Source organism: Nothobranchius furzeri, chromosome 11 (assembly GCF_043380555.1).
Source record: "Nothobranchius furzeri strain GRZ-AD chromosome 11, NfurGRZ-RIMD1, whole genome shotgun sequence".
Lineage (NCBI taxonomy): Eukaryota > Metazoa > Chordata > Actinopteri > Cyprinodontiformes > Nothobranchiidae > Nothobranchius > Nothobranchius furzeri.
This window is the reverse complement of record NC_091751.1, coordinates 23,228,512-23,281,164: the sequence shown is the minus strand read 5'-3', so window position 1 is coordinate 23,281,164 and position 52,653 is coordinate 23,228,512. Positions and strand designations below refer to the sequence as shown.

Below are 52,653 nucleotides of genomic sequence, written 5' to 3'. Positions count from 1 at the left end.
TACACCCATGGCCCACACCATAGATATGTGTGTTTATATATACACATAGCTATGGTCCACACCATCGACCCATCTATGGAGCTAGGATTGGGACAATATTCAATGTAACTTGTGCCAAGTTTTGTAACTTGGAACATGTTTCATGACATGTAACTTTGGTTTTGTAACTTGTAACTTTAGTTTTCTAACTTCTTGTAATTCTCAATTTGTACGTGTATTTCATCAAATTACCAGAGAAAATCCTTCTGAAACACCAAAATTGAACTACGGTCAATGCAGCAGCGGGGGCTGTTTGGAACTATTCAAAGCTACATGAACCACATGACTTCCGCATTCCATTCTTTCCATAGAAGTCTATAGAGCTCCGGGAGTTGACGTCACTTCTCCCGGCATGCAACAGTTCAAATCGAAACGGCGCCATATTGGCAGGCAGAAGCCGGCAGCTGGACTATTTGTTATTGTCAGATAACTCAATCAAACGGGAAATATGGTAGATTCCTGTTGTGCCCCAGGATGCAGAACAGACGCAGACGACATAAGGAATGAGCCATCTACAGGATTCCCCAAGATCCGGAGCGCCGCAAACGTTGGATCATTGTAATAAAAAGTGCTAGTGACCGGGCGAAAATGAAGCTGTGGGATCCCGAGAGTAAAGGTTTTCGCTTATGCAGCGACCGCTTCATATCAGGTACTTAAACCCACGTTTCCTCAACTGTATATGGTATTTATTTTAAATGCTTTTATTATGATTCTTAGTGGGCTTCCTAAACTTATTTTGGCGTTGCTTTTTCTGTCTTATTACTCATAGCAGCAAGTAAACATCACATAAAACGTTGCCTCGTGAGTTCTGCGTGCTGCCGTTTCCGTGTTTTATGATCACAGCAATTAACCGGCTAAGCTGTATTTAATTTTTAAGCAATGGTTGATCAATTGTCAGATCACACATAAAAAGCACTTTGGATTGCTATTATCTGTGTCACCGAGACTACTTACGTGTAAATCTGTTATTTGTCCGTCCATCCATCCATTTTCATCCGCGCATCCGGAGTCGGGTTGCGGGGGCAGTAGCATGACTTCCCTCTCCCCAGCCGCCGGAGCCAGCTCCTCCGGGTAAATCCCAAGGGGTTCCCCGGCCAGGTCCGGTGTTGTGCCGGTAAGAAGCCCGCTCTGACAGCTTCTGGCGTCGGAGCGGGCAGTAGAGTCGAGAGTCCCAGACCTTCTCCCCAGCTCCTCCGGCCGGGGGAATCCCAAGGGGTTCCCCCGGCCAGGTCCGGTGTTGTGCCGGTAAGAAGTCTGCTCCGACAGCTTCTGGCATTTTTAAAAAGTATCCCAGGGGCACGGTAAGGGTCGGAGATGTTCAGTCTATTTAATTTCTGACTATAGAAAACGATTTCTTCTGTTTTAAAGTGTGAAGTAAACTCCGACGAAGTAAAATCCAAGCGGATCCCGTTCATGTTCATGGTTACATCCGTGTTTGTTTACCTTTTTTGCATGCCAAAATGGCGTCTACTAACTGAGAGTCACGTGGGGTCCGGAGCTCTATAGGAGTGTTGTAACTCTCTTTCTACAGCTCTGACAGAACCCTGCCTTCCTCTCCCAATGATTGGACAGGAATTCGAGAAACGTGATTGGTAGCTAAGACTCATGCTCTCATTGGTTCCACCCAAGTTCCTCCCACCCAAACTAGAATTGAGACAAAATTATTTGTAACACTGTACATTTGAGGTTTGTACCTGTAGAATGAAATGTGTGTTTTGAGAGTTTTGATTTCAAACTTGTACACTGATTTTTTATTTTATTTTGGAAGTCTGCTAGGTAAAAAACAAAAGTTTCATGTTTCTGAATGAATGTTTGATGTTACAAAATGAGTAGTAAATGTACAAAGTAAAAGTTTGATTTTACAAAATAAAAAAAGTACATGTGCAAATTGAGAATTGCAAGTTAGAAAACTAAAGTTACAAGTTAGGAATCCAAATTTACATGTCATGAAGCATGTTCCAAGTTACAAAACTTGGTACAAGTTACATTGAACATTGTCCCAATCCTAGCTCCATACTCACCATAGATATCATTTTAGCTAGATCCCCTAACTGGGAGTTGACAGCATCCTTACACGGCGGCCATCTTACTTCGGACAGCTAACTGTTCTCTAGCTGAGGGTGAGTGTACGGCTCAAATAAAAATATGTATAACTCAATGAAATATTAACGGATTTACAAACGGTTTGCCTTATTACAAACCATATGATACATAGACTTGATGCCGGATACTTACACATGTTAAAATTACCGCTATTACTTTTGAAACATGACATAATTGTGAACAATATGTCCCGGCTAAGCTATTTTGTATATTAGGTTGAGAGAGAGACCACAATCAATATTTTTATAGGGTTTGTATGGTTCTACGAAACTAAGAAGTGTACATAAACCTAATGTTTGTCTAAATGGCTGTCTTGGGGGTGTCGCGTTGTGGGTGTGGATGACCTTGGACCATGTGTGGCAGAGCTGACCAGGAGGTAAAAAATGCAGGCTTCAGTAAAAGTAAAATGGTTTTAATGGAGGACTGTGAACGACAGGAACAAAACACAAGGACTACAAGCAACAATGATCTGACAAAGGACAGGAGCAAAACAGGGGGTATGAATACAGAAGGCTAATTAGGGAAACATGGGCAGGTTAACGAGGGACAGGTGAGAACAATACGGACTAATCAGGGCAGGAGAGAAACACAGTCAGGAGGGCAAGGGCAGAACGTGACAGTACCCCCCCCCCCCCCCCCAAGGGCGGATACCAGACGCCCACAAGGCTACACAACACAAGAGACAGGAAACACTTGACTTGACGCAGGAACACTTGACTTGACGCAGGAACACTTGACTTGACTTGACGCAGGAACACTTGACTGGACAGGACACATAAACTGCAGGAGCAGGCGTGGGACCCAGCAGAGAACTGCAGGAGCAGGCGTAGGACCCAGCAGAGAACTGCAGGAGCAGGCGTGGGACCCAGGCAGAGAACTGGAGGAGCAGGCGTAGGACCCAGCAGAGAACTGCAAAAGCAGGCGTGGGACCCAGCAGAGGCTGCAGCAGCATGAGACCTTTAGGCATAAGCCCCACCAGCGTGGACCAGGAAGTGGACGATCTGCAGGAGCGACGCGAGGAAACCAGGATCGGCGGCAGGCACTCGACAGCTGGTCAGAGCAGGTGCACAGCACGATTAGCTGGATCTCAGGTAGAGGCTTGGGTGCAGGGAAGCAGGAGAAGAGCGGGGAGACCAGCCCTACCACCCCGGAGAACAATGGCGTGCGTAGGGGGTGTAACTCCCTTGAAACTCCAGGATCCGTGGCTTCCATGAGAAGAACAGGACGGGGGCAGAAAGCAGGAGAGGAGAAGGAATTCGACCACCCCGGGAACGAGTAGGATGAGCCGAACCCCCTCAATGGCTCGACCACCCCGGAGAACAGGTAGGATGCGCCAAACACACTGAGTCCGGAATCTCCTTCCGCTAAAGGAGAAAAAGTTTAAAAAATTTAATCCTCCAGGGAGATGTAACAAAGCTCACCACAGGTCCAGGTTGTGGTCAGATCATTCTATCGCTTTGTGGGTGTGGATGACGGTGGACCATGTGTGGCAGAGCTGACCAGGAGGTAAAAAATGCAGGCTTCAGTAAAAGTAAAATGGTTTTAATGGAGGACTGGGAACAACAGGAACAAAACACAAGGACTACAAGCAACAATGATCTGACAAAGGACAGGAGCAAAACAGGTGGTATGAATACAGAAGGCTAATTAGGGATACATGGGCAGGTTAACGAGGGACAGGTGAGAACAATACGGACTAATCAGGGCAGGAGAGAAACACAGTCAGGAGGGCAAGGGCAGAACGTGACAGGGGGATGTTTTAGTGTTTATTAGCTGTCTAACTTGGCTTAGAGAAGACAAGGCTACCGTGGCTGCGCCACTTAGCTACAATGTTTTACCTCAGTGGAAGCTGGGGGTAAAATGACCTTTGTTTTCCAGGTGGCTTACTTTGTTAAAAAAATGTAAAAAACTTAGATTGAAGTATATTAAAATAGCGGAAATTGCTGGCTTTGTTTTTACAGAAATACACGTGAAACCCAACAATCATGCCTGACTTTTGTGCTGCCTATGGATGCACTAATAGACGATGTCTTCAATCACAACAACGTGGGTTCACCTTTCATTCGTAAAGTTTAACAATAACAAACATTCAACTGTTTTAGGCTGATAAGTCTCTGTCATCTGATTTGCTTTTAACTGCTTTTTAGAAATAACAGTGATGGCAAAGTTTAAGATCTATCAGCTAACTGATTTTAAAAAAGTTTAATTGCTTGAATTCAAGATTTCTTGGTTCATCAATCATTGCATGTTTCTGTCTTGACACCTTTTGTTTAACTATTGTTTGTCTTATGTTCGTGTTAAAGGAAAAGGCTATAAACTATTTACAATGATTTATAAAGCTGCCTAAATTTTGTCACTTGTTTAAGATTTCCCAAAGATGGAGAAAGAAGGAGACAGTGTGAAGTTGCCTTAAGAAGTGTTTGTTGGGTTAAAGTTGAGTAAATGGAGGTCTAACTGGTCCACCACCACTGAGAACTACATCTCCCAGAATGCACCAACAAAATGGCGACTGGTGATAAAAAACACCTATGCAGGGTGGTGGCTCTCAGTCCTCAGTCAAACAGGAACAGCACAGCAAGCTCTAACAATGAGTTGACTCTAAAGACGCCAATGGTTGGTAACTATTGTTTTGTTTATGATATGAAGTTGTTTTGGGTGACCTTTAAAGTCATGCTTTTAATTTAATTGTTTACACTGTTAGTGTGGGAAGATTTAGTTTAGAAAGTTCTTTGCTTATTATATTTTATATAAATTATGTGACATCTAACACTTGTCTCTGTTCTTTGAAGGTTATCAACCTAATGTTCACTGAACTGACATAATAAAAATTGTTGGAATGTGATGGAGTTGTCCCAAAGTGTTCCTTTAGAGTGAAACTAGTGTGAACTTGACAGTTGATAACCACAGAGCACCCTGGAAAAGGAGATAAAGGGCTTCAAACCAGAAAAGCTGTGGAAGCAAGAGGAAATAAAGATGGCAGAAGAGGTCTTGGGGAAGACGGTCAAACTGCTGAAGCAGGAGAGGACCAGTGCTAAAAGCAGCTTTACCAGACTAGCCAACTATATTTCAAGAGGAGCAGACATCATGCTGAAAACCGAATTAGAAGAGGAATTTGGAAAACTTTCAGACCGGTTCAGGTCAGTTCTTGACTCTAATGATGACTACAGGATTGGACTGGAGGCTGATGTCAAGGCAGTGGATGAAGAAGCAGAACTTGATAAGCAGCAACAGACCGACATTAAAATGACTTTAAAAGATGCAGAGAATAAAATGAAGGAGGTTACTGCCGCTGTACAAACTAACCTGTGGGGAAGATATGGAGAAAGGGAACTTAAAACATCAATCCATGAAGCAGAGGAAGTAGTTGATGAAGCTGAAAACATGCAAGTCAAAAGTGACAATTTGGAGGGCTATGAGGTTCACCTCACTTTATTAGGTGAGAAGGTTAGTGCAGTCATCTCAACTATGTCTGTGTGGGAGAGGTGGATTCCTGACTCATCAAGAGATGAAATGAATGGGAGACTGAAAGGACTGAGAGTGGCCCACTGCAGGCTAAAAATGAGAAAAGCTGAATTTGCCATATTAAGGAGGCTAGCTGATCAAGGCACGAATGGTAAACCTATCCAACCATTACCACCTGTTGTGAAGATAAAACCAACTACCCTTCCTGTCTTCCAGGGAAACATGAGAGAGTTCTACAGGTGGAAAAAAGACTGGGAGAGCATGCAAAGGCAGGGAGAGCCCACTGGCTCATCTGAGGTGCTCAAGATTCAGCTCCTGGAGAGTGTAAGTGAGACCATCTTGAAGGAGCTGAGACTGTCAACTTATACAACTGCAGATGATATGTTCAGAGTCCTGGAAAATAGATATGGCAACAAGTCTACCATTACAGTTGAAATCCTTGAAGAATTAGACAAAATGCCGCAGGTGAAGGGGAACCAGCCGAGGAGAGTCATTGACCTGATTCAATCTGTAGAGAAAGCCCTGGCAGATCTGACAGAGCTGGGGAACATTGGAGCCATAAAAAATCCGTTAGTCATTAAGTCCGTTGAAAGCAAGTTACCTGACTTCATAAAAAGAGACTGGCTAACATTTCTAGTTAACCCTAAAAACAATGTCACAGCAGATACTCACTTTGACACGCTCTTGAAGTTCCTGAAGAACCAAGAAGAGATATTGGAAAGACTTGAACAACTGAGAAGTGTGGATAAGGTGGACAAGTCTGAGAAAAGGCATGAAAGAAGGTCTACATCAGCCAGAGCTACAACAAAAGAAGTTGACAAGGGTTGTGGTGTCTGTGGTGATTATGGGCACAGCAACAAAATATTCTTCTGCAAGAAATTTAAAGCTTTGAAGCTATCTGAAAAGAAGTCTGTTTTGAAGAAGCTGGGAGCATGCAATAAATGCGTAGGATACCATGATGATGACAGATACTCCAGAGACAATTTCCTATGCAAGAACACGTACTGTAAAAGGAGAGAAACTGGGCCAGACCACCATTATTTCCTGTGTCCAAAAGCTGAAACCAAAGGACAAGGGGGCACAGTTGGAAAATATGGGGGAAAAGGAAAGTTCACAGAAGAACAGGAAGAGTTCTTATCACTACTTTCCCCTGAACTAGCAGATCAATGTGCAGAAAGGCATTCACAAACAAATCTTCAGTTACACTCAAAGCTGCAGGCCAGTCTGAATTACTGAAGAGGAATGAGCTGGTTGAACATCCGGTGATTATGATGCTGATGCAAGTGACGGCCAATGCAGGTCAGAAGATAGGCACCCTCATTGACCTAGCATCAGACACCAATTACATAACTCACAGAGCTGCGGAACGATTGGGCCTCAGGGGTGAAGAAATAACCCTGGTTGTACATGGAGTTGGTGGAATGACCATGGAAGTTATAACAAGAAGGTACCTCCTAAAAGTCAGAGTCAAAACTCAAAAGGGGACTGAAAGAGCATATCAACTAGTCTGCTATGGCTTGGATGAAATTGCAAAGGTTTATCAAGCAATTCAGCCTGAAAAGTTGAAAAGATTCTTCCCAGACGTCCATCTCGAAGACCTGAAAAGACCAGCTGAATTTGAGCTTCTCATAAGCCATCGAGAGGGAATACTTGCACTCCAAAGAGTTAGAGTCATTGGAGACCTTGTTTTGTGGGAAGGCCCATTGGGAAAAACAGTGGGCGGAGCTCATCCTGATTTGTTTGAAGAAGTAGAGGTGACAGCATATGAATCAAGAACCCACTTTGCTCGCTCTATGCGAACCGCTGCTGTCAAATATCAAGAAATTACAGTTCCAGCAACCAAGCCAGCTTGGCAATTGCAGGAAGATGCGTCTCTGTCCAGATTTACATCTACCAGTAACCGTGAGTTCCTTGAGTGGTGGCACTGGGACAGCATCGGAGCCGCATGCGAGCCAAGATGTGGAGGTTGTTGATGCGGAAATTGTTCGCCAGGAGGAAGAGACATGACCTTGGCTGAGGAGAGAGAGTATGAGATCATTAAAGGAGGGCTCACGTACATGGAGAAAGATGCTCACACACCATCTCCACATTGGGATGCAAAGTATCCTTGGACTGAAGATCCCGCCTCCCTCCCCAACAACAAAAGGGCAATTCAGGCTTGTTTCTTAAGGATGGAAAAGCAGCTGAGCAAAGAGCCAGAATGGAAAATCGCTTATGCAACCCAGATCCATGACATGGTCGAAAGAGCTATGAAAGCTATGAAACATGAAACAGCTATGAAACTCACCAGTGATGTCCTGGACAAGTGGACAGGTCCAGTGTGGTATGTTAGTCACCTGGTGGCGCCAAATCCTCATTCGGTGACAATGCCAGTCCGCATTGTATGGAATAGCAGCCAGAAATACAAAGGTGTGAGCATGAACGATCTTCTCCTGAAGGGACCAGATGTCCTTAACCCCATAAGAGCTGTCCTGCTAAGATTCAGAGAAGGGGTACATGCAGCTCTGGGAGATATAAAGAAAATGTATAACTCTGTCTGGTTGGAGGAGAGAGAAATGCATCTACACAGATTCCTGTGGAGAGACAATCCTACAGAGGAGATCTGTGAATATGCAATCACCAGAGTCAATGTCGGCGACAAACCTGCAGGTTGTATTGCGCAGTTGGCTATGAGGGAGACCGCAAGTCTACCTAACTTTGCTCATTTGAAGGATGAGTGAAGAGTTATTGAAGAGGACAGTTATGCGGCTGGCCTCTTGACCTCCCACAATGATTTGCACAGGCTTGACAAAATTACAGCAAAAGCCGAAGAGATTTTAAAAGGTGGGGGTTTCTTCCTTAAACCCTGGGTCCGGTCAGGGCAAAGTGGGAAGAAAGGAACCGAAGCAGATGTACTAAACCAGGATCAAAGGATAACCTTAATTCTTCCAAACCAGATGAAAGAGGGAATCAGTAAAGCTCTGGGCATTGGCTATCAAGTAGATGAGGACAAACTCTACATGCTGACAGCAGTAAACTTCTCTAAAAGGAAGAAGAAGATGCGAGTTGGAAAAAATCTTCTTGAAGAGGAGGTGAGAACACAAACTCCTAACCAGTTGACAAGAAGAGTCCTCCTAAGCCATGTTCCTGCACTATATGACCCAATTGGCCTAGTTGCACCAGTCAAGCAGAAAGGAGCGATCCTTGTTCGTAAAGCATTCCAAGAAGGAGGGGGTGGCAAGCTGACCCAAGAAACCTGGGACCGACCTCTCTCAGAAAGTCTCGGAGAAGAAGCCATACAGCTTTTTGAGAACTATGCGCAGCTTGGTCACGTAAAATTCCACAGAAGCCTCACATCATCTGACCGGAAAGGAAAACCTTGGGGTATCACATTCTCTGATGGAAGTGATAAATCCTATGGAGCTGTGATGTACTTAAGATGGGAGACAAATCAAGGCATTGAAGTCAGGTTTGTGGAAGCCAAAGCCAAGCTGACACCCTTAAATCAGAAGGGAGATGCCGTTAAGGCAGAAATCTGTGGCGCAGTCTTTGCAGCCAGGATCAGGAAGTATGTGGAGACGCATGCTCGAATGAAGATTGAGATGTGGTTCCACTTACTGGACAGTCAGACAGTCATTGGAGCTACCCAATGAGACAGCTATGGATACCAAACATTCTTTGCAAATAGAGTGGGTGAGATCCAGAAGGCCGGGCTAGTGCAAGACTGGTGGTGGATCCGTGGAGATCTAAACATAGCTGATATCTTAACCAGAGGAGGCGCTCCTGACGATTTGAAGGAAAATTCCACATGGCAAAATGGACCAGAGTTCATGAAGTGGCCAGTGGACGAGTGGCCTATTCAATCGGCTGGAGAAGTGGCAGCCCAGGCCAGAGAAAGGGTGAATAAACTGCAAAGAAAAACATTTTCAGCTACATTGACAAGAGGTCAAGCCAAGACGAATCAGGAAAAAGATTTTTGTAAAGAAAAAAAATCCACTCCACCAAAAAGGTTTCCCACTGGCTGGGTTAAACGTCTCGTGGACATAACACGATTCAGTAGTCTAACCAAACTGAAGAGTTATTGCCTGGATCCGTCGAGTTGCTGAGCAGTGGCTAAAGAGGACCTCAAACCCAGAACAGAAAAAAATGGATTGCAACAACACCTAAGCAGGCTGGATTGAAAAACACAGAACTTCAGGATGCATGTGATGACATCTTTCTCTCGGCTCAAGTGGGTGTAACATTTCCAGACACAACTCTCAGCAGATTGGCAGTATACAAAGATGAGAACTCTGGACTGCTACTTTGTGGAGGTAGAATCCAGGCGTTCAATGAAGAGAAGACTGCTGTACCTGTTTTGCCATATGAATCCTGGGTGTCTACTCTGCTGGCACGAGAATCTCATGAAGCCAACCATGAAGGGGTAGCAGGAACCCTTCTCTGGATGAGGAAGACGGCTTGGATAATTAAAGGCCGAAGAATCGCTAAGAAGGTGGTTGACAGTTGTGTACGCTGCAGGAAGAACAGAGCAAGGCTGTGTCAACAAATAATTGCAAACTTGCCTCCGGAGAGAACAGACCCAGCTGCTCCTTTTGAATTCACTACCGTGGACCTGTTCGGCCCATATGAGGTCAAAGATAAAGTCAGGGGCGGCACCAGGCGGTAGCTAGGGGTTGCTAAACAACCCCAAGATTGGGCCAAGCAACTGCTCAGCAACCCCAAATCTTGAACGCACCCCCACCACCACCACCCCACACCTCGCGTGCGCACCGTGCCAACATGCGCTGGCCTGGAGAGTAGCATGACCAGCTCTGTCTCGCATTTAAGACAGTCTCCTGTTTCGTGTTGAAATCTTCCATAAACTGCGAGGAGAAAGCCGGAGCTGGCATCAAACCAGGAGGTCGTACATGTCAACTTTTTACTCTCTGTCCGGAGGGGTGGGGTGGGGTGGGGGGGTTGGTTCTTGTATTCATGATAATGTCCAGGGATCAAATTATGGGGGAGCGCTCCAGGCAGCTGCGTTCTGCGCACGGCACATTCTCAAAGTGGCGCAACCAAAAAACTGTAATTAACACATGACCGTTCATGTCCGTTTATATCCTCTGGTACTGTCTTTTAATCGTGCCTGACACACTCGCTCATCATGTGCTGTGCTGATTTCACCTCACTGACACAGCATCGAAACGTGCGCTCCGCTTTGCGGTCAGGAGATCCCTTTGATCTGCTCAAAAGTAACTTATAAGGTAAAAAAGTAAGAATCCAAGCAGCAGTTTTTCTGGAGAGTTTAGAGGAGATGCAGGAAGATGAGATACAGACAGGGCAGGAAAATTGTTAAATAAAAACAAGAAAACAAAGTCAAAAGTAGGTAGATTTATCTCCACTAAACCTTTTTACCAGTATAAAACAATAAGTTATACACATGTCATATTTATACATCTGATACAATTCAGATCACCTTCAAAACTCTGTCACACACCCAGGGCCGTTTCAAGGCATTTTGGGGGCCAAGGCGTCTACTTAGTCCCTGTGTCTTCCTAGTTATGTGGTCCTTGTGGGCGTCTGGTATCCGCCCCTTAAGAGGGGGGGGGGGGGGGTACTGTCACGATCTGCTCCTACCTCCCTCTGACTCCTGCCCCTGATTAGTTTTTATTGGTCTCACCTGCCCCTTGTTAACCTGCCCATGTGTTCCTGATTGTTCCCTGTGTATTTATACCTCCCGTCTTGTATGTGTCAGTGTTGAATCATTGTTGTTGTGTTGTGTCTTGTTGTTTCCTGCCGTATCCTGCCATTAAATCCATTTGTATGTTATCCGTGCCTGCATTCCTGCCTCCTGGTCAGCTCCACCACACATGGTCCGTCGCCACCCACACCACATCATGACAATCAGTTCAAACTTTAGGATGTTTAAGGAAGGATTTTCATTACGCCATTTACATTTATGAAGGTGGTATTTTCCAACAAGTATTAAAATATTACTCAGCATTTCAGGTCCTTTTGACAGACTGGCATCATATTACAAAACCTGTGTTACTGTCAGCGGACTCTTTCTGTTAATTGTTATTCTCATCCAGTTTACCATATCCAGCCAAAAGTTAGATGTTACAGAACAAGAAAAAACAAAACAAATGTTCAACACTCTCTTCTTCTTGTAAACAAAAACCACATGGTTTCACCTCAAAACCGAATTGTTTTTTAAGCATTTGAGCTGCTGGGTGATATCCATTTATTATTTTAAACTGCATTTCCTTAATCTTTGGGCGGATAGGCCATTTGAAGAAGTTTATATATTTCTGATTTATCTTAATATTACATCCCTTTAGTTTTATGTTTTTGTTAACTTCATGAAATGAAATATCTTTAAACGGTTTATTTATGGTTTTGTTACAATATTTTTTATTCATTAAAGGAATCTGTTTAACTGCGTCAAAGGTAAGCTTATTTGCCTTTGAGCATACATTAAATGATTTTGTATCAAATGCAACAAGGGCAAAGGTTCGCTTTACAAATTTTGTTGTAATCTCTAAGTGAACATTGGATATTATATTTTCCATTAAAAGCCTTTATTTAAAGACACTGACCTTTTGAATCTAGTAAATCTGTAACAAAAATAATTCCTTTTTCATACCACTTATCTGTAAATGATTTCCTATTTATTGTAATTGTCCTATTATTCCACAAGGTGGAGCCATTGGGAGTGAAGTTATGATTAAACACCATCTTCCAGTAAAACAATATTTGTGATATTCTGACAGCTTGATAGGTAACTTCGATATGTCAAAAGGAACTCCAACCCTCCCACCTTTTTAAATATATTCCTTGGGATATGGAACCATATTGAGTCAGGTTTTAAAAGATAAGCTTTTAGCCAATTTATTTTGAAAACTCTTACCATAGATGGGAAATCAATCGTCTTAATTCCTCCTTTAGTGTAGTCTTTACCCAGTTGTGATTTTAGTGTGTTTTATTGCACCAAATAAAATTATATATTATTGAATTAATCTTTTTGATACTCTGGGGGGTAATATATAAAGAATATAATGGATAGACCATCTTTGAGACACCTTCTGATTTAGATAACAAATTCCGTCCAAAAATTGTAAGATCTCTTGTTAACCAATGATTCAGTTTTCTAGACGTCATATCAATTTGATCTTTCACATTTTTTGTCTCTCTAATTTTAGTATCTTTGTTTAAGTAAATTCCTAGATACTTAACTTCTCCTTTCACTGGAATTGTCTTCATATTGGTTTCCAAACAATCATAGAGAGGTAAAATTTCACATTCCTTCAGATTTAGGTTCAAACCAGATGCCTTTGAAAAAACTGAAATCACATTTAGGGCTTTCTCCAATATTGATTCATCCTTCAAAAATATTACTGTGTCATCCGCGAATTGACTTATCTTAAAATTCTGTATCAAATATGTTTATGCCTTCTATGTCCAGATGATTCACAATAAGGTGGGCCATCATTTGCGTGCAAAGAATAAATAATTTTGGAGAAAGTGGGCAACCTTGCCTAATTCCGCAGGATACATCTATTCTAGGGGTAATACCTGGGTTGAGAGAAATGTAACTATAAATCTGATTATAAAATGATTAAGTTATATTGCAAAACTTGTTTCCAAATCCAAAAAGTTCCATAGTTCTAGATAAAAAAATCATGTTCTATTGAATCAAATGCTTTAAAAAAATCAATGAATAATATTAAACTTTCTGTCTTAATAAAGGATTGGTAATCAATCACCCATCCATCCATCCATTTTTATCCTCTTATCCGGAGTCGGGTCGCGGGGGCAGCAGCCTAAGGCAAGAGGCCCAGACTTCCCTCTCCCCAGCCACTTGGGCCAGCTCCTCCGGGGGAATCCCAAGGGGTTCCCTGGCCAGGTGAGAGACATAGTCCCTCCACCGTGTCCTGGGTCAACCTTTAGGTCTCCTCCCGGTTGGACGTGCCCGGAAAATCTCACCAGAGAGGTGTCCAGGAGGCATCCTGACCAGATGCCCGAGCCACCTCAACTGGCTCCTCTCAAAGTGGAGGAGCAGCAGGTCTACTATAAGCCCCTCCCAAATGACCAAGCTTCTTACCCTATCTCTAAGGGAGATCCCAGCCACTCTTTGGAGAAAACTCATTTCGGCCGCTTGTATCCGCAATCTCGTTCTTTCGGTCACTACCCAAAGCTCATGACCATAGGTGAGGGTAGGAACGTACACTCAACAAAAATATAAACGCAACACCTTTGTTTCTGCTCCGATTTTTCATGAGATGGACTTAAAGATTTAAAATTCATTCCAGATACACAATATTACCATTTCTCTCAAGCATTGTTCACAAATCAGTTTAAATGTGTGTCAGTGAGCACCTGTGCTTTGCTGAGATAATCCATCCCACCTCACAGGTGTGCCACATCAAGATGCTGATCTGACATCATGAGTAGTGCACAGGTGTGCCTTATACTGCCCACAATAAAAGGCTACCCTGGGATGTGCAGTTTTTTGCTTTATTGGGGGTCTGGGGACTCAGAACCGGTCAGTATCTGGTGTGATTACCATTTGCCTCATGCAGTGCAACACATCTTCTTCGCATAGAGTTTATCAGATTGTCAATTGTGGCCTGTGGAATGTTGGTCCACTCCTCTTCAATGGCTGTGCGAAGTTGCTGGATATTAGTGGGAACTGATACACGCTGTCATATACGCCGGTCAAGCACATCCCAAACATGCTCAATGGGTGACATGTCCGGTGAGTATGCTGGCCATGCAAGAACTGGGACCATTGGCGGTTTTAAACAGCCCACTAAGAATCGTAAAAAAAGTGTTTAAAATAAATACCATACACAGTTGAGGAATCGTTGGTTTAAGTACCTGATATGAAGTGGTCGCTGCATAAATGAAAACCTTTACTCTCGGGGTCCCACAGTTTCATTTTAGCCCGGTCACTAGTGCGTTTTATTACAATGATACAGCGTTTGCGGCGCTCCGGATCTTGGGGAATCCTGTAGATGGCTCACTCCTTATGTCGTCCGTGTCTGTTCTGCATCCTGGGGCACAACAGGAATCTACCGTATTTCCTGTCTGATTGAGTTTTCTGACAATAACAAATAGTCCAGCTGCCGGCTTCTGCATGCCAATATGGCGCCATTTCGATTTGAACTGTTGCATGCCGGGAGAAGTGACATCAACTCCCGGAGCTCTATGGAAATCATCACAAAACTAAAATATGAGGTGAACAGAAATGACAAGTTACAGTGAAGCCATTTTCAAGCAACTGCATTGGTAATGGTTCCTGGTATCGGTTAACTTTTACTGATACCGATACCAGAATCGTATTGGTGCATCCCTAATGTGGAGGTCCTGGACTGGTGTGGTTACACATCGTCTGTGGTTGTGAGGCCGGTTGGATGTACTGCCATATTCTCTGAAACGCCTTTGGAGACGGCTTATGGTGGAGAAATGAACATTCAATGCACGAGCAACAGATCTGGTTGACATTCCTGCTGTCAGTATGCCAACTGCACGCTCCCTCAATGATTGTGGCATCTGTGGCATTTTGCTGTGAAACAAAACTGCACACTCCAGGATGGCCTTTTATTGTGGGCAGTATAAGGCACACCTGTGCACTACTCATGATGTCGGATCAGCATCTTGATGTGGCACACCTGTGAGGTGAGATGGATTATCTCAGCAAAGCAGAAGTGCTCACTATCACACATTTAGACTGATTTGTGAACAATGTTTGAGAGAAATGGTAATATTGTGTTTCTGGACTGAATTTTAGATCTTTAAGTCCATCTCATGAAAAATCGGAGCAGAAAAAAAGGTGTTGCGTTTATATTTTTGTTGAGTGTAGATCAACCGGTAAATCGAGAGCTTCGCCTTCTGACTCAGCTCTCTCTTCACCACGACAGACCAGTACAACGCCTGCATCACTGCAGATGCAGCACCAATCCGCCTGTCGATCTCACTCTCCAGTTTTTCCTCACTCATGAGCAAAACCCTGAGATACTAAAAATCCTCCACTAGGGGCAGGACCTCATCCCTGACCCAGAGAAGGCATTCTACCCTTTTCCGAATCAAGACCATGGTCTCAGATTTAGAGGAGCTGATTCTCATCCCAGCTGCTTCCCACTCGGCTGCGAACCGCTCCAGCGAAAGCTGAAGATCACGTTCTGATGAAGCCAACAGGACCACATCATCTGCAAAAAGCAGAGACCTGATCAATCATGTCTAATATTAGTCTTATATTGTTATAAATTTGTCTGCCTTTAATAAACGTTGACTGACCTTCATCAATTAATTTTACTAAGATATCCCCAATCCTGTTTGCATTATACGGCTAGTAACTTGTAATCATTACACAGAAGTGTAATGGGTCTCCAGCTATCTAACAAAAATAGATTTTTGCTTGGTTTCAGCAATGAAGTTATTAGACCTGTTTTCATTGTTGGAGATAATTGCTCATTTTTTTAAACAATCCACAAAAGCATTAAATAACATATCTTTAATGTCTTGCCAGAACATCCTATAAAATTCAACGGTTAAGCCATCTATTCCAGGCGATTTACCATTTTCATTTGTTTCAGAGCAATTTCTATTTCAGCTAAATTTAAATCTTCTTCCAACACTTTTTTTATCTTCCTCATTCATTTTTTATCTGTTCTTAAATCATGTAAAAAAAATCTCTGTATTCTCTTTCGAAAAATTTTGCTTGTATAGATAAGCACATAATAAGTTAATTTCTTTAGCTATTTGGGTTGGGTTTTCTATTATGCTTTCATCTTTGTTTAATTTGGTTATCTTTTTCTTCGTTTGTCTTCTTTTCTTTAGGCTATAAAAATATGATGAATTTTTTCCCCCTTGCTCAATCCACCTTGCTTTAGATGCACATATGCTTCTTTCGCCTTTTCCAGGTATAAATCTTCTAATTGTTTTTGTAAAGATTTTAAGCTTTCTGCCTCTTCCCCCCAGACTCTGGACCTCTCTCCCCCTGAGCCTGAGATCAGTGGACTCAGTGGTCTCCTTTAAAAAGCAGCTGAAGACTCACCTGTTCAAGCTGGCTTTTGTATGACCTTCTTCACCACTCTCTCTTTATTCTGCTCTCCCCACCTATTCCACCTTCCTCAGGATCCACTGATTTCCCTCTTTCCTGTTCACTCTCTCTCTTTCTTAACATTTTTTTAATCACAATTGTCTATTTTTGCTCATTTTAAATATATTTTTAAACGTTTTCTAAATGCTTTTTTTATGTTTTTACATTTTTTGTTTTTGTGAAGCGCCTCGTGATTTTTTTCTTGAGAGGTGCTATAGAAATTATACTTTCTTCTTCTTCTTCTTCTACATCAAGCTTACCGCTTATTAAATTGATTTCTTCTATTATTTTTTTTCTTTTTACTTATGCTTAAGGCCGATATTTTCTTTCCGGTTTCTATAGCTAATTGTTTAACACTAAATTTGAACCATTCCCATTTACCAATGTTCGACATCTCCATATCTTTAATTTCTAATTGAATATTTTTAACTTGGGTACAGAATTCCTCATTCTTTAATAAATTGTTATTAAATTTCCATATGTTTTCCTGCTTTTCTTGTTTAATTACAACTAATGAAAGACTTATTAAACAATGATCCGTAAGTGGGGTTGTTTGGTTTTCACATTTAGTTATATATGTAGTTATTTTTGAAAGACAAGACAATAATCCAGTCTTGAGCATAATCTGTTGTTTGTTGGACTGAACCAAGTATATTTTTTCATGTTTGGGTTAGTCATCCTCCAGTAATCAAGCAAATCAGTTGACATACTATAATCACAAAGAATACTGTCATATTCTGGTTGATTCCATCTCGGTGGTTGCCTATCCAGCCATGAGTTAGGCGCCAAATTGAAATCACCTCCTATAACCTGATCAGTGCTATATGCAGTTCTCCACTGTTTAATTAATTTACTTAAAGTTGTCATCATGTTTCTGTTTAGTGACCTATTATTGTACGCATATACATTGATAAGAAGGAGCTTTTGTTCACAACACTCTACTATTACCATGAGCCAATGTCCCTCTTCATCTCTTTTATGATCAATTACGTTGCCAGCAAAATTATTAAATAAAATCATCACTCCTGCCGAGTCAGCAGTACAATGTGAAAAAAGAAAACCATCTCCCCATTGATGTTTCCAGAAAGTTTCATCATCACTACTAGAATGTGTCTCTTGCAAAAACAAAATGTTTGCCTTAATTTCTTTGCAAAATAAAGAAATGGCCTTGCGTTTCACTTTGTTTTTTAAGCCTCGAACATTTAAAGAGCTTATTTGAACAGACAATTAAAGGTAAAAAAAAAAGATCAAGAAGACACAACGCAAGAACAAATTAAACTTTTCCCTTCTACTCTTATTCTCTAGAAAAATGAACTGTTTCTAGCAGGAGTAAGCATGAAGTCCTACTTATCTTGTAAATACAGTATTCAGATTGTCATTGTGACCCCCCCCCCTTTTTTTTTATTAGGAACCAGAACTTTTTATCTACCTCCAGATTTACCTATGCCATTCCACTTTTATTATTTCTGCATGCATATTATGGGTCAATTCTTTTGCCATCTGTTATAGCAAACCCGTCTTTCAGGAATGCTCTTCTGCCGTTGTTTTGAGCCTCCAGCTCCTTGGGCCACAGCTTGATCCGAGCTTCCTTATCCTCTTTGGAGAAGTCCTCTTTAACGTTTATGTGCAGTTCTTTGCAAACCCTGGCCTCCCTGGATTTCCTCCACACTTCATCCCTTGCTGCCCTCATGCTAAACTGAACGATGATCGGTCTTGGCAGCTTGTTGTTTGCAGCGTCGCCCTTCTTCCCGATTCGATGTACTGTATCCACCATGAGCTGCAGCTTTTCCACTGACACAGGAATCACTCTCGTCAGGATGCCAATCACTCTATCCCGTGTATTTTCACCCTCTTTTTCTGCCAGGCCAAGTAGTCTGAGGTCCCATCTTCTTCGGTATCTTGAGTTTTCCAGACATCTTTCCTTCAGTTCTTTGTTTTCCTTCGTTAAAGCCTCCATCCTTGTTTTGAGCTTGTCTGTTTCCTTTTTGTTTTCTTCAGTTGCCATTTGCCTCTATCCTAAGGTCAAAAGCTTTCAGATTTTTGTCTAGCAGATCAAATCTTTCTGGAAAGGCCAGCAGGGCTTCATAGATGTTTTCATTGCATATCTGTTTGCCAGTAGCTTTATTTTTCAGGTTTTTTTTTTTGATTGGGGCTTTTTATTGGAGTGTGATCACCAGTGGGTCTTGCTGCTATCTGTTGATGCTCCATCTCCTCAATGTCTTCGTCCGCACATGCTTCCTTCATTGCCGCAAGGTTGTAGTCATGGTCGGAAAGACTACCTATTAGCGCCGCCATGTTAGTCATTTGATTTTTTGTGTTTGCTACTTTATCTGTCCAATAACTCTTCAAAAACATGTTCCACAGGTACCGATTTCCTTTCAATTTCGTTCTGAATAACTGTTTATCAGAGAATTACTTCTCAGAACATTTAAAACCCACCGTTTTATCAGACCTGCCAAGTTTCCAGCACCTGCTCACTCTGCCATCTTGAATTCCCCCTCATGCACCACTAAACAACAGTGCTAGAGGAGAGCAGCTGTCCGAAGTAAGATGGCTGCCGCGTACGGACGTCAGGGTCCATTGACGAACAGCGCAGGTGAGAATCAGTGCATCTTTTGTATGACAGAATGTGAAACTATTGAGCACCTTTTTCTTCTCGTGTTCAGTAACACTTGGTTTTGAGGAGGATGTTTATCGATTGGTAAATATTGAGAGAAATGATGTAATCTAAAGTACTGATATACATGGATGCTCTTCCAAAAAAGATATCCAAAATGGTGAACATTACCAAATACATAAGACTAAATGGAAAAACAGCAAGCCTAACATTAATCATTTTAAAAATTAAATAAAACAATTTACAACATCTCAAAGAGTATTTTCAGAAAATAACCAATCTATAACTGAGTTGTGCGAAACAATGTCTGAGTTTCTTGTTCTTTAAATTACAGTCCAATGAATCAAACATGTTTGAACTATAATGCTGAAATATCAACCTCTGAACGTTTTTTGTTTGTTGTTGATGTTATTTTATTTTTTGTTTTAATTATTATTATTTTGCATCATAATTTATTTTATGGTAGTGCCATGCGGTAAATGTTGCAAGTTCTAAATGTCATTTTTATTTTCCTCAAGTGCGGTCATTTGTATTTGTTATATTCTTCAGTACGTTGAATGTAGGTTACATTGTAAACTGAATGTATGTGAAAACGAAGATTGAAATAAAGTTAAAAAAGAGACTTGACCAGAAAGACGTGAATGAATAAAGTTACGCTATGGCAGCAGCAAAAAAATATACCAATAAATAAAAAAAACAGCGCATCTAGCTATAATATGTGATATCTATGCGGTCCACACTCCATTCCAGTTGGGGGCGGTAATGTACCACGGCGTTGGTGACGTAAAACAGAAAGAAAGAAACAATTCCGCCGGAAACAGAAGTCTCTTTGTGCCACACTAGTCCCTTCCGCAGTTAGCCTCCGCTCATTCATTAAACCATATCAAACCGTTCTCCCTGTTTTCTCTCATCAAACCATCAAAACGTCGTACGCAATGAGGTAACGCTGACTAACCGGACCTGGTTGTGTTGGCTTTACGCTAACTAGCCTGTAATCAGTGTCATTAGCTGTTAGCCATTAGCTCGGTATAGCTTTCTGTTAAAGTCTCGTTCTGAACGTGGTGTTACTTATTTATTCCTCCAATAACAGTGTTACTGATAACTCTTACGTTTTATCGACAGCAAGTTAACACTGAGGTAGCGAATTAGGACTATAACACACGTGTGTTAGCTAAGATCAGCGTTTTTATTTATCCTTTAGTCTGGCAGTAGCGAGCGCACTGGACTGATCTGGGTTTTGTGTTTGTGAACAGAGGAGACCGCGGCAGGGGCCGAGGACTCCGCTTCGGAGCCCGGGGAGGCATGGTCCAGGGGTGAGTACCTTACTGATCTCTGTTCCTGTTCCATACTGGTTCTTTCAGTCAGGTCCTTGATCTGGTTGTAGAAAGTATCTGACAGTTAGTCTTAAGTTTGCTGGTTCGATTCCTGCTTCTGGATGGAACTCGGACCCATAAGCCATCAGAGTAGAAAAGTCTAAGTGAGAAAGATCTTCAGAAGTGGAAAAAGAAGCCTCTTGTGATTACACAGGACGACGGCACTCTCCCCAGAACATCTCCAGAAGGACTTCTTCAGAGCAGTTAGATCTTTCCATCCTGTCTGAAAGCAGCGTCCTGTTTCTGTCTCTTTAAACTTCATTTTTTCCCAAATGAAACAATCCATTGATTTCTGGATCCTTAAAAAGCTGCTGTAAAGTCTGGAATCATCAGCTCATGTTGTGCGTGGTCCTGGTGATGAAGCTAAGACGGATTGTTGGTTATTGTGCTGAAGCAAAAAGAACCGCTGCCTTGGTTATAACTGAAACCTCCAAATCATTGTTAAAATCTACTTTTTGGGTTTGAACATCAGCTTTCATAAGGTCCCGGTCAGACGTTCTGGTTCTGACTAGTAGGGACATTTGTGCCAGTCCACCGATTCTCCGTTCTTCTCTCTGTCCCGCTCAGGTACCGTCCTTTTGTCCCGCACATCCCATTTGACTTCTATGTGGTGAGTTCACGCATGTGACAGACAACAGAACAGCATGCAGGAATAATCAGTAACCATGGCTACAACTAGCATCTGGTAGAATCCGGTCCATTTTGTGGTTCTGAAGCAGACTGTTGTCCTTCCCCAGTGTGAGATGGCCTTCCCCAGAGTGAAACCTGCTCCTGATGAGACGGCGTTTAGCGAGTGTCTGCTGAAGAGGAACCAGGACCTGAGCCCCTCACCTGCAGAACAGGTCAGCTAGGTATTCCAGTTCAACACCTCACTGGTCTCATCGTGCTGTAGGTTACTTACCTGACGTCTTCATTTCCTTCTGCTTCTAGTCTTCCATCTTGTCTTTGGTCACAAAGATCAATAATGTCATCGACAACCTGATTGTTGCCCCTGGTAGCTTTGAAGTGGTGAGTGGTGAACATCTGACCTGTAGAGCTGCCATGTTTACTGAAACTGGTGTAAATGAGTTGGTGTCAGTAAGGCTGTAATGATCTGTGTTTGCTGTCACGTCCTAATCTGGGATTAAATGTTTCTCTTCCGTCATGACCTTCCTAGACCTCCCACAGGCTGAGCTTTATGTAGCTGAGCGGTTTTATCTTTTAGAACGCATCAAAGCCATCCCGCATGCTTACGTTATCTGTCCACAGCAAATAGAAGAAGTTCGTCAGGTGGGTTCATACAAGAAGGGAACCATGACAACTGGACACAACGTCGCTGACCTCGTTGTCATCCTCAAGATCCTCCCTACACGTGAGTCATTGTTCATTCAGACCAGCCCTGGGTCCGTCACTAGGGCCTCATCCTGCTGGAACAGCTTCAACAGATGTTCTGGTGAAACCACTGAGCACATCTGGACTCGTGTTGGTAAATACATGGCTAGTCCCATCATGCAGCCCGACCGGACCGGCTATCCAGCAGCTAAGCTGTTTAGCTTTAGCCTCTTTAAGCTTAACAGTGATGACGAAACTCGTCAGACCGTACAGGAACTCGAGAACAGAAGTGTCTGAATCCTAAATGTGTTTATGAGGCAACTTGGTGTCATTTAAACCCCGAATACCGTCGGTAGAGTGGTGATTAATACTGAGTCCAGTGTTAAACACCTGGAGCTAAAGCTGACTCTGCTCTTCATGTTTAATCTAACAGTGGAGGCAGTGGCTGCGCTCGGGAACAAGGTGGTGGAGACTCTTCGCACCCAGGACCCCGCAGAAGGTACGGGGGTGGGTCTGTGTGTGTGTGTGGGGGGGTGTATCTGCAGCTCTGGACCTTACCTAAAGGCTGAAGTTGGTCAGAGTGCCCTCAAGAAACAGAGTGAGCATCTTTAGTGAGTTAATGATGTAATAAACACTAATGGTGTGTGTGTGTGTGTGTGTGTGTGTGTGTGTGTGTGTGTGTGTGTGTGTGTGTGTGTGTGTGTGTGTGTGTGTGTGTGCACCCGCGCTTTCAGTTCTCTCCATGCTGACCAATGAGACGGGCTTTGAGATCAGCTCAGCTGATGCAACCGTTAAGATCCTCATCACCACTGTCCCGCCCAACCTACGCAAGCTGGATCCAGAGCTGCACCGTATGATACACACACACACACCCACACATGCATACACACACACACACACATGCACACACACAGACACTCGTTTTTTAAGGACTTCTCCGTTTTAAACGGTTCTTTCCACTGAACCTTTGATCTCTAATCTGTACAAGTGGTGTGAGTGTGTAAGACGGTGTTTGGGTAGCCTCTGGACCGTGTGTGTGTGGGATGACAGAATCGTTGTTGGCCATATTTCTCAGATTGTTTGGCTGCAGCAATATTATTGTAATGATGTGACTAGTAAAGTTTTAAACAGGTCATTTCAGGTCACCGTCGTTAGGCTGTGAGAGGAGTTAACGAGCTGTGGTGGACCAGAACCGATGCTAAAACGCAGCGTAGCTATTAGCTAATGCCTCATGCACCAGAAACCTGGGTGGATGAGACGGCAGCGTCTTCAGCACCGTGATGATGTCAGTGTTTCTAATGAAACCTGCATCCATGAACACTGACTCTCTGTTCCTCCAGTGGACATCAAGGTTCTGCAGAGCGCCCTCGCCGCCATCCGCCATGCCCGCTGGTTTGAAGAGAACGCCTCTCAGTCGACGTGAGCTAGTCTTCATTAGTGTGCGTCACGGATATGACCTTTCACCTGAACTCATTTCATCTTTCTGACTTTCAGAGTAAAAGTCCTGATTCGCCTTCTGAAGGACCTCAGGTTGCGCTTCCCGGGGTTTGAACCTCTGACTCCGTGGATCTTGGACCTGCTGGTGAGTCCAGGTTTCACCTGTGGCCAGAAGATCCACGGATTTGTTTATGATCAGGAACGTTTCTGTGGAGTCGTCTCTGGTGATGGTGTGCCTCTGTCCACAGGGCCACTCTGCAGTGATGAACAATCCATCCAGGCAGCCTCTGTCCCTGAACGTGGCATACAGGTCCGTCCTCTTGTCTCAGTCTTCCTTTTTATGAGAATCTAACGTGACCTTTGACCTGTGCAGGCGCTGCCTCCAGATGTTGGCTGCTGGGCTCTTCCTGCCCGGGTCCGTGGGCATCACTGACCCCTGTGAAAGTGGAAACTTCCGAGTTCATACGGTCATGACGCTGGAGCAGCAGGTGTGTGGTGTTCTCCGCAGCTGTTGGAGACAAAGAGACCGACCCTCTAATAACAGAGCTGTGTGTGTGTGTGTGTGTGTGCAGGACATGGTGTGTTTCACAGCCCAGACACTGGTGAGGGTGCTCTCTCATGGAGGTTACAGGAAGATCCTGGGCCTGGAGGGAGATGCCAGCTGTAAGCTCACTCGTCACTTCTAGGGGTTCAGTCTTCAGACAGATGTTGCAGTTTCATCATTCAGCGTATAAATGTGACAGAACAGACCTCAGAACAGCGCAGGTGGTTTCACAAACTGAACAACTAGTGCTAGATTAGTAATCCATAGCGGTGCTAGTCAGATGTTACATCTGGAAGCCTGCAGTAATAGGAACTGTAGGGAAGCTGTGTACGTCCACTCTGAGATCAGTTTATCCTGAGCTACAGGAAGTCCCTTTCAGAACATTGTGTGTGTGTGTGAATGTACCAGCTCAGCATGGGGACAAGTCCCAGTTCATCCTTAACTCCTGGTTGATTTGTGTTGGTCCTGCAGGATCTCCTAGTTCATGTCATCATCACTCCAGTCTCCGTCCGGTTTACTTACTGCAGGACATTTTAATCTCCACCTGAAGCTCGTTGATATGATGCGTCTGTCTCCACCCGTCTGCTTGCTCGGCTCTGGGTCTGACCTTTTACCCCCTTTTCTTCAGACCTGACTACAGAAATGTCCACCTGGGACGGCGTGATTGTCACTCCTTCAGAGAAAGCCTTCGAGAAACCTCCGGAGAGGAAGGAGGAGGAAGATGAGACTTTGGAGGAAGGAGGGGACGGAGAGGACGAGAGTATGGAGACGCAGGAGTGAAAAGGAGGTGGGAGCAAACTTGTAAAATCGTGAACGTGCATCTATATTTCTACAGCTGGGAGGAGGGTGTTTCATCAGCAGAGCCTCACATCGCTGTGGGCGTGTCTAAGAACATCTGGGTGTTCTACAGGTAGACTGGAACTCGGGTGGTGGAGCTTCTAGAGAGAAAAAGAAACCCAATAGCTCGTGTACTTAAGCAGAAGAGAGCTTTAGCATTAAAGCGTCATTTACAAGAGTTGTGATGCTGTGAGGGATCTTCCTTTTATCATCTGAGACGCTTGGCTAAAGACGGGATCTTACCTTGTGGCTTCTGCCTCAGGTGGTGTAACTCAGGGTGCTGGAGCACACCTGCAGCTCGTTCAGAATGCTGCAGCCAGATTTTTGGAAGGCAAAAGAAAACATGAACATGTGACCCAGATTCTGGCTGCTTGTCACTGTTTTCAAATTATTTTATTGGTGTTTAACCCTTATATTACCCTTTCATTTTCTAACGTTTCTGGTGTTTCAGCACTAAAAAATGCACTTAGGGCGTATAAGGGTGAAGCCCTGAGGGGGTTGCAGCCATATGTTCCTGCTCGGATGCTCCGCTCTGAGAACCGGGCCTCTCGGCTCCCAGAGCTCGGCTCTAGGCGAGAGGGGAGCGCACTTCCCTGATCTAGGCTCTCCTCATCTGTAGGTTTTTAAAACGACGCTGAACATCTGGCTTCTAACTCTGGGTTAGCTGTTGATGCTTTTTTATACGATTTTACTTTGTAATTGTTGGTTTTTCTGCTCTTTTATTCTGGCGCAGCACTTTAGTGACATGACTGGTGTCCGTAAGCTGCTCTATCGATAAAGGACGAGTTCAGTTGAGCTGATCAGTGATGAGACTGAAGGTGGAAAATCGTGGATGTGAAACCAGAACCATCAGCTGTTCTCCAGAATAAAACTCCTCTTCTGTTCTCCACAGGTAGCTGTGATGAAGATCTACGCACCACTCTTCTTGTTCTTAATGTTGTGTTTTTATGTTTCCCTGTTTTTCTGAGGTGGAATAAACGCGTTTTCAGTTTGCTTTTGTTTTCTGTGGATCACAGCCACGTTAACTTTTATTGTTTTAGACCTGATTAAACACATTTAGTAAACACACACACGTGTCCTCATCCCAGCTTTATAACTTCTGTTAAACCTGAAATGAGCAGGTCTACAGGGGCAGGTCACATGAGCTGAACAGAGCCTGCAGGTCACTAGCAGCTGGGGGTCACCACCGGGGGAAAGGAACCAGAGCGAAGCCCCCAGAGACCAGATCTACATAGACGTCGTGTTAACTAACTAGGATTAAAATGATGCATGCGACCCGAACGGGGACTTTTACTCGAGTCAGAACCAGTTGGGTTCCAGGACCTGGATCTTAGGACCACTATCCTACTAGGTTTAGATGTGTGAGCCTGAATAAAGACCTGATAATGAGCCAGCGACTTGGATCAGGTGAAGGAGCAGAGGAACGTCTAAACCTACTCCAGGACTGGACGTCTCTGGTTGAAAGGGCAGCGCTGCTTCTGTTGGACAGCTCCACATTCACACACCTCCGGTATTTCTGACTATGTAGATTACAAGATGTTTAAATCCGGACTTAAGTGGAACTTCTAGATGAAGACATGTCCCACACAGTGATCCAGTCCAGATTGTTCCTCTCTGCCGTCTGATCCAGGTTTAAGGCTTGAGTTTAAGCCACGGTTGGACCATGGTAATGATGGAGAGGACAGAGGAGACCAGGCCACAAGTCCCAACAAAGCCTGGTCCCGTAGGGTAAATCCCCAGTCTGTCCAGAGGGATGAAGACATCACAGCTGTTCTTCAGCAGGTCCAGCAGCAGAGGAGGGTTGTTGTGCAGGACCATCAGAATCTGACGGAGGCGACCAGGAAGCCACACAGGGAGGGAGGAGGGGTCAGCAGGAGACAGAGGACCCTTGGTGCTTTGGTACCGAGTCTCTGAGTCCAGGAGGAGGCCAAGCTCATACAGGTCTCGAGTCAGGTTCAGGATCAGAGCAAACAGGTAGTACCTGTTGGGTGTAAGCACAGCTGGAGTTAGACTTCAGCTTCTTGGAAAGTTCTTAAGCTACATTTTAAACTCTGGTGCAGCATCGTCTGTCCTCATGTTCTAGTTATCTCCAGCTTTGAACTTTTTACTCTCTTTTAACATAAAACGTACTCCTACTCCAGTTCATTATGTTTTGTGTGTGTCTGCGTGGTCTTCTCAACCCCCATCTGACTGGGGGTCAGATGGCTACTCAGGATCCTCTGGAGGTTTCTTCCTGTTAAAGGGGGGATTTCCTCTCCACTGTCGCTACATGCTTGGTTAGTAAGGAGATTGCTGAAAGTCTCTGACACAAGTCAGTGACTCGATGCAACCTGCCTGGTTTCCTCACAGGAAACTAATTGGAATAATAACTCAACGCACCGATACGTAGGTTTAATCAGAATGTGTTCCTTGTAAAGTGTCTTGAGATGATTCTTGTTATGAATTGATCCTAAATAAACTAAATTGAATTATTATTACCGCAGTTCAGGTGTGTCAGTGCCTGTTGACTAAGAGCAGAGGAACTTCTGGACTCTACAGTCACATCTTCACAACCAGCTTGTATGTTTGGGTGCAGATGCAGGACAACAGGCAGTTTTAATCAGTGGTCCTTCCAGGACCGCGGTCAGAGCCCTCTCACGTAAACACCAGCCTGTAAACCTGACCGCCTGGTTAACGTCAAACATCTCAGTAAGGGGGTTGCCCAGACACCAGAGCAGCTGCTTCTGGATCTTTCTACACAAATGGCACGAAAGCAGCTTGCCTGAAAGACCTCTGACTCCATTTCTTCTGGTCCAGTTTGGACACAAGGCCCGTTTTTCCCGCCCACAGAACGTTGTCACAGGCAAAGTACATAGCTCTGTTCAGGTGGCTGATGGTCAGGCAGAGCCGCAGCACGCTGTCTGAGAGGTGGATGGAGCGCTTGGCCGCCTGCAGGGCGTCCACGGAGTTCCCCAGACGGATCACTGTGGGTGTACATCCACACACACACACAGACTGAAGTCACACCAAAGCTTCAGCACTCCGAGATGAAGTCACTCGGTCCTCACTTACACTTCCTGGTGATGCTCAGGTGGGCCTCCAGGTCACCGACGGTTCTGATGAGTTCTGTCGACACCTTGCTCCTTTGCAGCGTGTAACCCAACAGCATGCACGTGTACTGCCCCGCCCTGTGGACACTGATGTTCAGTAAGAAACCTCCTGTTCCACAATCCTGACAGTAAGTTAGGGTCAGAGCTGATCTGAGATCAGCCAGACTCTTCATGAATGCTTCACCTCCACAAGCTGCAAAAAAAACCAAACCTCACAGGTTTATAGGAAAACTTCAGGAAGGTTTCAGTCAGAACCCTCCCGTTATCATCATCACACACACACACTGACGTCTGTCACATCTGATGTGCTCCTGCTGTACAAGTTTGGGAGTGATGACATCATCAGTGGAGAGAATCTGGATAAGACTGCAAAAGACATCAAAAAGCATGAAGGTGCAGACAGATGAAAGTCCTGACCCCCGTTTCCGGTCAGATGGAGGATCCAGGTTAGCTGAGCTGCTTAAACACCAAAAAATGTTTATTTTAAAAGTAATTCAACATGTTTTGTTGCATTTTTATGGACCAAAGAAGATGAATGAAGGCACATGTCTTGTAAAAGTTAGAAGTTACATTTACTGGTTAAAGGAGTGGGAAGCTGTGACGTAAAGCTGCTGAAAGAGTCCAAAACAGAAAGCATATAAAACTGAGGACCGCACAAAACCGTGTTGTGTTCTGATCACGTGACTGTGACCTGGTACTTCACCTCATGACTCTCTCTTTAGCCTGGCTCTGGGCGCTAAACCGAACCCACGAGTCCATCCTGACCCGGTTCTGTGGGCCTGAAGCAGCGAGCGGCTCTCGAGGTAACTACCAGTAACAGCTCAACCAGTAGTTTAGCTTCATTCGTGCGCTGAAAACACTGCAGAGCCTATTTCCGGGCAAACAAGCACTTCTGGTATGAACCTTCACAATAAAACACTACCGCCACCTATCGGTGAAATCTGGGAGCGCTTCGTGGGCGCCTCAAGGACCAGCACCGAACCATTTCCATCTACTCTATCTTACATAAAATTGATTAGTGGCTCACTAAACAAAAAAGCTTTAAAAACTATAATTATTTGCACCACCTATAATTTATTTGGATGTGTGTAACATTTCTGTAGTGCACCCCCTGGCATATGTTTCATCTTCTTTGTTCAATTTTGTATACAATTTGTTTGTATACTTATCACCTTGTTCAATAAAGTTGTGAAAAAAAAACATTTCCACCTTCATGAGAATCTGTCACCCGGGGAGAGGTGGGGGACATCCGGGACAGGTCTCCAGTCCATCACAGGGACATACTCACACCTATGGACCATTTAAAGCAGGGGTCACCAACCTGATGCTCTCAGGAGACCTACATAAGGGGCACAGGCCTATTGTTATATCTAAAATTAGATTTTCTCTGTTGCTTTTCTTTTTAATCACACATGCATCGATGCAGGCTATGTTGGAAAATGAAAATATTGTTGAAAAATCATTTAAAATGTTTATATCATACCAGAACACTGATCTGTTCCGGTTTAAAGGTGGGTATGTAACTCTACACTCTACACAAGGACAGGGTCATTTCAACACAGTTGGAAAAATTAACCACAGTGCAAAAGAGGTTTGGTTTGTAGTTTAAGTAAATATTAAAATAAGGAAAACAAGACCCACATTTACACCTAATAACAAAGTTTCCTAAGAATACATTTCTCATTTATTAACAATCTGTTTGGAGCATCTATAAATATTTTTAGCCGCTTAGGTCTGATGCAAAAAAAAACTAATTGGTTTAAGTTTTTTTAAACGTAACTCGTTTGTTTCATGAGAAAAGCGTAGACCAGGAAGTCATCTCAGACTCAGGTGGGATTACATCTAAAATCTTTAAGGTGTTACCATGGAGACCATTACTCTGGGCAATAATTCATTAGTGGGACTTTTATTTATGGAACAAAAGCACAGTGCAGGACAACAATAAGTTATTAAACACCATAGCGTTAACAATGAGAGAAGACTGGTCCGTTGGGGGTGTTTTCTTCCAATTTAGGCCCCGCCCCAAACGGGACAACTCACACAACGGCCCAGAAAGGAAAAAAGGGAGGTGGGGTTGTCAAGGTTTACTAGGAGAGCGGGAGGTGAACACTCCTGACGTCTCCAGCATGGTCTTCCTTCGAGCTGTCTCCTTGGCCACATTGTGGTTGAGTCTCCTCAGACGCTCCTGCAGACAGAAAGGTCAGGTCAAGCTGATCCGACAGACTTGAGCAAGTTGAAAAGATATTCACAGCTTCGACTTTTCAGACTTAAGACTATGGGGTGCCATTTGTAAAGTCAAACAGTCATAATCTAACAGTAATGGTTTTGGTTATTTAGCATATCATAAGAGAAAAACTTGGGAGTTCAGTTTTTTGAAGTCATATTTTCATCATGTTATTCATACATTTATAAATGTTAAAGTTTCCAAATAAATATTTAGTTAGCAAGCTAAATGTTTCATTTATAGTTAAATATTTATTTTGCAAACTAAATATTTAGGTCTGATCTAAATATTTAGTTTGTAAAATAAATATTGAATTCACTAACTAAATATTTAATTTACTAATTAAATATTTATTTTGTAATTAAATATTTAATTTGTTAATTAAATATTTATTTTCCGAAATAAATATTTAGATACCAGCTAAATATTTATTTTGGAGCTAAACATTTAGTTTGCAAAATCAGTATTTGGGAAATAAATATTTAAGTCTGACCCAAAATATAAAATATAGTGTGGAGCTAAATAACATTGTGAAAAATAAATATTTAGCTGGTACTTAAACATTTAGCTAATATGCAAATTCGCTTGCCAATAAGTGGAAGTTGATTATCAAAATAAAAGCTGGATCTCGTTGACTTCTTTATAAAACTCTTGCTCTGAAACAGAACTGGTTTTATCTCCGGTTCTATTCTTCTGAACATGCCCAACGTGTTGGCTAAAGAAGAATAGAACCGGAGTTAAAACAAGTTCTGGTTCGGAGCAAGAGTTTTATAAAGAAGTCAACGAGATCCACTTTTTCTTTTGTAATCAACTTCCACTTATTGGCAAGTGAATTTGCATATTAGCTAAATGTTTAAGTACCAGCTAAATATTTATTTTCCACGATGTTATTTAGCTCCACACTATATTTTATATTTTTGGGTCAGACTTAAATATTTATTTCCCAAATGCTGATTTTGCAAACTAAATATTTAGCTCCAAAATAAATATTTAGCTGGTATCTAAATATTTTTTTCAGAAAATAAATATTTAATTTACAAATTAAATATTTTGTTTCAAAATAAATATTTAATTAGTAAATTAAATATTTAGTTAGCAAATTAAATATTTATTTTACAAACTAAATATTTAGATCAGACCTAAATATTTAGTTTGCAAAATAAATATTTAACTATAAATTAAATATTTAGCTTGCTAACTAAATATAGATTTGGAAACTTTAACATTTATAAATGTATGAATAACATGGTGAAAATATGACTTCAAAAAAGTGAACTCCCAATTTTTTCTCTTACGATATGCTAAATAACCAAAAATATTGCTGTTAGATTATGACTGTTTGACTTTACGATTATGACTGTTTGACTTTAAAAATGGCACCCCATATAAGACACCTGTTTGGTACCATAGTAAGCTAGTCAACCAGCTACAAGCTACAACCTAAACGACGGTGGAAGAGGAGGCGCGCCGCAGGTTGGAGCCCCGTCTGTTGCAGCCGTTGTGTCCTTGGGCAAGACACTTACACTGCCTTCACTGGTGGTCGGAGGGAATGGTGGCGCCTCTGATCAGCAGCCTCGCTACTGTCGGTGTGGCCCAGGGCAGCTGTGGCTTCATTGTAGCTTATTACCATCAGTGTGAGAATGACTGGTTGTTTTGTAAAGCGCCTTGGGGGGTAGAAGGTGCTATATCAAACACATTTAAAAGAGGCTGTTTTAAGCTGCTTACGCGTTACATTGATCCCTATGAGCAGACGGAACTGTAGTGAGTGCTCAGGGACCGTAATTAATTAATATTAAAATTAATGGACCTCAAAAAGCTCCACTGTAGTGTCACCGCTCTCACACAGCACATCCATGGTCACACGCTGATCAAACTACCGGTACACCTGTTATTCTTACTAAAATGTTTTTATATATTTTTGCTGAATTTTACATTTACATTTCAACCACTCTTCTACACTGTAGTATGCCACAGCACATCACTGTTCACATGCTGATTATTAATTCTGATCAGTATATTTGTTATTTTGTTGCTCAGCGTTTTTTGTCGTGTGGCAAGGTGGAGAAACGAGGGCCCGGGCGGGATTCGATCCCCAGACTCCCGGGTGAGAGTCATACGCTCTAACCAGTCAGCCAAAGGAACATCCCCTTGGCCAAGTAGCCAGGGCGCATGATCAATCGGGACATTGTGACAGGACACTCACACTGTCACAGTCGGCTGGAAAAAGAAATGCCAGCAGGAAAGGAGGCAGAAATGTGGCTGCAGGGGTGGCCGGCGTATCGGGCTGAAGAGGAACCAAGATAAACCACCAGCCCCAAGCTTCCATCATACACTTGACCAACTGGAACTGCCGCCAACAGCTCCACTCAGAACTGCATCACTATGATTGTAACTGTAGGTAGGAGCAGAGGTGGGGGTGTACATGAAAAACGCTTGGCGTACACAACGTTGGACCACAAGTAACAACGACACCACTGTAGCAGTCTGCCTACAGGAACGAAATGAACAGAATCGCTTTGCTGAACTCCACGTAAACTCAAGAAATTATGATGGGCTTCAGGAAACAAACCTGTATCTACATGAAAAATGGACTGATATGGACTACACACAGATGTCATGATCAGTGCCGGCCCCAGTGGCGGTTCTACATCGAATTACTCCCCTGGCGAGGCCCCCTTTGAGCGCCCCCCACCCCCAACCGCCCCCCCACCACCACCACCACACCACCCCACCTGCATGAACACACGCATGTTTTCTACAAACAGGCATGTTTTATTAGAACGACTATTGAACATTCATTTTTCTAAGTTGCACATATTTACATTAATTACTATGAAGTTGTCAGAATGTAAAGCAATATACATTATATACTGTATCAAAATATATAGAATCAAATATACAAAAACAAACAATAACTAAATATTAAGAATATATGAACATAATATATAATAAATAGTCTAAATAGCAAAAATATTTCACACATAACAAACTAAAGATAATCACTACAGCATTGCACTTAGAACAGAAAACACAAACTAAAATTAAAACCTAACCTTGATGCAACGTCATCAATAATGTCATCATATGAAATCTGCTCCCCTACTGAGTGATTGATACTAATCAGAGACAGGTTAGTGAGCCGCCCCTGAAACCTAGGTGACCTCAGGTATGACTTGATCAAGTTTTGAAAAGCTCCTCTCAGCTTGAGCCACAGTGACTGGCAGAGCAGTCCAAAAGTTGGGGTAGATCTCCAATAGATCTCATGATCCATAATATTTTAGAATGGCCTCTGAAATTGTAATTTAAACTGACATAAAAAACTGTAGACTACCAAAAATGCCAACTTTTACAGAACAAATCATGTAAAATAATCAGTGCAGCCATCTGCAATAAATAAACAGGATAGTTAGTGGTGACTGGGGAGTTTTCTTCTGCTTGTACAGTTGTTTTATTTATTATTATGTGAACATGATCAACATGTGTTTGTTGTTGTTCAGGCAGGCCACAGGCTGCAGCGAGCATTTAACAAATCCTAGTTTGAATCAGTAAAAAACGATTCAAGGACTTTTTTCGAACCATTTGAATATTCGTTTCAATATTTCAGCCCTATTAGCTCTGTTAGCAATTAGTTGACCAAATTTAACCGTTAAAATCCCAGTTAACTGGTTCAAAAAATTGAAAACATGCATCATGAGAGCTACATACCTTTATCTTTCTCCTCTTTTTTCTTTTTTTTTCCCTGAATGGGGCAACTGGTGGTTTTAGCCTTTTTATGTTCATCTCTTCTGTTTGGCTCCTGACTCAGTAAGTTTCCTTTAGTCAGGACTAAACTATTTGACCTTGATGGGGGGGTGACCACAAAATCGTTTTGTTTTTCCTTTTTTTATTCGGCCATTTCACACAATTCAGAGAAACCTGAAAGAATGATAGGCCTGTGTTTATGATATTATGAATGAAAAATGGAAGAACGTTAAGATGTGATTGACTTTAGCCATGTTAATACAGTTGATTCAGCCCCTGCACGCTCATTTCATTTGGGAAAGACGCAGAGGTGAATTCCCCCGCCGCACCCCTCCCCTTCCTGTTCTTCATAGACACACGGTGCACGTGAACGTTCTCAGTCAGCAGGAGCGCCTGCAGCTGCAGGGGGCGCCAACTTGCTGTTTCCAATCCAGACACTGTCATAAGACAGATAATAGAAAACCTCGGTGCGGCGCAGATTTCCTTTTTTTTTTTTTTTTTACTCAGCGCTTGTGCGCCCCTTTTGTGTCATGAAAAAATGCCGCCCCGGGCAACTGCCCTGTCTGCCCGTGCCTAAAACCGCTACTGGCCGGCCCATATGCGCTGCCGATTTCTTTGGGGCCAATTTTTGTTCTTATTTGCGTGCTAACAACAGTGGATGCACCACATTTTCATCCAACCAACTGCTGGATCTTAATTTCCTGCATCAAATGTTTACCCAAAGTTAGTCAAACTGATTAAACTGCTGATTCATGTCCTGAGGTAGACCAGTGGAAACTTCCTGGCAGGTGTGTTGTTCTGGACACTGAAGGTCCAACCCACCTGGGCATTCTGCAGGATGTTGTTGACCAGCACAACTCTGCGTCTGGCATTCAGGAGCTTCTTTACGTACGGGTCCAGGTCTAGCGCCACCTTCTGGTGCTCGTTTATCCTGCACAACTCTTCATCAGAAACAAGCCACTTTAGACCCAACACCTTCCCATCAAGACTAGATGTGATTAAGCGGAACACCTGTACCTGTGGCTAGATTGTCTATGTGCTCCCTTAGTTCCACCTGACTCTCTCTGCACAGAACAAAACTATTAATCAGCAAATTTAAGTGAATGATAGAGACATGGTGTTTTTTAAAAAGTCACGTGACAGTCATGAGACTGCGGAAGCTAAAAACCAGAGCAGAAACGTAACTTACCTGACGGAGTGAACGTGCAGGTCAAGCTGCTGGACCGCTGGCTTGAGGAGATCCAGCAGCCCCTCAGCAACAGCATCTTTACCTGGAGATGCTTCCAACACCACCGCGGCAGCCATGTTGACAAAAAAAAAACATCAACACAAACCGACAGGAACTTACGTTGTCCCTACGTCACAACGTGCTACGTTTACTAACATCTATAAACTTGGACATTCGGGCTTAATCTATAAATACTCCTTACAAGTTGGATTTCCAAGTCATTAGAGGTTATCAACGCAAACATTTGCATCAATAGATGAAAAGGCGATTTAAAATGTATGTGTTGTTTTGATTATCTGATTCATTAATAAACTAACAAACTGTTAATGTCGCGGCTTTATAACTTAATTTAGATTAAATAAATAGTTTGACACACCTTTTTGTAATAGATAAAACAAAAACAAAAAACCATGAAGTAGCAATGTTTCTTTTCCCACTAACAGATCAAATCCGGGACATTTCTTATCTGAATTCCCCAGGTTCCGAGTTACTTTGAACGCATCAGGGAGAAATTCTCCATTTTCTTCCTTTAGAGCTGAACGCCCCACCTGGAGCACCATTTTAGATCTGAAGACAGGCCAGCCGCAAAGACCGTGTCTCCTAACTAAATATATAGTTATAGTCAGTCGAAGCTTGCTGAAGTTGGGTTATTATAGACTTTACAGGAAGACCAGCTCGTTAGAGTCTGCTTCGAGTAATTATATTACAAAGAAACTAAAGGGACACACTGCGCTGGAGTTAGCTGCTAAAGCTAGTCCTAGCTAACTTTGGCTAACTGGATCGAATATAAATACACAGTAAGTCAAATGTCAGTTACTTTTTTAACAAACAGTGGACTTTTGTGGATGTTTGTCTGAATGTGTGTTATGTAGCAGGGCCAGAAGAGCAAGGTTAATCTTAAATAAGGTAAAGTTAGGTGTTAACTAAAGGAAAGTAGATTAGAACTGCTTTCAAACTGTCCGGGTTGGTGTTTTGGGATCTCCTTGAGCTAAAATGTTCATCAGTAAGTAAGTAAATTTTATTTATAAAGTACTTATCACAGACATAGAATCACTAAGTGCTTACATGGATCAAAACAAATCCATAAAATCATAATGATCTTACAACAAATAGATTAACGTCTGAAAAAATAAAGTCATAAAATTATACAATTTCATAAACAGATGAAAGATTAAAAATTTTAGTTAAAAATAAGAAAAGAAAAGGTTTATGTAAAAGCAGTTTTAAATAAAATGATCTTAAGCTGTTTTTTTAAAGGTGTCCAGACTGTCAATGCTACGCAAGGATAAAGGAAGATTTATCAGCTAGGGGGGGGGGGGGGGTTGTCTCTTTCATGGTGGCCACTGGCTGATCAGACACCATTTTGCTCAGTTCTACTAGGAACACTATTTATATGAGGAAGTTGTCCACTGTTGACACCTTTTGTTGCATGCCACACAATTATTTTGATAGTGTTTTATGTTTCTAGTCAGCTGATCTGTTTTCTGTTTTGTTTACAGGAGTCTGCAGTCAGAGTTGTACAAAATGAGTGCTGCCTCGTCCCAAAAAGTTGTCCTGAAAAGCACCACCAAGGTGTCCCTGAATGAGCGGTGAGGCGCCACGCACCCTATCAGCTGTTAGTCACCTGGAGACACACTGTAGTCCTCTACGGAGGCTGCTGGGGTACTGGACCCAACATGGATGCAGCTGTAGCTGGTCCCTGTGTGTGTACTGCTCACTCAACTGTCTTGGTCCTGGCAGCAGCATGCAGGCCAGCGATATGTCCAGGTGAAAGTATGGGTGTGAGCAGTGCACATGCACAGTCCACGGTAATGGTCCTGGACCAGACTTCTGTCCTAAAGTCCTGAGCGTGTCGGTTCTGTATGCATCAGTGAACACCTGAGAGCAGAACCTGGCTAGGAACCAGGCTGCACCAGCAGGACCCTGTTGTCTCACGTTTCTCTCTCAGCACATGCTCCCTGTTCTTCTGGTTTCTCTCTCGCTCTCTCTCTCTTCTGACCTGAGCACTCAGTCCAAGCCCGGACGGGACCAAGGATCCACCTCCAGTCACCCCACCCCCTACCCACTGCTCCAGCACCACGCACTCAGTGGTTGGTTTACTGGTCACGGTCTATGCTGTAAGTGGCTGAGTGGTATCTGGTGTCCAGGGCCTCTGCTTTGGGCGTGGTCTCAACCCCACCCATTAGCGGGAGGCCTGTAAGTGGCCAATCACTTCTTTAGTTCTGGATTCATCTCTCACCCTCTCTCCTCTGTCCTGTTGCATCTTGACTTGGACGTCTCCAGCGTGACCCCACCCTACCTGTGCTCATGCAAACATGAATGTTGTAGCTTTATCATGTGGTTGAGAGAGAAAAGTACCAACAAGTGGAGTGGTTCAGTAGACAGAAATAAGTTGATGTGGAACCCTGCTGCGTCCTCCCGTCCCCTTCTTTTACTTCCTTCCTCTTCTTCCCTCCCACATTTAAAGCTTCACTAACATGCTGAAGAACAAGCAGCCTGCTGCCGTAAACATTCGAGCCACCATGCAGCAGCAGCATTTGGCTAGCGCCCGCAACCGCCGCCTGGCCCAGCAGATGGAGAACCGGCCGTCCGTGCAAGCTGCTCTGAATCACAAGCAGGTGAGCTTAGACAGATGATCGTTCTTCTATGCAGGGTCAAACTAGTGACTGTAGTTTTAGAGAGCTAGTCTCAGAGAGAGGGTCGGGCATAGTTTGAATTGGAACAATTCGGATTCCAGTTGCTGTTTTTGATTCCCGTTCCAGATTTTGGTTCTTTCGAGAGGCAGGGTCCAACAACTTTACGTGTTTAAAATGAGCCAGAACAATGTGGTTTTCATCCTGGCTGTGGAACACTGGGCCAGCTCTATACCATAGGGGGATCCTGGAGAGTGTGTGGGAATTCGCCCAACCAGTCTACATGTGTTTTGTGGATTTGCAGAAGGCGTTCAACCGCGTCCCTCTGGGGGGCCCGGTGTGGTGTTTAGCCACGCTAAAGCCTGGTTTATGCTTCTCCGTCAGCTCCGCAAGGGACAGACACGCACGGATTGATGGAAGCGTTTTGCTCTCATACTTCTCGTCTCCTGGAGAGTGTTGCAAAGCAATTGCCCGGCAGGACCACAGAGGGCGTAGCGCTGTTCTGTGGTATCCTGTCATGTATCGGTCCAAGATCGTGTGTTTATTTTGTGTTTTTTGTGTATATAAGAGACTTTTAACACAGACTTATTTGTCTCTCATTCTCCCACCGCTTCATGCGCTCCCCACCTCTAAACCCACGTTTCCTGTCATTTCCGTCCACAAATAAAACTCTTGCTGCGCATCTTTTCACTCCTCCAGTCACGGGAGAATTAAACGTTCATATTTTTAGAGTTTTTTCGCGAGGTGTTCTTCAAGCTTCTTCGTGTCTGCCGCTAGTTATCCTCGGCTCTCTTTGCAATGGCGGCGCTGTAAACAACAGCGGCGTCCTGACCAATCACAGGCTTGCGTAATCCGTCTCGTTCGACGGATGTTTAAAAAAGTGGGCTCGACTCCGTACGGACTTGCGTGCCTGCCGGATCCCTACGCAAGGACGGATAATGGCGTTGCGTGTCTCCGCACTGACGCAGACGGAGAAGCATAAATCAGGCTTAAAGCTGTGTTCAGTAGGGAAAAGGGCACAAGTTAGCAAAGGTCTGATGGGTTCTCAAGTCAGAAAGATTCTGTTCTGGTTTTATCAGTGAATTATCATTGAAACCAAACCCAAGCCTGACAGAAGATGCATTTGCTGTTTGGGAAGTACAGTCCTGATCAAAAGTTTAAGACCATTTGAAAATGGCCAAACGTCGTGTTTGTTTGGTTGGTCATTAACAAGGTCCCAAGTAGAGCTTCAATGTGCAACAAAAAAGAAATGGGAGTGAGACAACGATCAAATCGAAACGAGCTGCTTTATAGCTGATAAAAGGTTTAAAGAACAAGTTCACTGAGAAACCATTTTTATGTGTTATTTTTTTAAATGATTGGTCACTCTGAGTTTCACATGCAGGCTGAATATGTGAATAGTCTTCTACCCCTTTTTCCTGCATTAGCCGATAGAAAACAGACGAGGAAATTCTCAGGTTAGCAAAGCCAGTCAGATCTACCTCACAGTAAGTTAACATTCATGGACTCGGCCATCTTGGCTCAAGATGGGGAAGGCAGTTGTTGGTTTAGCATTCAGGAGAGACTAGAGCTTGCCTTGGCTAATAGAAGCTAACTGTTAGCATTAGCTGCTACTCTATACAGTAGAACTCATTCATTTATGGAGGTAAAACATCAATGATGCAAATCAAACAAGGTTAGTGGTAGAGTTGTGTTGCTGTTAGCCAATCAGGGGTGAGATGTCCAAATAGTCTTGTTGTACCCTTAAGCCGGGCGGACACTGTGCGACTTTTTCACTCGTAGCACTCAGCTTCAGCTCAAACTGTACGACTTCCTCACAGAGCAGATCTCACGAGTCGTGCGCTCACACTGCACGACCCAGTTCTCGGATGCGATCTGACTGCTCACGCTGTACGTCTGGTAGCAACACGTCGGCCCTAAAAATGTGCTAAAAATAGCAGTTTTTACACAACACGTCAGACTTTTTTGTCTTGTTTTGCCTGTTGTCCTTCGGGAGTGCTGCAGGGGGACACACAGGGATTTATGGGGGTTGGATGAGGAAAACAAAATAAAGAAAGTAAATCTGTGTTTTGTGATCAGTTTAATTTGACATGAACACGACAAACACGCTTTCTTGACAACCTTTGTGAGTAAAAAAAGTGTAGAAAATAAAAACGAACAACGTGTGTTATTAGGGAAATAGCGGGCGAGCGGTGTTGATGCATGCATGTGCCGTGAGCGGTTCTGGTACTTTTTGGGTCGCAGCTGCTCGCAGCGCCGCTTCAACAGTGCGATACCCTCACGAGGGACGAGCAAAATATTAAACACGCCAGAAGTCTGTGCGAGCTCACGATTGCTGATCGGTAGCTGGTCACGTGGTGTTAATCGCCTCTCGTAGCCCCCTGTACACGACGCTCAGCGCAAAACTCGCCCCGATCTCGTGGATTCTCGCACGAGTGGAAAATCGGCTCAAAAAAGTGAAAAAGTCGCACAGTGTACACCCGGCTTAACCTGAGCTTTCCACTGGATGCATAAGTGACGCGGTTCCTCACGAGCTCAGCGGTGCATATCGTCTCACCGGGAGATTTTCTGACATGAAGCGGCAGTGAATGTGTCACAGCTGGACCCACAACGTTACAAAATCACAGGAAAACGCTAGATCAAGCATGATTTCAGCGGTTCACGTGATAACAAGCATGGAGAAAGATGGTAACGGTATCCTAGCAGGTCTGTGGTGTACTTACTGTTTACCTCAGTCACAGAGGTTTTACAGGTAAATATAATAGAAGCTAAGTGCTACGTACTACGCTTTGTGGACATTTTGTGACGCTCGCGCGTCTGATGGAAAGCTGGGATAACAAGCTGGACCTACTCTTGCTTCGCTTTATTTGTGTTCCTGATTTGTTGCTGTGACCGATCCTTCTGAACCACCAGAGCCTAAAGCAACGTCTGGGGAAAGGCAACATCCAGGCCCGGCTGGGCCGGCCCATTGGGCCTCTGATGCGGGGTGGACCTCCTGGAGGAAGAGGAGGCATGCGGGGGATGACCAGAGGAGGCCTCAGAGGGGGTTTGAGAGGAGGGATCATTCGTGGGGGTCTGTCTTCTCTGAGGGGTAGGTGTCCGTCAGCGTGGAGATGGTAGGGGTGTTTCCTCTCAGCTGAGCAATCACATTGTGTTAAACAGCCAGGCGAATGCCTACAGGTGGACCTATGAGAGGTCGGGGGGGCATCGGACGCTTCCCCATGCGTAGAGGAGGTCGGCATCGTGGAGGAGTGGCAGGAAGAGGAGGAGTTCTGTCTCGAGGAGGAGGTCGAGGTGGAATGCCCAGAGGCCGGGGTAGAGTTTGTATTTATTAGTACAATCGTTTGATGACTCGTGTCTTTTTTTTTTTCACTGTCTCACTGATGATGTTCTGTCTTCAGGCCGTGGTGGACTTCGTGGACGTGGGGGATTTGCTGGTCGTGGGGGCCGCGGCCGTGGGCGGGGCAGAGGACTTGGCCGGCCCACCGTTACAAGGGAACAACTGGACAATCAGTTGGATGCGTACATGTCAAAGACCAAGGGACACTTGGATGCAGAACTGGATGCCTACATGGCCCAGGCAGATCCCGACAGCATGGAGTGACGGCCCAGCGAGACCAGAGCTGAAGACTGGGGCGTAGCGTCAAGTGGTGTTGCTGCACCCTGTTGTTTAGCCGTGCATCCACCTGCTGCTGAAGAGCCAATCAGCTGATGAATAAACTCAAGGGGACTTTGACCCTGATGTCCACGGACTTCCTGTATGAAGTTTTAGTCAAACAGGTGTTTGGTGTAAACTGTTTAGTTTTTCTTAGTTTTTCCTCAAACCTCCAGAGTTTCTTTGGCTCATCTTAAACTTGCAGTGGAAACGTTTTTTAAAATGATAATTTTACAAGAATTTTAAGACGAGTCATTTTCTCTTATATTTGACAGGGAAAGAAGTGCTCAGGCTTTGGGTTGTTTGTATTCCGTGAAGCTGACAAGATGTTTGTTTTAAAATTATTTCCCAAGTTGTGTTAAGGAAATAAAATGATGAATGAGATATTTTCTGATTCATGTCAAACATTTAAGGCCTGTAGGTGTTCTGGAGCATGTAGAAAAGCAGATGTCCTGGTGTGATCTTAGCTTTTGTTCTGCGATTGGTGCCCACAGGGACATGGTTTCCATGGCTGTGTCTCACTGGGAAAACGTCACCAGTTAGAAGGTTGGACGTTCAAACCTAAGACCTACAAACTTCTCTATACTACATCCTGTGAACCATGTGTGTGTGCGCACATACCTAAAGGATTATTAGGAACACCTGTTTAACTTAATGCAATTATCTAATCAACCAATCCCATGGCAGTTGCTTCAGTGCATTTAGGGGTGTGGTCCTGGTCAAGATAATCTCCTGAACTCTTAACTGAAGGTCAGAATAGGAAAGAAAAGTGGTTTAAGCAATTCTGAGCGTGGCATGGTTTTTGGTGCCAGACGGGTCGGTCTGAGTATTTCACAATCTGCTCAGTTACTGGGATTTTCACCCACAACCATTTCTAGGGTTTACAAAGAATGGTGTGAAAAGGGAAAAACATCCAGTAATCGGCAGTCCTGTGGGCGATAATGCCTTGTTAATGCTAGAGGTCAGAGGAGAATGGGCCGACTGATTCAAGCTGATCGAAGAGCATCTTAGGTGTGTTCTTGCTGTGCGTTATTTCTAATTCCATGTTGTTGTTCTTTTATAAAACACAGAAATTGTTTTGTTACCTGTTATTGATGCTACAGTTTCGCCGACTGCTGCCGGCTTCTTCAGGTCAGCCTGACATGTAGCGTCAATAACAGGTAACAAAACCATTTCTGTGTTTTATAAAAACAACAACATGGCATGATAGAAGAGCAACTTTGACTGAAATAACCACTCGTTACAACTGAGGAATGCAGTAAAGCATTTGTGAAGCCACAACACGCACAAACTTGAGGCGGGCTACAACAGCAGAAGACCCCACCGGGTACCACTCACCTCCACTACAAATAGGAAAAATAAGCTACAATTTACACCAGCTCACCAACATTGGACAGTTGAAGACTGGAAAAATGTTGCGTGGACTGATGAGTCTCGATTTCTGTTGAGACATTCAAACGGTAAGAGTCAGAATTTGGCGTAAACAGAATGAGAACATGGATCCATCATGCCTTGTTACCACTGTGCAGGCTGCTGGTGGTGGTGTAATGGTGTGAGGGATGTTTTCCTGGCACACTTTAGGCCCCTTAGTGCCAACTGGGCATGGTTTAAATGCCACGGGCTACCTGTGCATTGTTTCTGACCATGTCCATTCCTTCGTGACCACCATGTACCCATCCTCTGATGGCTACTTCCAGCAGGATAATGCACAATGTCATAAAGCTCCAATCATTTCACATTGGTTTCTTGAACATGTTGATGAGTTCACTGTACTACAACGGCCCCGACAGTCACCAGATCTCAACCTGATAGAGCGTCTTTGGGATGTGGTGGAACGGGAGCTTCGTGCCCTGGATGTGCGTCCCACACATCTCCATCTCCATCAAGATGCTATCCTATCAATATGGGCCAACAATTCTAAAGAATGCTTTCAGCACCTTCTTGAATCAATGCCACGTAGAATTAAGGCAGTTCTGAAGGCGAATGGGGGCCAAACACTGTATTAGTGTCGGTGTTCCTAATAATCCTTTAGGTGAGTGTATCCAATAAGCCTAATTTATATTTCTACGTCGTTGCGGAGACACGCAACGCCATTATGCATTGAAGCAAGAGCTCTTCCACAGGCTAACAAAGGGTGATAGGGACATGCTCCAATTTTAACTATCTGTCAAAAGAGATGGAGACCGCGAGACCGCAAGCTTGTGATTGGTCAGGATGCCACTTCCTGTAAATTCGTCAACAGCACCGCCTTCGCTGCCTCAAAAAATCAAAAGATATTAGTGGCAGACACGGAACAGATTGAAGAACGCATCATGGGAAAAGTAAGAAAATAAGAACATTTATTCACCCGTGAGTGACTGAAGGAGTACAAAGACATGAAGCAAGTGTTTTATTTGTGGACGGAAAAGATGGAAACATGGGTTTAGAGGTGCCGATCGCATCAAGAGGTGGATGGGGGACAAATTTGTTCATGTTAAAAAGTCTCTGAAATACATTAAAACAATGTAAACACAAAAGTAAATGCAATATTGTGGACTGGATACGTGACTGTTGGTGGCAGGATACTGCAGAATAGCGCTACGGCCTCTGTTGTCCTGGTGGGGATTTGTTTTGCAACACTCCCCAGGTGACGGAGGAGCAAAATGTCTATCAACAGGTGTGCGTCTCCATCGCAGAGCTGACGGAGAAGTATGAATTAGGCTTCAGCCCCAGCTTCATGGCGGTATACGTGAAGCCACACGCTTGTCAACGAATGGAACCTCTGGTCGTCCCACTGGACCACCGCATTTATCTGGATCCTCCACTAATCACACACTCACACAATTATATAACAGCACCGCTGGTGTGAGAGGTTCTTCACTCAATAATAGAGGAAAAACAGCTAGCTGCTCCCACTTCAACCTTATGCTTGGTTTATGCGTGGTTGGTTTATGCTTGACGCATTCACTTTCCGTTTGGTGATGCGGCTCGCGGATGGAACGCGCTTCACAACTCGCAGCGTTTATGGTTCATGCGGCTTGTCTCTGCGGTGAGCCAATATTCTCCCAAACTGTAGGGGGCAGCATGGAGCTCTACAGCATGCATCCAACACTACACCATAGTAGAAGTAGAAATTACTGTTGTTTACAACATGGCATTCCAGCATTTTTTAACAGCTTCCTCGTCTTTTCCGACAGTGCGAGCTATTTCTCTCCAAGAATTATTAACAACATGTTGATCACGGTGATCTCTGAGAGCTGAATCATACAAATGTCTGTATTTACGAACCTCTGCCATGCTAGTTCTTGCCGGTCCGTCATGTTTTTCCACGTCTGATCGTCCGCGTGGTTAGAAAATTTCCTAGGTGCACGGTGCGGAAATTTTGGGCCGTGTGGAGACGCGGTGGAGGGGTGTGGTTGTTAAAATGACGCAGTTTTGCCGCGCGGAGCATAAACCAAGCTTTAGAACAAACCATCAGCGTCCCAAAAAGGAAAACACCTTTTGAAGTGGAGAACAAATGGTGACTGGTGTGTTCCGCACAATTTTGTTTACTGTAGCAATGCAGGTTCCAAAGAAGGGGGCGTGGCCTAGGGATGAGGGCCACAGGAGGGGAAAGTTCCCTGACAAGATTTTAGAAGCTAGCTTGTTTAGTAGATTTGTCATTGCAGCTTTAATGGTGCAAATGCACCGCAAGAGGCCCCTGCTTTTACTAGCATGTATTTTTCTAAGGGTTCAGAATAACAGCTGCAAAGGGCCCCATGGGTTGTTCCTCTTGGGCTCCCAAACTGCTAAATCCGCCACTGCCCTTCATGGGAAGCTGAGAGGATGAAGGAGTCTGTTAAAATAAAGAGATGGTGGGTTCTAACAAGGTTTCAGGTTAAACATAATCTGGTGTCTAATTTAAACGGGTTTGCCCTTTCAAACAATCTTTTTTATCCTTTTACTCACAATGTTGACCTGCTTCACCTGGGCCCTTGTGGCAGGAAGCGACCTCTCTGCTGCCTCACAGGAACAAACGAACCATCCTGTGCTCTGGTGTGTGTGTGTGTGTGTGTGTGTGTGTGTGTGTGTGTGTGTGTGTGTGTGTGTGTGTGTGTGTGTGTGTGTGTGTGTGTGTGTGTGTGTGTGTGTGTGTGTGGGTGGGTGCAGGAGGCTGATCCTGACGATCCTGACAGAGCAGCTCAGTGAGAAGGGAGGCTGGCTGGCGGCTCGGACACGGACGGGTTCCCGCTGGAGGAGCTGAGGCCTGATGGAGCGGGGGATGTAGAGCGGAACCGGGCCGTGACCGGTACCACGGACAGCGACCATGACGCGGCTGCGGAGGAAGGCTCTGGTCGCCCTTTTCCTCTTCACTCTCTTCATCTTCGGAACCATGATGGGGCTGAGGACGCTAAAGCCCAGCGACGGCTTCTCGGACCTGGCTCCCGGAATGGACCTGATCGGGGAGCGGTCCGAGCGGAAGGACGTGCTGGCGTCGCCGGGCCAGATCCACAGGGGCAGCAGCGACACTAAGGTGGTTTTCTCAAGGTCCGACCGAGACTACGGCATATTCTACGACGTTCACATCTTCTACTACCTGTGGTACGGCTCTCCCAGCATGGATCAACAGTACATCCACTGGGATCACCCGCTGGTTCCGCACTGGGACCCAAAGATCGCAGCCAGCCATGCCCAGGGAAGGCACGTGCCGCCCGATGACATCGCTGCTAGTTTCTACCCCGAAATGGGCCCCTATAGCTCCAGGGACCCAACGGTTCTGGAGTCACACATGGCCCAGATAGAAGCATCTGCAGCAGGTAAACACAGCTTAGTGACGTCACATAGGTTATGGAAGATGATGAAGGTTTTGGTACAGGTTCCTTTATCAGTCACGAGACCAGTTATCTGAGGAGGAATTAAATTTAGACTATTGTTACGTCCCCGACAGGATGTGTTAAAATGTGAAGGAGGGGGAGCATAAGAACTGCGACAGTGGAATTAAAATGGGTTTAATTGTTATAAAAGGTTTTAAAAACAAGTGCAAACAGATGGAGAGCATTGTTAAAATAATGCCAAAAAAATCAAGACTAAAAGGTTGACATTTAAAGGACGAATTATCAACATTAAAACCCCTGGTTAAAACTTTTCTTAAAATAATCAATTTTCCTCTGGGATTAATAAAGTATTTTTGAATTTGAACTGAATTGAATTGATTGAGGAGAGCTTCAAAATACTCCACCCACCAATCTGTGACTTCCTAAGTCGAGGTCAACAGCACACCGTGCCCACCATGAATAGTATTTGTGGTGCTCTGCTTCCCCTTCCTGAGATGCTGGATGTTGGACCAGAATTCCCCCAAAGCCATTGGGAAGTCCTACTCCATGGCCATTATGTTTTAGTTTTAAATCTGCTTCAGCATACCTGATTTCAATCAGCAGGTGATTAACAGGCTTCTGAAGAGCTTGATGAGCTGCTACACAGGTGATTCAACCAGGTGTGGTGGAGTAGAGCAACAATGAATACAGGCTCTGCAGGACCGGGAGTGTACCACTGACCACTTGGACTGATGGTACCCATCCCCATCAGCTGCTTGGTGGTGTGCCACATGCCAAAAAGACCTGATAGGATTCCTTCTCCAGCTTGAGATTATCTCTCACCGCTGGTGTCCACCAGCAGGTTCATGCGCTTCCATCTCCTGAAGCCACAGCTGCAGTTAATCACCTCAAAAATTGAGACGCAGAACAATTGGGACGTGTTTGAAATTCTGCCAGAGGTTGATATTAAAGCTTCTGACAGGAGGCAATGCCAGCAGGTTCTCGCAATATGTCTGGGCCTGCAGGTTCTGACCAGCATTCTCCCCAACCATCAGAGCTAACTCACCAAGTAGTGGTCAGTTGACAGCTCTGCCCCTCTCTTCACTTGAGTGTCCAAGACATTGACCACAGATGAGACAACAACCAAGTCGATCATCAAACTGTGGCCAAAGGTATCCTGGGTGTGTCAAAAGCACATATGGACACCCTTATACCTGAACATGGAGCTTGTTATGGAAAATCCAAGATGAGCACAAAAGTACAACAACCAAAACACCACTTGGGTTCAGCACCAGAATGAATGATCTCCAGCTTGCCTTCCAAGGGGTGGGTAATCTGACCTGTTGTTTGGTGCGTAAGCACAAACCACAGTCAGGATTCTTCCCCTCTAACGTAGGTAGAGGGAGACCTTCTGGTTTACTGGGGTTTCATTTTGAGATTTGTGACAAACCATTTTTTTTCTCCAGTAGCCATTTTGTCGTCTGTCTTCTTGAGGTGCCATTTGTTGTCTTGTAGGTGTGTTGGTATTGTCATGGTATCCTCCCGGGGTGGCAGATCCTCATGGGCAGCCCACTGAAGACCTGGTTCCTGCTGTCCTGGATGCCGCCCAAAGGCACAGCATCAAGGTAACTGGTGAGAGAACCGGTATGTTTTCCTCTTTCTGATTATCAAACGAATAAACTAACCTGAACTTTTCAGTCTCACCACTGGATGCAGAAATAGTCTTCTGCCCCTATTTCCTGCATCAGCTTCTGATAGAGAATAAACGGAGAAATGCTCAGATCAGAAAAGTTCGACAGATCTACTTCACACTGTCACTTAACATTCATGGACTCACCTAGCTTGACTCACGACGGAGAAGGCTGTTGTTGGTTTAGCGTCCAGGAAACAACAGAGAATGCCTTGACTAGTAGGAGCTAACCATTAGCATTAGCAACTCCACCACACAGCAAAACTCCTCCAGGCTTCTGTTATTTGTGGAGATAAAACATCAACATTGCAGAGCAAACTGAGTCGGTGTCAGAGTTGTGTTGCTGTTAGGTAATCAGAGGTGAGAAGTCCAACTATCAGGACATAAGACTCCAAATACGGCTGTCTGCTGCCTTTTTCTACTCCAGTTGACTTCTTTGTCCTCAAACAGGAGCATTTGATCTGTTTTTCACCAGAAAATGACTTACTAGGCATTCATTCCTACTAGAGACCACTGCAGATGTATAAAAATAGGAGTAAACTTTGTATTTTATATAATTACTACTAATAAAAAATGTTGAAAAATAATTGTTTATTTTGTTGTTTAAATGAATAAGATGTAGGGACTAAGATGCGGCACAGGAACTGTGGTTAACAAGAATAACAAGGTTCCTGTCTCCTATAACTGCTGCTGGGATCCTGGTTAGTTGTCAAAACAAATACTACCGAGAAACAATGAACATTTTTGTCAGCAGTAGTATTTTACAAGTTTTTGCGTATTTGTCCTGATAATTCTCCTTAATATTTTTGTGGAAAGGTGGCCTTTCACATGCAGCCGTACAAGGGACGGACAGACCAGAGCATGCATGAAAACATCAGATACATTATTGACAGGTGAGCTTATTCATCTCCACTGTCCTGCTGGACGTGTGTCCTTCCACTTCCTGGTGGCGTCAGAAGGCCGAGGCCCGAATTTAAACCACAGAGTGTACCCTCTGCACTGTCACCCGTAGGTTTCTGAAGAGCTGATTTGAAGCCCACTTGTCAGTTTTCACCACCACCATCTTGGCTGCATCACGTATCTATTCACTTCCAGGCAATACAAAAATAAAGCTGAGAGTGGGGTCAGATGATTGACACCCTTGAAACTCGGAGCCGATGTAGCTCTGAGCTAACCAAAGCTATGCTGGCAGGCGCTTTTAGCCAGAAAACCACTGTTGAGCACATCTGCTAGCCTCTGCCTTCTAGGATGTAAAACTTTTACGGTGAGGCAGAGGCTGAGTTCTTTCTTGGAGTGAACAGGAAGCAAATCGCTAGCACTAGCTCTTTCAGCTCACTGGACACTTGTTAATCAGAAGGACATGCCCCCCAGTTATTCAAAATTCCAAGCTTCAATTTATCACCCCCCTCAGAGTTGTCATGACTGTAAACTAGACCTATTAAACCTAAAATGTTTGTTTTTAACCAGGCTGTAAACATGTTTATCTCTGCTGTGAAGCTAGCATTTCAACATGGGAGTCGATGCGAACTTGCTGCTTTCTGTGGCCAACCCCTAGTGGATGAGGGACAAACTGCAGCTTTTGCCACTTTTGTGTTGGCTTCAGTTTTGGCAGTTGGAGTTTACTCAGTGTTTTAAACATCCTATAGAAATAAACATGACACATATGAGCTTAAACATCTGCCTGTTTCTGTCTAATCAGCCATGTGACGCTTTAGAGCAGTGCTGGAACGTATGGAAAGTTACACGGGCCATACTTTTTGCATCTTGAAACACCCTCTGGTGACTGAGAAATGCTGCTAAGTAGTCATCCAACATATACAAAACCATGAGCTGAGGAAATGTGGCATCCATGTTTGGTTGCAGCCCTCATGCCTGCTCATCTCAGTAAGAAGCACCTTTCATACACAGATCCTAAGGTGGACTCTATCTTGAAATCATCTTTTAAGATACTGCATGGATAGGAGCCGTGGTACCCAAACTTTTAGTGCATCATCCTCAGCAGTGATGTTTCTATTTTGATTTGTTGTTTTTAAACTAATTCTACTTTCTTTCTTTTAAACAATGAACTTTAACACATCTATAGTAACTGTAACTTCCGAATCTGAACTGGGGGATAACTGTGTTTGCCGTTTCTCGTTTTTCTCAGATATGGAACACATGACGCCTTTTACAGATTCAGGACCAGCACGGGGCAAGTCCTGCCTCTGTTTTACGTCTATGACTCATACCTGACACCAGCTGAGTCCTGGGCAGAACTCCTGACAGCCAAAGGCTCCCAGAGCATCCGAGGAACCCCTTACGACGGGGTATTTGTAGCCCTCATTGTTGAGGAGCGCCACAAACGGGAAATCCTGGCTAGTGGGTTTGATGGCATGTACACCTACTTTGCCTCCAATGGCTTCTCCTTTGGTTCATCCCATCAGAACTGGAAAGCCATCAAGACCTTCTGTGATGCAAACAATTTGCTGTTCATCCCTAGCGTTGGTCCAGGGTATGTAGACACTGCTGTGCGACCATGGAACAACCACAACACCCGAAACAGAGTGAACGGACGCTACTACGAGACATCCCTGCAGGCAGCCCTGTCTGTCAGACCGGAAATCGTCACCATTACGTCCTTCAACCAATGGCACGAAGGTACGCAGATAGAAAGGGCCGTACCCAAGAAAACATCTACACACGTGTATCTGGACTATCAGCCGAACCAACCGGACCACTATCTGCAGCTAACACGCCAGTGGGCTGAGAGCTTCAACAAGGAGAAAGACAAGTGGCTGATGTGAAAGGGAAAAAAATCATCATCAATCACGTTTGCTCCACATCTGAATTTACACAAACTGAACTCTGATCCTGCAGTCTTCTTACAACGTTTTGTACCTGCTGATAAATTACAGCTACGACGTCTTGTTGTTTCCTGATCAGTATATTTGTAACAGTCCAACAGCTTGTAGGGTTTTGGTTTTCTTTCCTACTTTATTGCGAAAACGTCAGTTCTCTCCTTCATGACAATTAAATATGTCAAGTCAAGTATTCTTTGTTCTGGACTCATGTTCACAGAAGTAGAAAAACATTGTAATGGTAAGAAAACTAAAATGAGCACTAAATGACGCGCTGAAGAGACAAAATAATCATGAGAACAAGAACAATCTAAAAAAAGACTGGTAGACAATGTTTCCACATCTTTGACTGGTAACATGTTGCACTGACACTGGTGCTGGTTAGCTTTAAAACAATCACATTTATAGAATTGTACAGCGGTGTACTATAAGCCCTAAACAAAGTTATCGTTACTTTATCAGAACAAGACTCAAACCTACAAGCGAGGGCACTGCCCATACATGCCATCATCTCTCATGGCCTCTGTGATAAAATGAACAAAAAATTTGACCCTCTTAGTGACACTACTCACAGAGTCTGACAGATAAAAGTCTGGAAACTTCATTTGGTTGTCCTCCTTGGATCAAAGCTGCACTTTTAGCTGCATCATACACAATGTTGTGTTCTACTGCGTAGTCAGAGCTTATGTGTTTACTGTTAGAGATTAATTCTTCCCTTCCACTTGTTGGGAGTCAAATGTAAGTCTTCCCCTGGTATACTATTCAGAGCATGCTCCATAGGGGTCTATAAGCCTACAAGTGGAAAGCTTTTGAGGGGTGGTGTGTGAGAGCAGGTCCGTGGTGCCCTCACAGAGCTCCATTGTGGACATTCTGTACTTTCTACAGGAACAGCTGGACAGGAGCTTGTCCATTTTCCACTGTGAAGGCCTACCTAGCAGCCATTTTTGCTTGCCATGAGTCTTTTAATGGGGTTTCTCCTGGCGCTCACCCTTTAACCGTACTATTCCTGAAGGTGGTGTGCAGATTGAGACCTTCTATTAGATCTTCTGTCCCTTTGGCTGTGAAGGCCCCGCGTGGTCCTCCATTTGAGCCCATTGAATGGGTCAACATGAACTTTCTGTCTTATAAGACAGCTCTGCTCTTAGCCCTAGCATCAGCTAAGAGGGTGGGGGATCATGCTCTTTTGGTTCACTCTTCCTGTCTGCAATTGTCAACAGACGGGTCTAGGATCCCCTGCGTCTGAATGCTGTGTATATGCCCAAGGCCATCCCACTGAGCTACGGATGACCATAGAGCACTAAACATCATTTGCCTTTACAGGCGTGATTAGATGTGTCTTCAACCAGGCCACATGAGGGCGTGATGTCCTCTACCTCATTCCTCTCCTTCAGGGAGCAGTGGTTAAATGCATAACTAACATATTTTTACAATGTTTTTTTGTTTTGTTTTTGTTTTAGAATTTAGCCAGCAATGAGATATTCTTGTAACTGGTACTTCTTGTTTTTACCACTGGGAGGCAACAATTCATTGTATTAAAATAGTATTCACTCTCAATATGCAAAATTATCCTCATAATTATTTATGATAAATAATCAGTGATGTATAATCTCTAAATTATGCATTATCCCTGTCACTCGTTTTAAAACTACAACAAAGATGCTTCATCAGAAATCGAAACTAGATAACAGCTGCATTCCACAGGAGCTCACGTCACAAAACTGTTTACATTTCTGGAATGTGATTCTGGTGCCAGAGCGCCATCTAGTGGAGCTTTAAAAACAGTCCTTTAAAAAAACATATATATATATTTTTTTTTTTTAACCGTGTCCTGTCTGGCTGTGAAGCAAACAGAATTGATGTCTGAATGCTGGTAACAAGCCTTACAGATTTACTCTCAGGTGGAGCATCAAAGCGTCTGCTTTTAATGTCACACCTGATACTTAAAACTTTATTGTTATTCTTTTTGAATGCTTTGTAATTCCGACCAGGCACGGAGACA

The 52,653-nt window shown here is 43.9% G+C and overlaps 5 protein-coding genes across 8 annotated transcripts; 3 read left to right on the top strand and 2 right to left on the bottom strand.

Moving 5' to 3' along the window:
* The first annotated feature begins 20,065 nt into the window (after positions 1-20,065).
* ilf2 (interleukin enhancer binding factor 2) lies at positions 20,066-25,776 on the top strand. 2 transcript variants are annotated; one of them, XM_015955730.3, is made up of 15 exons: positions 20,066-20,223; positions 20,537-20,596; positions 21,224-21,266; positions 21,394-21,498; positions 21,587-21,664; positions 21,905-22,007; positions 22,401-22,466; positions 22,702-22,818; positions 23,308-23,386; positions 23,462-23,549; positions 23,653-23,714; positions 23,778-23,892; positions 23,977-24,067; positions 24,577-24,735; positions 25,519-25,776. In XM_015955730.3, the coding sequence occupies exons 1-14, from the start codon at positions 20,219-20,221 to the stop codon at positions 24,726-24,728; spliced, it is 1,164 nt and encodes a 387-aa protein (XP_015811216.1). In that variant the 5' UTR covers positions 20,066-20,218; the 3' UTR covers positions 24,729-24,735; positions 25,519-25,776. The 2 variants fall into 2 exon arrangements, with proteins under 2 accessions (XP_015811216.1, XP_015811215.1); XM_015955729.3 differs by having other exon boundaries at positions 20,071-20,223; positions 25,678-25,776.
* Positions 25,777-25,859: 83 nt separating this feature from the next.
* On the bottom strand, positions 25,860-29,611 carry pex11b (peroxisomal biogenesis factor 11 beta). Of its 2 annotated transcripts, XM_070556234.1 has the most exons (4): positions 28,578-29,611; positions 27,837-27,952; positions 27,547-27,748; positions 25,860-26,766 (listed from the first exon to the last, which is right to left on the bottom strand). In XM_070556234.1, exons 1-4 carry the CDS (start codon positions 28,631-28,633, stop codon positions 26,418-26,420), a joined length of 723 nt encoding a protein of 240 aa, XP_070412335.1. In that variant the 5' UTR covers positions 28,634-29,611; the 3' UTR covers positions 25,860-26,417. The 2 variants fall into 2 exon arrangements, with proteins under 2 accessions (XP_070412335.1, XP_070412334.1); XM_070556233.1 differs by having other exon boundaries at positions 27,837-29,611.
* A 153-nt stretch (positions 29,612-29,764) lies between these two features.
* snapin (SNAP associated protein) lies at positions 29,765-35,169 on the bottom strand. Its single transcript, XM_015955736.3, has 4 exons — positions 35,029-35,169; positions 34,857-34,903; positions 34,662-34,780; positions 29,765-30,059 (listed from the first exon to the last, which is right to left on the bottom strand). The coding sequence occupies exons 1-4, from the start codon at positions 35,142-35,144 to the stop codon at positions 29,952-29,954; spliced, it is 390 nt and encodes a 129-aa protein (XP_015811222.1). The 5' UTR covers positions 35,145-35,169; the 3' UTR covers positions 29,765-29,951.
* A 413-nt stretch (positions 35,170-35,582) lies between these two features.
* chtopa (chromatin target of PRMT1a) lies at positions 35,583-41,739 on the top strand. 2 transcript variants are annotated; one of them, XM_015955735.3, is made up of 6 exons: positions 35,583-35,864; positions 36,567-36,656; positions 37,535-37,685; positions 40,614-40,791; positions 40,881-41,015; positions 41,102-41,739. In XM_015955735.3, the coding sequence occupies exons 2-6, from the start codon at positions 36,592-36,594 to the stop codon at positions 41,302-41,304; spliced, it is 732 nt and encodes a 243-aa protein (XP_015811221.1). In that variant the 5' UTR covers positions 35,583-35,864; positions 36,567-36,591; the 3' UTR covers positions 41,305-41,739. The 2 variants fall into 2 exon arrangements, with proteins under 2 accessions (XP_015811221.1, XP_015811220.1); XM_015955734.3 differs by having other exon boundaries at positions 40,863-41,015.
* A 3,774-nt stretch (positions 41,740-45,513) lies between these two features.
* On the top strand, positions 45,514-50,847 carry LOC107383223 (glycoprotein endo-alpha-1,2-mannosidase-like protein). The gene is made up of 4 exons (XM_015955728.3): positions 45,514-46,130; positions 47,643-47,752; positions 48,634-48,710; positions 49,964-50,847. Exons 1-4 carry the CDS (start codon positions 45,641-45,643, stop codon positions 50,598-50,600), a joined length of 1,314 nt encoding a protein of 437 aa, XP_015811214.1. The 5' UTR covers positions 45,514-45,640; the 3' UTR covers positions 50,601-50,847.
* The last annotated feature ends 1,806 nt before the right edge of the window (positions 50,848-52,653 follow it).

What these genes read in the sequence shown, in the direction of transcription:
- ilf2 (XM_015955730.3), top strand. An exon ending in CGGGGAGGCATGGTCCAGGG is followed by an intron (nt 20,597 to 21,223) that starts GTGAGTACCTTA and finishes TGTCCCGCTCAG; the next exon opens with GTACCGTCCTTTTGTCCCGC. An exon ending in GAGAACGCCTCTCAGTCGAC is followed by an intron (nt 23,387 to 23,461) that starts GTGAGCTAGTCT and finishes TCTGACTTTCAG; the next exon opens with AGTAAAAGTCCTGATTCGCC.
- pex11b (XM_070556233.1), bottom strand. Translation starts at nt 28,047, where the DNA reads ATGAAGAGTCTGGCTGATCTCAGATCAGCTCTGACCCTAACTTACTGT. An exon ending in CCTGAGCATCACCAGGAAGT is followed by an intron (nt 27,749 to 27,836) that starts GTAAGTGAGGAC and finishes GTACACCCACAG; the next exon opens with TGATCCGTCTGGGGAACTCC. An exon ending in TGGAGTCAGAGGTCTTTCAG is followed by an intron (nt 26,767 to 27,546) that starts GCAAGCTGCTTT and finishes TACACCCAACAG; the next exon opens with GTACTACCTGTTTGCTCTGA.
- snapin (XM_015955736.3), bottom strand. Translation starts at nt 35,144, where the DNA reads ATGGCTGCCGCGGTGGTGTTGGAAGCATCTCCAGGTAAAGATGCTGTT. An exon ending in CTGCACGTTCACTCCGTCAG is followed by an intron (nt 34,904 to 35,028) that starts GTAAGTTACGTT and finishes TGTTCTGTGCAG; the next exon opens with AGAGAGTCAGGTGGAACTAA. An exon ending in ACATCCTGCAGAATGCCCAG is followed by an intron (nt 30,060 to 34,661) that starts GTGGGTTGGACC and finishes TTCTGTCTGCAG; the next exon opens with GAGCGTCTGAGGAGACTCAA.
- chtopa (XM_015955734.3), top strand. Translation starts at nt 36,592, where the DNA reads ATGAGTGCTGCCTCGTCCCAAAAAGTTGTCCTGAAAAGCACCACCAAG. An exon ending in CTGCTCTGAATCACAAGCAG is followed by an intron (nt 37,686 to 40,613) that starts GTGAGCTTAGAC and finishes CTGAACCACCAG; the next exon opens with AGCCTAAAGCAACGTCTGGG. An exon ending in GGGTCTGTCTTCTCTGAGGG is followed by an intron (nt 40,792 to 40,862) that starts GTAGGTGTCCGT and finishes TGTGTTAAACAG; the next exon opens with CCAGGCGAATGCCTACAGGT.
- LOC107383223 (XM_015955728.3), top strand. Translation starts at nt 45,641, where the DNA reads ATGACGCGGCTGCGGAGGAAGGCTCTGGTCGCCCTTTTCCTCTTCACT. An exon ending in GATAGAAGCATCTGCAGCAG is followed by an intron (nt 46,131 to 47,642) that starts GTAAACACAGCT and finishes GTTGTCTTGTAG; the next exon opens with GTGTGTTGGTATTGTCATGG. An exon ending in CCCAAAGGCACAGCATCAAG is followed by an intron (nt 47,753 to 48,633) that starts GTAACTGGTGAG and finishes TTTTGTGGAAAG; the next exon opens with GTGGCCTTTCACATGCAGCC.